This window comes from Clytia hemisphaerica, unplaced genomic scaffold (genome assembly GCF_902728285.1).
Source record: "Clytia hemisphaerica strain Z4C2 unplaced genomic scaffold, Clytia hemisphaerica genome assembly, whole genome shotgun sequence".
In the NCBI taxonomy this organism is placed as follows: Eukaryota; Metazoa; Cnidaria; class Hydrozoa; order Leptothecata; family Clytiidae; genus Clytia; species Clytia hemisphaerica.
Window position 1 is genome coordinate 273,818 of NW_027103528.1, and position 72,089 is coordinate 345,906.

General features: G+C 34.7%; 1 protein-coding gene and 2 long non-coding RNA genes across 3 annotated transcripts; 1 reads left to right on the forward strand and 2 right to left on the reverse strand.

The window, feature by feature from the left end:
• The first annotated feature begins 14,404 nt into the window (after positions 1 to 14,404).
• On the forward strand, positions 14,405 to 21,753 carry LOC136799602 (uncharacterized). Its single transcript, XM_067056324.1, has 7 exons — positions 14,405 to 14,474; positions 14,601 to 14,699; positions 15,123 to 15,227; positions 15,334 to 15,572; positions 16,795 to 17,124; positions 19,073 to 19,159; positions 20,875 to 21,753. The coding sequence occupies exons 1-7, from the start codon at positions 14,405 to 14,407 to the stop codon at positions 21,751 to 21,753; spliced, it is 1,809 nt and encodes a 602-aa protein (XP_066912425.1).
• A 4,466-nt stretch (positions 21,754 to 26,219) lies between these two features.
• LOC136799409 (uncharacterized) lies at positions 26,220 to 27,989 on the reverse strand. The gene is made up of 4 exons (XR_010845515.1): positions 27,928 to 27,989; positions 27,695 to 27,754; positions 27,263 to 27,337; positions 26,220 to 26,239 (listed from the first exon to the last, which is right to left on the reverse strand). It is a non-coding gene; the product is annotated as an uncharacterized lncRNA (long non-coding RNA).
• A 703-nt stretch (positions 27,990 to 28,692) lies between these two features.
• LOC136799410 (uncharacterized) lies at positions 28,693 to 30,371 on the reverse strand. Its single transcript, XR_010845516.1, has 3 exons — positions 30,305 to 30,371; positions 29,565 to 29,644; positions 28,693 to 28,815 (listed from the first exon to the last, which is right to left on the reverse strand). It is a non-coding gene; the product is annotated as an uncharacterized lncRNA (long non-coding RNA).
• Between the last annotated feature and the right edge of the window lie 41,718 nt (positions 30,372 to 72,089).

The following is a 72,089-nucleotide window of genomic DNA, read 5'->3' on the forward strand; positions in this document are numbered from 1 at the left end:
ATTTGCCAGATTTTTTGCATGAATGCGTTAAATTGGTCTCATTCCCCGATTTGAGATATTTTCCCGATTTTTCCCGAAGTTTTGCCCGATTTCCAGAAAAATCAAAATTGTGTGAATTTCGGAAAACAATTGCGTGAATGCGTGAATTTCGGAAAAAAGTTCCGTGAATGCGTGAATGTGTGAAATACGGGTCAGTTAATTCCTTATCAGTGTGACTGTTGATTGAGTGAAGAGTAGCATAAACCTAGCCTAGTGAGGAATCCAAAAAATGTCGACATGTACGAAATTTTAAATTTGTATCTTTTTAATCTCATTGAATCTATCACTCAAATCGTTACAAATAAAATGTCTTCAACTGATGAAATTGCACAAAGAACAGAGGAAGAGACACCTGAGGAAGGAGTTCCTGCCAAGAAGCAATTCGTACTTCCTGAAATTGCAACAAAGTCCAAGTCTTGGGAACTGCCTGAAGATCTGGCCACTTTTCTTCAGGACAGATGTCAGACTTACATGACAGAGAAGGAGCTGGAGGACTTTACAGCAATAACAACCCCATCGAACGTTAAAGTACCAACAAAACTGGATCCCTTTATTAAAGCTCTAGTTGAGAAGAAGGGCCTCAATAAAGTTTTATCGCAAGATGGAGAACATCAAAAGATTCACGAGAAGTTATATCAGGTCATGGGTCCACTTTCGTCGGCATGGACAAAACTTCAAGATGTTGTGAGTGGGAATGAAAATGCTGAAAATGAGCCTGAGATTGTCCTCCAGAACATTAATGAGGCAATTGTCCTCTTGGGACAGGTCATCAATAAAGTAACCTACGAGATTGCAACTTAACCAGACAGAGGGAAAAGATGAAGGTATCGATTTTTTTCTTTTTTTCAATATAGGATTGGTATATTCTACATTATCAGAAAATAAATTTTGGTAAAAATTGACCAAATTTGCCAAAATCTTTAGGTTATTTTGGTAAAATGAGTTCTTGCCAAAATTAATTTTCATCACCAACCTTACCTAAAAATACCACTCATATGCTTTCGAAGGAATAAGTAAACACAATTTTTGAATAAAAAAAACAACCCTATACGATCAGGTATTTGTTGGAAATGACAATAGGTTTCTGACAAAAAGTAAACGTTCCAGTGAAAAACTAGGAAAATTGACCAAAATTCTTTGCATGCTTTTATCATTTATTCGAATGTAAATACTTTAAAGGAAGAAACAAAAATTTCGCGAGAATTAACTTTCGCGAATCGTTGACTTTTACTTCTTTCTATAATAGATTGTCATTGATTTTTTAGAAGCAAAAGGCGAAAACCTGACTTTCTTCATGTTTGTGAACCACAAATGCGCCCTAAAATTGTTCTTTAGACGATTTAAAGAAAATTTCATGACCAAAAGTAGAATTTGTGATAAAATATTTTTTTCGCGAGAATAAACTTTCGCGAATAAGCTTTCAAAATTTTTTTCGCGGAAATAAATTTCGCGAATTTGCCAAAAATTCGCGAAAATCGCGAAAGTTTCTTTCCGCGAGAGTTTCTTCCTTTAAAGTAAGTATAATGACTCACAGTTGAAGCATTTCTAAAGCAGATACATAAATATCTATTCCAAATGAGGATGATTCTGCTAATGGCTGGATTGAATGAAGCACCAATAACTCGTTCATTGTGAAAGGGCAGTCAAACTGAGGCACTTCGATAGCAATGTTAGAATCATCAAAATCAATATCTCTATGAATAAAATGGTCTATTCCAAAATTGACAAAATTAAACACTTGATCCGGTTGATTAGGGCAGTAGTTAACGATTCCAGTTAGCCAAAGCTGCATCGGGGTCTTGTTTCGAGCTGTTGAAATCGGATGGTGGTTCCATGCATCCCAAAAAGACCCTAAACTTTTATTCAATCTTGGTAAGAATATGTAATGCAGCAGTTATAAATGTTTCCATGAAGAAATGTCTAAAAGATCATTCTGCTCCAGGTATTGGAATGCACAATAATAATAACTCAAGCAACCACATAATACGTCACGCCAGAGTCTCTCTATTCTCTGGTTGTGACAGCTTTTACCTGATATAAAGCTTCCTCTTCCAGGGCCACGTAAAGGATGATTAAACATGTAACGAGCCACATCTACATTCTCTACACCGTGGTCACCTCTTACACGAGATGGTAGCCCGTAATAGATAACAGCATCTTCAAACAATCGCAGCACCGTGCGAGCCAAATTATTTGTCGAACAATGCAAAAACATGATTCGTCTCGAGTATCCATCAATCCCTCCATGAACAACGAAACAGTATCGAATAAGTTTATGGTTTCCGTCTATATGCCAGAGCGCAAGGGGCCCTGGCACACAATATTTTCTTCTAGTGATGATGGTAGAGAATATCGATCTATTGATTATACCCTCTGGGTCGACGTTCCATAACGCTTGGCGAACCCTATCCATTGAATTTTTAAGCCTTTTGAGAGTAAAAACCCTTTCATTCTGCGAATACCAATGTTGGGAAAATCGGTTAGAATATCTTTCACAACGGAATACAATCATCGGATATATCAGAATAAGGAGTGGGTGAGAGCCCATACTCGATAACGCGGCGCTGAGTGGTTGACTTAGAAGTTCCAGTTTTCCAATAGTATCATATGTCAAGTTATACTCCAAAAATAATTCAAGTGCATCAGACTTTATGTCGACTTTCGGTCGACCTGCTGCTCCTGTCTTGATGAGAGTGACGGAAGAAGAGGTCTCATCTGTTAACATCAACATCCTGTAAGCACGATGAAGATTCTGAGTCACACTTTCAATGGAATAAATTGAAGACACGGTGTTCGAAATTTTTATCAACTTTTCCAGCTCATATTTACAATAATCAAGCGTATTATCTTCTCCTCCCCCATCTTTACAGAGTTGATACTTGACCTGAGATTTTCTTTGAACAATTCATGAGTTGGGAGCTGAACGGGATTCATTTATTTTTTTATGAGTTCTGATCCTAAAATGATAAAAAATAAGACAAAAGTTTAAAAGATTACAAGTTATCAAAGTGCAATTTCCAGCATCTATTCTCATTTCCTCTTGCTGGGCTTTGATGATATTTTTTACAAGCATTTATTTCATTCCACAAGAAATCAAGATTTTGAATTTTCATGGCATTGTGACTATTGGAAAGGCGAGGGTAAATGCTATTATTAGTTGAAACGAATCGATTTTAGAGGTTTTTAATGGTGGTGTCTTGATATTTCACCCTTATTTCAGTTAGTAAATGTATTGTTATAACCTTTTGTACAATTGAAGAATCATAATTTCTAAATTTTCTAAGTTTCAATGGGTAATTAAACTTTTTGTTTTGAATTTTCTTTACATTGTCCGCAAAGAGTTAAAGTACGGGAATTTTTTCTAAAAAATCACAAGCTACGAATGTTTTTCTATAAAAAACTCGGATGAAAATTTGGCCAAAAAACACTATTTTCAAGATTTTGAAACGAAGAAGCCTTTTAAAGATACACCAACAAAACAAACGAAAAATTTTCAAAGTTATTTTTCTTCGCCGAAAATAAGGTCCTCAAAGTTAAAATACTCTTTTTCGCAAAAATCTTCATTTTCCTTTTCATTAAATTCTTTTATTGCGATTTTCAAGTTTTCAGATTAGTTTAGTTTAGTTTTTCGATTAGGAATAGTTAACAGAAAGTGTATAACATGTATGTAGGTTTGTTGACTACATCAGACAAAAATTTACATTTTGTAAATAGAAAATATGAAAAATTCACAATGGTCAGAGCCCTTAATCAAGAAATATCCACATATCGAGTGCCTTAAATTTTGCTCAAGAAACGAAAGACAATATGTATACGTTAAAAATTAAGTTTGCTCAGAAAACAAAATAAAAAATATGTTTCGTTCTAAAGTGAACAATGACAGCCAGTGCCTAAAACTTTGCTCAAGAAACGTAAGGCAATATGTACACGCTAAAAATTAAGTTTGCTCAGAAAACAAAATAAAAGATATGTTTCGTCCTAAAGTGAACAACGACAGCCAGTGCCTAAAACTTTGCTCAAGAAACGTAAAATAATATAAACATGTTAAAGATCAAGTCTGCTCCAATAATAAACATTCTAACAACAACTACAACCAAATAACAACACTTTGCCCAGAAGCGCGAACAAATGCAGTTCAACTAGCTGTAAACTATAGTAGTACCAAGATATCTTAATAACATAGAAATTCAAATAGCATTGAAAGGATTTTGGCCATTTCCTATTGCTCCTTTAACATGAATTTCAAACTGTTCATAATTTGGAAAAACATTTGGTAAATTTAATTCTTCCTCACAAGTTGATGAATGAATAACGTCTCCAACTTCAGCGTCGAATTTCACTTGGATTGGAGTTCTAGGGAGGGACTTTTTTCCCGTTACGTTTAGAAGCATTTGTCTCAATGTTTCCTGATCGTTTGTTGAAACAAATATTTGAAAATACCCTTTGTGAGCTTCGTCACCATTTTCCAATTTGAAATGGTTCATCGAAACCGTTTCACTGAAGTTAGGTATAAAATATTGATTCAAATGACCTTGATTATGCAAAACAATATCAGCAAAGTTGTTTATTTTGAGTCCCGTTCTTATTTGGTCATACAATAACTTTCGTTGACCATATGTCTCATCCATAATAATTTCTTGTACAATCCTACATTTGTTATCCATCTAAAAAAATCAAACTACTTTAATCGGAGAAATTTTAGCGATTGAAACTTTAGCGCTAATTAGCGAATCACAAAAATCCTGATTATTTTTGGATTTATTTTAGCGAATCGTTCTTCTTGCAATGAAGCAACAACTCTGTTGAGCCTTGTTTGTTTGAAACAATAAAAATTCCATCTTCTTTCTTCTCATTCCACAAGTTCAGCTGCTTTTTTTTTTTTTTCAAGCACTGCCTCTTTTTCTGTTTTTTTTTTCAATAAAACAACAACATTTCTTTTCAAAACAACAATGTTTTTGTAACATTCGAATTTGGAAAAGTTTGAAAATCTTTGCTCGGGTCAATGCAATGACTTCTTGAAAAGGGAGCGCCATTTGAAGATTTTGAAGATTTTGAACGCTTCTTGAACGCTTCCAGCCCGCGCTGATTTTTCGATCTCTTCTTTACATTTCCTAATTTAAACCTTAGGGAGATAAAAACAAGGCTTATCTAGTACCGGCGACCGCGGGTATTATCTCCGTAGCTTTTTAGAATTGGTATATCTAAACGCACGAGGCGACACTTTTTGAAAAAAAACGAATTTAACCATCCGTAATTCCAGGTCTCTCCGCCGTGATTCTAGGTTTGATCTAAGGAAGGGTGGACGGCTTTCTCAATTATTTCTGCGTTTGAAAGATTGGATATATTTAGTAATTTTTCATTTGCGCTCCCCAGCGTAGGTGAGATTTAAAGGTACATATACACGATAGCAAAACTGCTTCGCTCATGTATATTCGCTTCGCAATTATATACGAATAGTATTATCATCATATCGTGAAAATCTTTAAATAATATGTCAGCCACAAATTTTGACAAAATGATATTGAATGACAAAATCAATATAAAAGGGGTTGCACGCGTTTCAGAACTCTTCCGTCCCTCCACTCTGTTTGCATAGCAAAGACATGCGAGAGGCGAGAGTGACAAAAACAAGCCGTAAATGTCATGTTTATAAGTTGCAAAGCGATCCAGAGTCTCCTCGATTATTGCAAGTTGCAAACAAAAAATTTAATGACAAACGCCGTATATTAAAGTAAGATGAAAACACTAAAGACTCTCAGGGGATCTTGAATTTAAAAAGAGTTGTCGCAATCGCAATAGACAGACTGTACCCTTATAATCATAAAGGTTGGTGAGTCCAGTCAAAACACAGATTTGATCTGTAGCGTTGTGCTTCACCTTACACCTTTACTTTACAAAATGGAGAAAATTTTACAATAAACCAAGGAAAATGTCAAAATTTCTGAGAGATGGATTTTTTTTGGCATATTTACTATCATGTGTAGCTAAAAATACTGAAAAAAAGGAAGAAAAGTATAGTACAGACCTTTTCCTATTCGCAATGTCATGTTGAATGAAAAAAAAACTCAAGCATACTTCAGTATCAAACAATGAGATGACAATATTTAGAATCCACTTTAACTAATTATACATTATTGAGTTATTGTTTTAATGTTTAGAGTTTTTAATTGTTCAAAATGAAATCGTAAATAGCAAAAGGTCTATTTCCAAAATTTATTTATTGTTCTACAGGAAGGCCTTCCAAAGAATATGGGTCAGTCCTGGTCAGCAAGTCAGTATATAATAAAATCAAATCTCAGAAGGTCAAGATTTTAAAAATTTGTGACATTTTGAAGCACCAGACCTTTTCCTCTTTATTGACAATGATTTGTGTCATTTCCATTGTGATATTTTGAATTCATCAAGTTTTGGGATGAATTTACAAATACATTAATTTTTAACTTGTTCAGTTGCAAATTCAATATCATTATTTTTTCTATTTTGAAAAATAGGGTCGGTTCATTTTTCCAAAAGAATGCAAAAGTTTACCAAGTTTTAAAAGCACGTTGAAAGAAATCTCCATATTCATGACAAAAGTGTTCCATATTTTAAAGCGCACGTTGAAGAAAATCTCCAAATTCATAACAAAAATATTAAAATGTATAGCAATGTGCCCTCCCGGTTATTACCGGCTTTATGGCAACTCCTGAACTTGGGCACAGGATGTACGGTTAACAAAAAATATAACAAAAATATTAAACAATGTATAGCAATGTGCCCTCCCGGTTATTACCATAATGGCTTTATGGCAACTCCTGAACTTGGGCACAGGATGTACGGTATTTTAACAAAAATATTACAAATCTTAAACACAGGCGAAGAAAAAGTTTATAATTCACGACAAAAGTTTTCCACATTTCAAATGTATGTGAAGGAAAAGTTAATAGTTCACGACAAAAGTTTTCCCCATTTTAATCGCATGCGAAGGAAAGCTTAATAGCTCATGACAAAAGTTTTCCCCATTTTAAACGCATGCGAAGGAAAAGTTAATAGTTCACGCCAAAGTTTTCCACGTTGAAGAAACACTCCAAATTCATAGCAAAAGTATTCCACATTTTGAACGCATGCATAGGAAAGTCCATAATTCGCACAAATTATTCCACATTTAAAACGCATGCGAAGGAAAAGTTAATAGTTCACAACAAAAGTTTTCCCCACTTTAATCGCATACGAAGGAAAAGTTAATACTGTAGTTCACGACAAAAGTTTTCCCCATTTTAATCGCATGCAAAGGAAAAGTTAATAGTTCACGACACAAAAGTTTTCCCCATTTTAAATGCATGCAAAGGAATTTATAATGGTAGGTGGAAAATATTGACTCATTTATAAATTACCATCATTTTTACGTTATTATCCATTAAAATTATATTCATACTCAAGGTGATGGAGGGGATATAATGAGATATGATTTAACAATAGCCGTACTATCATTTTCTTGAGAAAGCTCGGTTTTCAGGTGATGGGAATTGTAATATGTATATTACTTACGTATAACATATAACATGCATATAGCACTAAAAGTGTATTATTGATAATATAAGCGTGTTATAATGTATGTAATATGTTGCCGTGTTTTCTGGTCTGCGTTGTACACGACGCAAAGTTCGAAAGCACGTGGAGAGCACGTGGTTAGATTTTGACGTTTTAAACAGTCATACGTGGATAAAACACCTTCAAATTGTTTTTTTTGATAATTTTTAGCGTTTTTAAAACAATTTCTGTTTGAGTTACTTTAATCAGAGCTGCCCCGTGACCCTGTGACCCGTGACCCGTAACCCGTGCCCCGTGACCCGTGTTTCGAACTAGCCGCGGAAACACTTTGCGCACGACTTGATCACGCGCGGATTGTGAATCGGCATGAAAAAGTTGAATACACACCAACGTGCTGCCATCATCCTGGTCTCCACTTCATTGATGACGCTGCCCGCTCATACCTTTTAATTGCTGCATTTACTGTGCTGAAGATTGGGGTTTTGCTGTCCCACACAATATCTTGGACATGTAGACATCTTGGTGTAGATTGCGATTTCTTTCTCGCAACAACTTAGGCGAATCGTGTAAGCGCTACGTTGATTTTAAAATTTCCAGACAAGATTTCACGGTTTTACTCAACACCAGCCTGGCGAGATCATCTTTGCCATCGTCCAGTTCAAATTTTGCCTGAGCGCACAAGTCTAGATTGCTTTTAATGTTTTTCTTAACAAGTAGTCCATAGATATCTACAACATCTACATCTATACTAATAATGGACTTTATAAACTGTGTGATGGCTCCATATGCCCTAAAGGTTTACCTTATGGATGCCCCGAAAATAACTCCAGACCAGATTCAATATTTCATGGAATTTTGGGATGAAAAAAAGCTAAGTAAGTGTAGAATACTATCATTAACTTTGAAATCATGGTCAAGTCCATTGTTTACAAATTCTTTCGAATTAAATATTTTAAAATTGTATTGATGCAGACAAAATATCAATCAGGGTTTGCATTTGATTTTTACAGAACGTATAGAAGAAGAAGTGGTTTTAGAAAAGCTACACACAACAGGTAAAGACAGTGATATAAATAACCTAAGTATTAAGATCTAAAACTCAATCTGTTCCCTGAATGTATCTTTAGAAAATCAGTAGCTTATCTTTAAAGTATTCGACGTGTAAATATTTGTGTTTATTACTTCATCAAAAGCCATTTAGAATGACATATTTTTTGGATATGTTCATATGACAAAATAAGAGCTGAAAGAAAATCATATAAATGCAAAATATGGCGAGTTGTGATTCAAACTTAACGTTTTTGTTTTCAGGTATATGCTTAGTATATGGTAAATTAAGGTTTGTTTCAGCCCTTAAGACCTAGGAGGTTCTGTTTGTGTTTCTTTACACTTTTTTCTGTTTTGACTGCTACATGATAGACAGAAATTGAAAGCAATTGAAAATCACCTGATGCTAAAATAAAGTGTATAGAATGACAGAATGACGATCTTGATCAAACGGAATCAGTGGTTGGTGGTGTGCTATTCTATTCTATTCTATTATGGTTGAGTTACAGGGGGCTCTGGGAGCCCATTCTCGCAACTATAGATGCTTTGAGTAAGCATCCCGTCAGCACCTTGAACTGACTACCCAATTCCCCTCACATGGCATGGGTTGACCCGCTCGGGTAACTTAATGCATGTCCCAGAATTGCATTAATTTTTCCGCCCCAGTTCCAGTCCCTAAACCATAACAAACTATACATTTTTGGAAGCGTATTTGGATGTAGAATACCGTATTTGGTGTAACTTAAATTCTTTCTCAGCAGAATTTGAGTTTTTTTAAGAAAACATGATTATGACGTCATTATTTATGACGTCATAATTTTTAAAAATTGAATACCTCAAGAACTAATACTCAAAACTTTATGAAATTTGGACCAATGATAGAACTCATCAAGAAGAGGAGAATCTTTTTTAAAAAATTTGAAAATTTGCTGATCTCAGCATTTTATCGCAAAAACTCGAATTCTTGAAATTTTTGCTGACGTCATTAATTTTGGGAAATACTTTTAAAAGTTTTTGAAACATCTCAATGTACTTTATCACTGGTCCAAATTTCATAAAGTTTTGATTTATATTTCTCGAGATATTCAACTTTTTGTATTTATGACGTCATCAATCATGACGTCATAATCATTTTTTTTAACATATCTCTAATTGTACTGAGAAGGAATTTAAGTTACACCGAATACGGTATTCTACATCCAAATACGCTTCCGAAAATGTATAGTTTGTTATGGTTTAGGGACTGGAACTGGGGCGGAAAAATTAATGCAATTCTGGGACATGCATTAAGTTACCCGAGCGGGCGAAGGTTTGTTCACTTGCCAAGTGAACCGTTGTGAGTGGGAATCGAATCTTGGTCGCCTGTACAGGAATCAAGGTTGATGTCCACTATACCACAACGCCACTGGTGGTAGGTAGAACCAATTCTGGTACCGGGGTCAGTTGGCCTTACTTTTACAAGCAAGGGGTAACTTTAATCAACTCCAAACAGATTTCTCTGCTCTGTAATTTTTGATTGAATCCAGACGATCTCAATCGAACGCAATAATCGACGATCGAACCAGTCGAACCAAATCGAACTCAATCGACCAATTGAAATTCGATTGTCGAACGCAATCGATTCTCAATCGAATATTACCGCAATTTTCAGATTCGATTGATATTCGATTGTGCGTTCGATTGATGTTCGTGTGCGTTCGATTGCCGTTCGATCGTCGATTCATTGTACATTGACCCCCGGATTGTTCATTGCATAATTTCTACGGGAAATCGAAAGTAATTTCATTCGGCTTGTGATGTTTGAGAGCTTGGATGTTGGGAAGCTGCAAGAATAAAGCCAGACGATCTCAATCGAACGGAATCGACGATCGAACCAGTCGAACAACAATCGAACCAATCGAATATTACCCAGAATTTTGACGTTCGATTGATATTCAATCGAATTTCAATCGGTCGATTGCGTTCGATTTGGTTCGACTGGTTCGATCGTCGATTCCGTTCGATTGAGATCGTCTGGTTGAATGTTTGTTGATCATACATAAGAATGTAGTAAACAAGTTATATATACAGTATAAAATAAATTTCTGTGTTCTGTTTTTCTTCTTTACTTTTGTAAATGACAGACCAGAAAAGATCTCCTATGCTGTTTAGAGTTGATGAAAGTTACCCCTTCTTTTATGAAATTAGGCGGCTGTCGAAAAATTGTTCTGTTCGCAGGTGTTAAAAATGCATGGAACGGACGGAAAAATTCCCAGGCTTTTAAAAATCTTCTGTAAGTTGGGGCAGGTGGCCAGACGGTGTCAATCGAACAACTTCGAACAAAAATTGCAATCGAACCAATCGAAACGTAATCGAACGCGATCGAATAATTGCGATTCCTGGGTAATATTCGATTGTGTTCGATTGCGTTCAAGTAAGCTAAGTAAGGTTAGATTGGTTCAATTAATAGCTGGTTGACTTTGTTCTATTTGTTCGATTGATTGTCAATTATATACAATCAATTAATATTCGATTTCGTTCGATTACAATAACGTTCGATGAGTTTGATTGTGATTAAATTAAATTGGATCACGCCATTAGAGCTTTTTAGCGTGGGTGGCCGAGTGCTAAAGTATCTTACAAAAGCGCATAAAATCTAAATCAATCAAATGTAATCGAACATAATCGAATACAATCGAACGTAATCGAAGCGATCGAACGGCAAATCCTAGGTAATATTCGATTGCGGTTCGATTGTGTTCAATTGCATTCAATTGATTCGGCTTTCAATTCGTTGGATTGACACCGTCTGGAGGTGGTGACACAAACAGAAGAATTTTTTAATGGCCGCCAGAGCGAGCGAGAAAAAAGCTATGTATACATCAAAAGAACAATTTTCTTTTTCCGCATTTTTTCCTGCATCTTCGCACCAGAAAATCAGCGGAAAATATGATGCAGGCCGGTGACACAAATATAACAATTTTTCGATGGCCGCCTTAACCCTGATTGACGGTAATTGTAAATTGAGCGAAAAGGAATGGAATCAACCAAAAAGTATGTACGCTCTGAGGGGGAGGGGGGGTCATTTCAAAAGCGTACGTACGCGAAAGGGGGATAATGCCAAAGCTTACGAGAGCGTACAAGGGGGAGGGGGTGGTCAATTTTCACCGATTTTGAGCGTACATACTTTTGGAATGCTCCCTTACTTAAAATTCCCTTGATAATTCTTTGTGGTTCTAGTGTGAGGTAGCAATCCTCCATTTTCAACGGCAGAAAACCAATCAAACATATTGACTAAATTGAACCAATCAAATGTAATTGAAAACAATCAAATACAATTGAATATTATCCAGGAACCGGCCATTATTTGATTGCATTCTATTACGTTTGATTGGTTTGATAGCAATTTTTGTTTAAAGTTGTTCGATTGACACCGTCTGGTTATTGTAATTTGTTGTAATTCTTAAAGAAGAGCTGGACATCGCCAACGCACTTAGTCAAATGACAACCAAGCCAATGAAATATCCAGGCAGTGTCAATCAAGAATCAAATACCGAATAAACTGAATTTTGTATCAAATAAATGTGATTCGATTGTGTTCGGCAATCAATTATTAAAGAAGAGTTTGTTGTCTGATTGTATTTGATTTGTATTCAATTACATAGATCATTTGTCAAAGAGGCCACCCTGTTGAATAATTAAGTAGTCCAGTAGAAAAACAATGATATAGCCATGCATAATTATTGTATCATGCATATTGTTGATTGATTACTGCTCTTATTTAAAATACGCTTTTTCAACCCTTGAGAATCCTTTGTAGTTCTGTGTAAAATAACGATCCTGCGTTTTCAACACCAAATCAAACAGAACAGACCATCAATCTGTCAATTGAACGCATTGAACACAATCGAATATTGCCCAGGAATAGACCATTTGATTGCGATTCAGTTACAATGCGATTCAAAATGGTTTGGTTTGTTTGATCATTGATTCTGTTCGATTGTCTGGCAGTAGTTTTTATGGTGAAATTTCAATTGGGTAACATCACAAATATCTCCATTTCCCATCACCTGGCCGGCTCAAAATGTTTCTCAAGAAGTGCTTCTAGATCTCTACTTGATGGTATAATTATATCCCGTCATAAAAAGCAAGAGAGCGTGACTTAACTTCTTACTCTGGAATGGCTGTATTTTTTAGTTTTCTCAACCTCGGTTGAGCTAGCTAGAATATGAAAATGTCTGTAGCTGTTTCTGCAGCCTGGTCAGATTGTCAGATCAGGTTTAAATTTTGCATTTTTGCTTCTTTGGTAATAATCTGGGGGTGTTTTTTATTTATTTTTCGAAAATTTTGAATTTATGGGCGGCCTGTTCACCTGTGGTGACTTCAAATATTAGTATGATTAGGTTGAAGTTTTGAACATTGTTCTCTGGGTGTATACTTGGGAACAGCTTTTCCATTTTCAAAGATGTACAGACTCAAAGATTTTTTCTGTTTCTTCATTGTTCTTCAATTTTTTACTTTACACAATTGCATTGAGTGATTTTTTGGGGCCTTGGCTTGGGCTAATAAGGTTTGTGCTAAAATGAGCAGCCTGTATTTAAGTGGTCTAATTAGGCTGAAATTGCATGAAATTATCTGATTCCTTGAGGAACTTGAGCGAATAACTGGTTATTTTATTCACTTTTCAAAATTTTGGTTTTTTGCCTCCTGTGGATGAGTTTCTCAATATTGCTACAATCAGCTACAATTGGTTTTCACCATTCGGTGCGCATGTGAATAGAGGCAGAACTATTTAGGTGTCCTTTTATTTTAAGAGATTATATTAAATTGAAATTCCAGAGAGTAAGAAACATTTTAAGGACTTTATACCTATATGTTAAATAATGAATAATATGTAATTTTATCAGTATATTTTTACTTTCCCAAAGCTTCTTCAATAAGATAAAGGATCAAAGTCATGGTTTGAGAAAAAGTTTTGAATAAAATCAACAAAAAACAACAAAACTAGATTGACTTCAAAATGTGTGATTCAAATTCAGGTAAAATACTTTTCAAGTAGCTTGGCCAGCACCTTACACTTTTTAATAGAATATCAATTATTTTTTACTTATAAGAGTATCATTACTGATTATTATTCTAGGGAAAACCTCTACCAAATTAAATTTATTTTCCTCATCAATCGACTTTAGAGTCTACTATGATTCCAACTTAGGCTTAAATGTTGAAAATAAATGGTTGCAGTAATGAAATACAAATACAATTTTTTGAAAAGAACGAAATGAGCTAATTGTCTCTTTTTTGGATCCTTATCTTTATGATGCTCAAAGATTTCTAGCTTCACCTCATAAAAAGAAGGGAAAGAAGATTAAAATCATAAATTTTAAATACGATCACAATGGAAAACGCCTGTTTCCAAATGCAGGAAAAAGAAAGACTTTACCGAAGACTCGTAAGAGAAAACCAGGTTAGATTTGTGGAAATCTTTTAAATCTCAAATTTCAGGGATGTAATGTTAATTAAGATATGAACAATATAGAACCATCTCAAACATTAAAGCTGTTTATTAAGTAAGCCACATCTTGTTTCATAAATCTTTTTGGGATGTGCATTAATGCATTTTTATTTGACTGTTTCCAACAGTTTACCAGAAGAGATCACCATTTCCCAACACCTATCACAGCAAGGAAGTCTTTCAAAATAAAAGGCTGGAGTTGTGTAAAATGGGGTTCCAATTTAAAATAATTTTATCTATATTCTTTTTAACTCAGTCCGAACCCAGCCACCCAGTAACGAACGAACTGAGTCGGAAATGGTTAATAATGAGGACATCGAAATCGACAAGGAAAATGCACATGTAGAATTAAATGACATCATCATAGGTAAAGTTTTTAATCGTTTTTTGAATTTTCACAATGACCTTTTTCATATCCAGCAAAAGCAAAATGTGAATATCCCAAGAAAGTGTTCTATCTCTGATAATCTTGTTGTCCATCTACATTATATAGATATGGAAGAAAATCAAACTAAAAAGAAGTCATGGTCCGATCGCATGAAAAAGATAGAGCAAGTCTGGTCCAGTGGTTTTGATGATGTTCTCTTAGCACGTAAAATGTCATATCATATCAGTGAAAAATGTGGATTTTGTCAAGATAAGACGGCAGTAATAAAATGCAGGAGCTGCTATCATCAAGACCTTTGTGAAACTTGCGACATAAAGATTCATGATGAAAATGTCTTTCATAACAGAATTTCATGTGCTACGGAATCTTTTCAACCTATTGATGCAACTCAAATTTTGAACCAAAACTACCAAATTGAAAACCATAGTATAATTTTTTCCTTTTTTATATTGATAGCTGTACTCTTCTCAAAAACTTCTCTCCTCTTTTACAAAGTCAGATTGGAAAGAAAGCTGAAATTGTTTGTTTTTTGTTTCTGATAAACCTGGACAAACCTTATATTGGTTTAAGTACACTGTTTTGCAGTCTGACTTTTCACTATCTTAAAAGTCCATATTTCCGTTTTAGCTCGTTTTGTTCCCCTGAGGTCTGTGCCTAATTGCTCTACGTGTGGTTCAAAAAACATGGAACGTTACAAAGAAGATTCTAAAAGTATTGTGATCACTTTAGAAGGTACCTTTTGTACTTTGATGTTTTATGACTTTAGAATTAATTTTGTGTTCTAATTTTCTGCTTCCTGAATATAATACGATGTGAAATATCCCTTATCTCATCTCAGGTCGCTATATGCTGTCCCATTATTTGCTGGTCTGCAATTCTTGTAAACAATGTGAAAATCCCTTTGTATTGAAGAACATCATCGCGTCAGGCTTTTGGCCAACAACACCTACTAATTTCAATTACCTAATTAAGACTGACGTCTTCCTACTATGGGATCAATTTCGGAAAAGCATGCCAGGATCCTCAGTGTCATCTTTTCTTCAATCATTGAATGCCTTGACAGTTTTTCATGGAAGGGTAAAACTTTAATTGTTTTCATTTTCCAGATTTTCTAATGAAAGGGCCTTTTCTCAGTCAATAGATTAAAATAAACCAAATAATTAGTTCTGAAATGTTTTTTTTCTTTATGTGCTTACTCTTGCTTACTTGTTATTTTTTTGCATTTTTCTTGGAGTTTTCATTCGAAAGCTCCAAGAAAACATTTAGATAGCAATCCTTTGTTATTTAAAGCTGTTACACTTGAAATGTGCTGACAGTTTCAGCAATCACCGGTTTGGGTTCCCAGGGATTCTGAGTAAAAAAATATTAATGCATGATGTAAAAACTTGATGGTAAAATGGAAGGTTTAAATTTTAGGAGGGAAAGATCGTCCCAGCTTCATTCACGCAAGCGTTTAAAAATTGGAATTTTGTTAACTTCGAGATCGATAAGATTCAGAACAAACGATGGATGAAATGCCCAATATGCTCAGTGAAGCAACATTCCATACATATCGATGGGAATTGTAAATTGTACAGATATAAGTCTTCTGGCAGGTAATACATGTTTAAATGATTATAATATTACCTAACGAAAGGCATTGTCAACTGTTAGACACAAAATGTTTACCTACTAGAACACTTTCATCTACAATTGATACATATTTTTACAGCTCTAATTGGGTGTTCCCAAATTTTCAGTATTATTTCTAGTTAATCTAAGAGGGAGAGATTTCAATTGGGATGAGATTGCTATTATGGTGATGAATTCGTTTATCCGGATAAATGTGTTGAGGAGTTTTTGAATCAAAATAACATGTTTGAAAAGCCCAAAAAAGTAGGTTTTAGTTCATATTACAGCAGTCAAATATTTTGTGTCTCGCTACTGATTAATTTTTGGAAAACTTTCCAATAAGAAAGTATCATTGAAAATGTATAGAGGTTAAATTAAGGAAAACAAAAGTTTCATAACTAAATAAATGAATATAACACCCCTGTGTGACAGACCCGGTGGACCCCCGCTCCGGTGAAAAAATACCCTACATTTTCAACCCCACTGGGAAATTGCTCTATGATTCTATCCAATTGAATGGAAAAAATTGGACTCCAATTCCATCCCCACTGAAATTTTTGAGCTGGAAACAATCGATTTTCTATCCCCATTGGGCTTTCGATAGAAATTTTCATCCCCACTGAGGGAAAAGGTTCCACCGGGGCACTGAGACAGGGGTGTAATATAGTATTAACTTTTCTATTTCCAGAAAGAATCAGATGTATCTTGTGGAGGAGATTGGACTGCAGCAAGAAATCTTCCGCGAAAAAAGTCGACATTGGATGATACTGGTCTTCAAGTTGCCACTTGCAGACATCAGTTTGTACAGAAGAGCTTAAATATGAAAAGAGGCGAAATTTTTGCCTATTCGCACTTCATTGTCCGGAATTTCGTTTTACCAAACAACATCACTTTTATGTTCTCGGATGTGATGTGCAAACTTTATAAATACCTCTGTCGTGCTGAGCCGAAAGTAGTCCAACATCTGAAAGGAGCGTTATCGGTTATGCATGCTAAAGGACATAGTATAAATTGCCAGGTAGGGTTCAACAAACATTTTTATAGTTGAAATTGCTCTTTTTTTAAAGCCGATATTGTAAAATGAAAGTTTTATTTAATGGACCTGTATTTTTATATAGCTTTAAATCATTTTCAGCTCATATGGGACGGTGAATGGGTAGATGGGACAGGGAGATCCACTGGCGAAGAATGCGAACAAGTTTTTAGGTAAACTGAAGTAAATCAATCTAGGAATATAATACCTGTTGAAACAAATAATCCCAAGTACATGCTGGCAAAGTCGGCAGGTTCTTTTTCATGGTTTTCTTTCCCTCTTTGCTTGGATCTTGAGCCTTCTTTATTCGTAGCTTGAAAGAAACCTCTACAAAGACGCTAAAATCGCTTTGAATTTCAAAAACTTAAACATTGCTCTATTCATTTGGACAGCTAGGGTAGCTTGTTACCATAAATGAATTATTGATAACTTATTGATAGATTTTTTTGTTTCCCGTCATACTTGGCTGTTCTGTAAAGTACTACCGGGTGCGCCACAAAAAAGTTTCTCTCTTTAAAACTAATTTTCTCGAAATCTAAAAATGTTTTAAAAACCGTTCCTATTTCATTGGAAAGAAGAAAGATAAACTTAAATTTTGATGGGTCATTTATTAAATTCGATTCATTAGATCAAAAGTTATGCTCAATTAAATAAAAAAGTTACTTTCTGAAAGTGCTCAAAAGCGTTAATAATCGATATATCAAATTATACAGAAGCATAATTACACGATACATCATTATCTTCGTTTCTGTCATTAAAAATGATAATTAGCTGTCTAAATGACCTTTTGTTATATAAAGGAGGGTTGATTTTCAATAAAAGGCAGAAAATTCGTCGAAAAAGGCAAAAATATCTGGTAAAATTCATAGAAATACATCAAATATGGGTTTCGAGATACATCCAGCCTTACATAGACTTTATCCAATCTAAAACCAAAAATCGGAAGAAAATTTTGGTAAAAGTAAATTAAAGTGATTTTGATGAAGATTTTAAACCCTTTCGGCCTTTCAGTTTCGAAATTTATGTGTTTAATTACCGAAAAATGCTTTTAATCATGTAAAGGCTATTGCGATTGACAATTTTAATGTAAAAATTTGATAGGTCGATTTTCAACGTTTTCGAGCACTTTCTGAAAGTAACTTTTTTATTCAATTGAGGATAACTTTTGATCTAATGGACCGAATTTAATAAATGACCCATCCAAATTCAAGTTTATCATTCTTCTTTCCAATGAAATAGGAATGGTTCTTTTAAAATTTTTAGATTTCGAGAAAATTAGTTTTAAAGAGAGAAACTTTTGTGTGGCGCACCCGGTATGATGTATATCACTGCGAAATTTAAATTATTTATCTAGCTATTTATCACGTTGGGCAAATAGTACAAAATATCAAATCCCTGAAAGTAAGAATTTTTTTAAAAGCTGTACTAATTAGAATAATTTTAAACAAGAATACTCGTTTTGTTTTAGAAACAATCTGTTGAGATTATCAAAGCCTTTGATTTTATCAATCTTTTAATGGAATAAACTTTCGCGGGCATTAGGTTTGTTTGTCCTATAATGGGATAGGGTTAAGACGATATGCTAAATGAAAGGGAGGGGAAGATTTTCAAAAAGAATTAGGATTTTAACAATCAAACCGAGTTGCAAGTAAACTTTATATTTATACAATTGTTGACCAGTTAACTTGAAATTCAAAAAGCAGTCACACTATAGGATTAGGGAATGATTTTGCCGAAAGAGCAGGAAAAAGTTAACTTTTCTTGACGATAGTAATATTTTGTGAGGTAAAGGTAGAGGAATTCAACAAGAGGGTTAGAATAGGAGGACTACTGCACAATATGTTTCAAAGTTGTCTTTGGATATATTTCGTTCAAATTGTTCTCAAAAATAGTTAGCAGATAAGATTCTTGGAAACTCTTTTTCTTTTCTTAGATCGTGAAGAAACCTGAAGCAGCAATGTTTTGGAATAAAAGAAAGTCCTTGAACTTAGTTGATGACATTATGAAAAAGTATCGTAGGGTAACAAATCTTGTTTTAAGAATGTACAGCTAATGCAAAATAAAATGAATTTGAATTACCTCTTCTTACCACGATCTATACCAATCAAATAATCGCTTTAATGATGAGAAATGTTTATATATCTTTAGGTCGAGAAAGATGTGCTAAAGTATGAAGAGCTGAAGACAAATCAGCTGAGAGAAATGGATTTAACAGATATTGACGTTGATTACGATTCTATTAACAATTTTTTTGTCATAAATCTTTAGATAAACGAATTCAGCCGAAACCCACCGCACTTCAATCCCTTCTGCTTCTTCGGCATGACCTTAGCATAGCGGAACCGGATTTCCTGAGTGATGATACAAGAAAAATCTTAAAGTCAGTTTCCCTACCAAATCTTGAAAATCTGAAGATCACACTTCTCCAAAAAAAGAGGATCGAAAAAATTAGTCTTTTGAAGAAGTTATACAAAGACGTTTCAATAGATTCAGATGCCGTCAATTATGCTTTATCACAGTTGAGAGAAGAAATCCTCGTACCAGCATTCCAAAATGCGATCGATTCCTGTCAATTTGAACAAATCCATTGGGGTGCCCGGATCAAATTGGTCGCTGGTAAATAAAAAATTCACTCAAAAGTCATTGTAGTGTATGCTCGGGGTGGACGTCGCCTCACCCTTTTTGGCACTTCAACTATGAAAACTGCCAATTTTTCGTGCTTGGAAAATACTGTTTTATCGCCACTTAAATTTCAAATGAATTTCCCTCGCGAAGAGAAAATGCATTGTAACTTGATAAGGTTTTATAAAAATTTCAGAAAAATAATACACCATCAGAAGGCTTTTTGTCGTATCATTTTCAATTTCGAGGAATTCTCTGTGATAAAATTCACATTTTAAGGGGAGGCTTTCATTAATTTACTAATGGTATTTTGTTTACAGATACATCGAAGCAAAGATCGAACTATAGAAAGAAACAATCACAATCAAAATTAAAGCTATTATCATTACTAGAAGAATTTGGAAAAATCAAGTCGGAAAATCACTCAACATCTTACAATATAACAGAAGGTACAAACCTACTTTTCATCATACACCAAATAAAAGCGATCTCTTTTTTGTCTATTACTGTCAATAAAGTCTGTTTGTAAATGTTTATGCTAATACTAATAATTCCAATAGGGTACTATTCGATGCAGTTTTCTCTCTAAATACGTTTTATGAACGTTTTTATTGAACTGATTTTGTTTTCTATGTTTGTTTGTCCTTTTAGATACCAACATCCGTCTCCTGCTCAAATACAAGACTAAGCTTGATCGTTGCAAAGAAGAGCTTGATCTACTGGGGCAAGATATGAAGTCCTTCTTAACCTTCTATTCTTCGTCGATGTGCGATTTGCAAGGAAAGCTTGATAACATTGCTGTATTCTCACTAGACACACCAAATAAGGTGAATAAAGTTTATTTATTTCTATGCAGTCACACAGAAACAGTTATGCGTCTGTGTGTAATCTTGGTTTGAGTGCATTTTACCAAAATTAGCACCTTCAGCAGTGAAGCTGTTACAATTTTACCAAGTTGGAGGTAGTTAAAATGCCACCAACCTATGCAAAACGTTTTAAGTCCTTTATTTTTATTAAATTTCTATGCTGAATCATATTAATTAGAACGATGCTGCTATGACGTCATGGATATGTTTTAAGAAATAACATAAAGTATATAACACTTTATTTTAGAACGTTAATGACGATGATGTCATCCTTCTACGCACTGGTTTACAATTCGCAGAAAACCAATTATGGAAAGGACTGCAGCAATTTACTCCCCTGGAACCTGATGTTTTGGAGTATTACTCGTCCTTTATTGTAAACCGAAATGCAACATCCGATAAAGTCAATGATATTTTACAATCTGAGGATGAGAGTTCCGATGAATGGGACGACGAAATTGAGAAGCGAATCACCGATATAGAGTCTGATACTGATGTAGATCCAGGAGATCTCGATGTTTACTCGATAAGGAATACTGGAATAGTGCTTACCAGATCGTTAAAACTTAAAGAAATTGTCAACCAACAATTACCCAGTCAATCTATTATCCTGCCAAATGGTTTTTCCCAGGGAACAATGAATCATAGAAATGGCAGTAACTCATGCACGCTGATAGCTATTCTTGTCGGCTTGGTCTTTTCTAATTTTTCCGATGATGTGCTACATCCCAATGACATTATTGGTATGGAGCAAACCGTCAAGTTGTTTGTCGGTGCCATGGAAACAGGTAACATGCTGAATGATTACGATGAATTTATGCACGTTGCCGAAGCACTGGAACGCATGCATCAACTCAATATAGAACTCAAACACGAACAAAATTGTTTTGCTAGCGATCTAGCATCTGCCATTAAGAATATAGATTCGTTGTTCTGCCTCGTGCAGTTTTGTGGGAAGTCCTGTTTAGTTGTGAAAAAGGAAGAATTATTTTTCTTATTTGATTCACATTCACACGAAGGAAAAGGGGGACTCATTTTCTGGCACACTGATCCCATTGTATTGGTTGGTAAACTTAACATACTCAGCGAAAAAGCGATGTGTTATTTATGCTCACTGGTTTATTGATTTATTGCAGATTATTTCAGAATATTGAAAACATGGGGAGGGCTATTAATGTTAAAAAAGAATCGTCAAATCAAATTTGATTATGGGGCATCTGAAAGCAAAGTACAATGCATAGTGCACCTTTAATAGAATAATAAACATCTTTATTAAAGGAGAACATGTCCTTTTCGAGTTTGCTTTCATAAACTGGTACAGTTCTAAGTTCGCTTTAACCTTATTATCAGCCGTTTTTTTTTGGGGGGGGGGGGAGTTCCTATTATAAAGAAAAAACACACCCCTGATAAAAATAGAGTTAAAAGGGGTTAAAACCTTTACTATATTTTAAAACAGATCATTTTTTTATTGTTGATTGCCATAAGCTTGAAAATATTTATTTTTTAATTGAAAGAAGTGGAATTCAACTGACAGCTTTTCTTCTCATTTATTGTGTCCCAATTCAGGCTCGTGTCGTGTTAAACAAAATAATTGTTTTCACTAAAATGGTACAGATGTGTTTTTCATCACACGTGCCTAATATGATTACATTCCCGAAAGGGAAGTTTGATGGGACATTTTTGCAGTGCAGAATTCCTTTATTGCTTATTAAATCGCAAAAATATAGCCAATGCCCACATGAATAGACCCGGCGGCTCAGGTCGCAACTTTTTGGTCTCCACTTGTCTTTCAGATAAGAAATTATTCTAAAATGACACTTTGATTACGTGAATCTTATGTGAAAATTACCAATATAATGTTGATAAGACGTCCTGCAGTCTCCTTTTGGTCGAAATTTGTCCCAAGAGAAGAAATTCTTAAATGCGTTTTCATTTACGTGAATCTGATCAAACATCTGTGTGATACTTAGAATAAGGCTCTGTAGTCTCCTTTTGGTCGAAATTTGTCCCCAGAGAAGAAATTCTTGAGAATGCGTTTTCATTTAAATGAATCTGATCAAACATATGTGTGATACTTAAAATAAGGCTCTGTATTCTCCTTTTGGTCGAAATTTGTCCCCAGAGAAGAAATTCTTGAATGCGTCTTCATTTACGTGAATCTGATCAAACATATGTGTGATACTTAGAACACGGCTCTGTAGTCTCCTTTTGGTCGAAATTTGTCCCCAGAGAAGAAATTTGTCCCCAGAGAAGAAATTCTTGAAAATGCGTTTTCATTTACGTGAATCTGATCAAACATCTGTGTGATACTTAAAACACGGCTCTGTAGTCTCCTTTTGGTCGAAATTTGTCCCCAGAGAAGAAATTCTTAAATGCGTTTTCATTTACGTGAATCTGATCAAACATCTGTGTGATACTTAGAACACGGCTCTGTAGTCTCCTTTTGGTCGAAATATGTCCCCAGAGAAGAAATTCTTAAGAATGCGTCTTCATTTACGTGAATCTGATCAAACATCTGTTTGATACTTAGAATAAGGCTCTGTAGTCTCCTTTTGGTCGAAATTTGTCCCCAGAGAAGAAATTCTTAAGAATGCGTCTTCATTTACGTGAATCTGATCAAACATCTGTTTGATACTTAAAACACGGCTCTGTAGTCTCCTTTTGGTCAAAATTTGTCCCCAGAGAAGAAATTCTTAAGAATGCGTCTTCATTTACGTGAATCTGATCAAACATCTGTTTGATACTTAGAATAAGGCTCTGTAGTCTCCTTTTGGTCGAAATTTGTCCCCAGAGAAGAAATTCCTAAATGCGTCTTCATTTACGTGAATCTGATCAAACATCTGTGAGATACTTAAAATAAGGCTCTGTAGTCTCCTTTTGGTCGAAATTTGTCCCCAGAGAAGAAATTCTTAAGAATGCGTCTTCATTTACGTGAATCTGATCAAACATATGTGTGATACTTAGAATTAGGCTCTGTAGTCTCCTTTTGGTCGAAATTTTTTTATCAGAGGAAGTTATCTTAAATTCATTTTCATTTATGTCAATTTCCCCTAGGCTATATGGTCAGCCCCTTCAAGACGCCAGTAACTAAGCTTTGACAATTAAAGTTAGGCGGAATTCAAAGATTCTAAGGCAAAAAAAAATCATGATTTTTGTGGGATCTTCAAAATCAAAAAAGATCTACACCACGTGATAGAGCTTCTCAAACTGGGCAAAAACATATACTACAACAAATTTTCAACTTTCCTAGATCAAAAGTTATAGGGGTTTTTGTTGGAAAGAATGCCTTTAATTTTGCATAAATTATGCGTAATTTGGGGAATTTCCCAATTTCCTTCAATTTTGAGCACAAAAACGCCTAGAATTTCTGATCTACAAGAGTTGGAAAATTGTTGTAGTACAATTTTTTGCTCAGTTTGAGGAGCTCTATCACGTGGTCTAGGTCTTTTTGGATTTTTAAAACCTCTCAAAAATGTTGATTTTTTTGGCTTTAGAATTTTGCCTGGAAACGCCAAAAAACGTAAATTATGTACAACGAAACTGCGGGTTTTCAACATTGGTAACATTTAAATTACGAATCAGTATCCTCAAATTGGTATACGGTTAACATCGTGCCTAATGGAGGAATAATATTCGGTTCGAAACTGCTCTACAGTTAAGAAATAATTTATTAATGCCATTCCGTGATACTTGATGTGATATATCTTCTTATATTATATACATGTAGGCAAAAACGGCCATTGAGTAGTTTTTGAAATATCAAGGCAATCGAAATTTTTTTGGAAATTTTAGATTTTAAAATCTATTTATTTGTTCAATTACTGTATAATGTTCTTATCAAAGAGTCTTTAAAACAGTTTTATATGTAGTTTGAAGCCATTTTTCAAAGTAAGAATTTATGTAAAAACATTTATGCAAATTGTTTTATGTAAATTCTTGCAACATTCTTACATCATATTTCACTATTGGAAAGGGAAGGAGGTGGTGTGGTGGTCACGTATAGGGCAGTTTTAGCTATCAAAAGTTAGTTACACCTGTATTTAACACAACTAATTCAGATCAAGGCCCCACTCAAAATTAGACCGGTAGGCTCATAGCTCTGATCTCTTAGTATTGTTCTAAAGCAAAATTTCATGATGCCTCATCGACAAAAAACACAAGGAATAAAAATTTGCTTCAGTTCTTTTATCGTAAATCTAGAAGTAATATAAGCATGTCAATTTTAACAAGTGACAACTAAAAATACTAAAATAAACATTAATTAAACAAGAATACATACAATGTAAAATATGTACAATGTTAAATACATTTACAAGGTTTTCTTTTGTGTACGTTACCTTCGTTGTGGAACATATTTCACAGGAATTATTTTATGATAAAACAAAAGAATTTAAAATTAGCACAACAAATTTTACATATCAAGTACTCGCGTGTACCTATAATAGATGGGGGGCCTGGAATAAGCGGGGGGGGGGGGGGGGGGGGTGGAAAAATCTCAAAACCTGGAGGGGAGGTGGGAATTAAAATGTCCTGGGTGGAACATTTTCGAAAAATTAATTAGCAGGGGGGTAAGTTTATTAGGTACCCGAGAGTAATTGTACCAAAAATATTGATGCATTCAAGCGCTTCGAATTAAGAACGTGTCATCTTTAATCTTAGTTCTATTTTTGTATGATAGAAACCCAAAATATCTCGCCATGGGTTAGCCTTCACAATTAAAGTGATTGGTTTAAAAAAATGTACCAACTAAAGATGTGACAATCTTAAAAACGAGTTACTAGTAAATAGCAAACAAATAAAAAACTAAAAGAAATTAAAAAAGATACTTATAAAAAAGAAAGCAATAAAAACTAAGTTACAATTTGAATTTTTACAACCAATTTTGTTTTTTCAAGATACTGATAACACAACAGTTTGCAAGAGTTCAGTGGATAGATTCGATCATGTAGAAGTGTTCTAAGCCAACTTAAGTAGACGGAAGACAGAAATTTACAAAAAGAATGAATGAGCCCCTCTTTTTTCAAGAAAAATGCAAGGTATGCAGAATATTGAGGCAGAGAATCCTTTTTTGCACTGAGAAGGGAATCTGTCTGAAGCACTTTGAACACTGTTAAGAAGAGGAGATAATTTCCCTCTCTAACATACCGACAACGGCAGTGCTGGGCTGATATACTTCAGCCAACATATTGTGTTTCGGCAAAGCGATGAGGGCGTCCAAGCCGTTACCCAACCTCATCACGACGTCTACAGAAATTTGGTCTGAAGGAGCATAAACGTATCCCTCATTTGGGGTATCTTTGGCCAACCACCTACCATCCAGGATATTGGCTGACAAATCGATTTGAGTGATCATAAAAAGCCAGAACATATCTTCTCCTGACGCATAACAAGGGACGACCTCTGCTGCTTTCAATTCAGCAATGCCTATAAAAGCAAATAAGCTACTTAAATAACTGAACACAAAAGGTAAGCCTAATCAAGAACAATAATCTGAAAAGTTATCCACTTCTATTACCAAACTAATAAAGCATGCAAAATCATTGCAAATATCATTGCAAGATGGTTAATAATGATATGAAACAAACTCTCACGTTTCATTTCAAATGAGTTCACTAAAAAGGATAAGAGAAGGTAACAATATAGAAATATATTTAAATAAAATCACTGTCCTTGCAATAGTCCTTGCAATAGAGAACTCGATCACAAGAAAATGAAATAATAAACTTCAATTGCTATATTTCAAGCAACGGTAAGACTTTTTCAAGAAAAGTCCCAGTATCGCCACTCGAAACAACAAGTTACTTCGGGGCAACAATTTCAAAAGCATAAACAGACAAAACCCTTAAATTTCCATCATGAATTAAGAACGAAATGAAACCCATACAGGGGGAGTCAAGCAGTTACTTCACAACACTGATTTTTTATAATTACTTAGTACACAGTACAAAGTCTAACTGATTTTTTGAGGTCAAATTTCAATACACCACTCCCAAAATAACCCAAAATGGCATTACTGACCAACCAATTTTTTTTGCAAAAGATGTTTGACTTTTGCCAGTTAGTACACAACATTTGTTGTTAATCGCCAAGCGTACCACCTGTTTTTGCACTTAGTACACTGGGTGTACTAACTAATACTAGTACTACCTGCACTTTTTCAATTTTGAAAATGGACCACTACCGTACTAAGTGTCATGGGTGTCATGTACTAACTGTTTGACCCCCTGACCCATAAAGAGTTCGTGAAACAAAAGCAGAAAAATTATTATCAAACCATAGTATTTTCCTTGTACCTAAAGCCACATTAAACATTGCCAATTAAAGAACGTAAAATGGGCTTTTCCAGAAAAGAATCGTGCACCCCCTGTTGAGGAGGTCCATTTCCGTTCCAAGGGGGTAAGGTTTGAAATGCAGTGGAATTCCATAAGGGTAGACGAAAATCCGTCAAAAATAAGCGGAATTCCAAGGGGGTAATGATTGAAAATTTGTAAAAATTCCAGAGGGGTATGGTCCTAAAATTGCCTGGAATTCCAAGGGGGTAGGTCACAAAAGGTTGGACCTCCTCAACAGGGGGTGCACGGTTTTTTTCTGGAAAAGCCCAATCTGACACAAAAATAAAGTTATTATATTTATACCTTTTTGAACTCGAACATTGACATTTGTATTTTGAGGTTCTTCCAGGACGTTTTTTTGACGTAGGACATTTCTTTCTAAAAAAGAGACAGGAGGTTCAACCTAATAATTGATATACAGTGGGTGTGTCGAGGTGATCGAGTATCAAATAGTATTATAAAGCTTTTTAGTAACATCCTGTCTCAAACTTTAAATTTGATCAGTTAGTACACTCATAGCCGATATCATCTGCTTGACTCCTCCCCAAACTCCCCAGCTCAGTCTCATCTACTCCTGCTATTTCGGTATTACTTCATATAGGCTCTAAAACACCGTGTAGGCCAGCTTTAGCAATTGCTTACGAAATTGTTCTGAACTGTTTTTATAACGTGTCAATATCAATGTGCTTGCATGACAAAAGTTTTTCTTTAGCACTCTAGGTGTTTTAAACGTACGGGTGAACTCTTGGTCATTAAGCTTGGATGTGCCATCATTCGTTTCATTTTGGTCCAAAACTGGAATAAAACAAAGAACATTCCAAAACAATAATTCCTAGAGATTCTATGAAAAATATAAAAATATTTTTCAAGTCCGAAGTGTTTGAGAAAAATATTATTATCTCGTAATAGTAAATCTTGATATTATTTACCCTGAACGTATTAAAATAAAAGAAAGAGTTTGTACTCACCTTTTTGAGTCGGTTCAACTTTGTCATTGGATGAACAAGCTGCATTGTCTGCCACTTGAGGAGGCTTTGTGCCTTAAATAAAAACGTAAGATAAAAAATATAGACGTCCTAAAGAAAGTAAAATCTTAAAATTCTGACCCTAAAATAAAAACCCAGGATTTTAACCTTTTTAACCCAAAATCTTAAAATTCTAATTTTTCTTCCTTCAGCTTGGGCGTTTCTTCATTTGTGATAGTTTAAAAAATATATTTATTGGTAAATCAACCAAACTATCTGCTTTTCAATTACTTACAACGTCTGAAGTGTTGTTCAAATATATTGGTAAGCAAATGCCCTGCAGACTTTTCTTTCCTTCGCTCCGTCAGAAGATTTTCTGCCAAACCAGGCGTGCCAAAATGCGCAAAACGGATGGAATTATCTACGTTGCGCTTCCCTGCTAAAATGAGGATGTCTAGCTTATGGTCACGCTTTAAGGTTTTGGCCTAAAGAAGAAATAAAAGACATAAAAAAATAAAGTCAATCAATCTTAAATACGGGCTAAACTTTAATGTTTTGACCGATTGATACTAGTGAAGAAAATACCTCCAATACGTTGAAAACAACTAGAGATTGGCATAAGAACCTCTGCCGAATCCATTTTGGCTGAGCAACAATTTTTACAGATAGAGGGAGAGGGAGATAGATAGAAAAATTGATTTCATTAAAATCAAACCTATGAATATCACAACAAAGTTCTTACTGCTGTTTCCAAGTTCAAATCTCAGTTATAACTGTATTGTAGCTTGGCATCTTCTCATCTGATGTCTTTCTTTTCTTTGGAAAAGGATGTCCACAACCATCACATTTCGATTTGGCGTTTGCTGACTTGGCACCACATTCTTTGCATAACTAAAAAATCAAATTGTTATTGCCATTTTCGCTTCTGGTGCCTAGAATTTGGGCTCAAGTCGCACAAATAAAGTCAACCCCTAACATTTTGAATTATCTCCCTTTAATCGTCTCAAATTTCAAGGGATTTTCTAACAGGGTACAATTTTCAGCCAATATTTCCAGTGGGAAGGGAGCTTCACTGGGTCTGTGATACGGGATGTATCTTAGTTTTGCTATATTTTTCATGGTCAAGCCTTATTCTGATTTGTCTTTTGTGTTTTTCAAAAGTCGAACAATGATACTTTACCCTGGAGATAACTTAGACGTAAACAATTTGGGATTGAAGTCCCAATTTTTCCACCGAGGAAGTACCCATTAAAACTCCGGGACCGTAAGGGTTTTCAAAAACAAACTACTATTCAGTGAAATATGTTGAGACAAGAAACATGATTAATTAATACTTTGTTTAGATGTATAGAAAAGCAGCCCTGATTCTGTCGAAAATATTTTTTAATGGAAACCTTGTTCTCTTTGGGACTTTTTGGGATGTAGCCTCTCCCTCTTCCTAAAATTATTAAGCTGCTGCTCTGGAAATTCAGTCAGTATGGGTGTGTTTCGACTGAGACTGAACGTCATTGGCAGATCCTGTCTCTTGAATCTCTCTCTTGAGAACTTGTTTGTGTGTATAAGTCAATAAGAATACAAAAATCACTTTTTAGAATTAGTGGGGACTTATGCAGTAGTTACATCGATGAAAAAAAAGTTACCTTTTTTGGTCCATTTCCTTTACCAGTTTTGTAGACGAAATGGTCGGTTCTCCTAGTCTTTTTTGTTGACACTTGAGAATCTATGGAACAAATTGATACTTGAATAGAAACAGAAAGACTGATTAGTATTTTTCACACACACACGCAAAGTGTTATAGAAAAACCACCCACTTTGGTTTCCACATCATTTATTTCAAACATTCTATTCAAATGTCTTCAAATTCTATTCAAATGATTCAAATGTCTTTACAACTATGGCAAAGACAAAAGAGATACTGATTTCTAATTTCTAGAGTGTTGAAAATAAGAAAAATAACATTACCAGTTCTTTTCTAATTGTATATAAGTTTGAAGGAATACAATATAAAAATCATTGTCGAATGTGCAGTCAGTCAAGTCATGTCCCAGTTATGTCAGTTCAAGGTCAATTGTCAATGTCAGTCATCATCTAAGATACAGTCATCATCTAAGATACTTTTGCAAACATAATTATGCTTTTAAGTTGGAATTATCTGTCGCAGAAACCAGTCTATAAAATTTGAAAATTAAAGAAAATGCACATGTTAAAAACTTTACAACAGAAAAAATGAGAAAACAATGAGAAAAAATTAGTATAAAATATGAAAGGAAAAATTTTAAATATTTTAAATCCAGATAATGAACAAATAACAGTAGCATAACTAAGTTAAAAAAATATAGTACATACTGTGTTGTACAGCATTTGGAAATAAAAAATTTACCATTTTCTTTTGTCCCTTCAGCAGTGTCATTTTGTGCATGATGTTCTTCTTCGTTTTGATGCATCTTACACTTAAAATATCTTTCTCTTTGAAATTTGCTGAAACACAAACAAATGTATAATATAGATACATAAAAAGTTTTCAAGCACCGATTATATTAGCCAATTTTCAAAAATTTATTACTAATAATAATAATATTCCTCCCAAAAGGATTTAAAGGTCTTTAATTATCAAAGGGCAGAGAAATAGTTTCACCATTCCCAATGCAAGTGTATCGAAATATGCCATTTTTTTTAAGAATGTGAAAGGTAAAATTATTATTTAAAATTATGAATAATAATAAAGAAAATCAAGTCATAAATACCATAGGAAACAATAGAAAATGATTTGCTTATTTACATTGAATGCTTAAAGAGCAGACAAATATCTATCATCCCATCAACCGGGCGATATCAATTGAACTGTTAGATTACCGAACCAAATCGAACAGTCATCGAACCAAGAAATTCCGGCAAGGTTCGATTAGTTCGATTGATGTTTGATTTACGTTTTTCGTTTACAAATCATTCTCGGAGCACATGAACAACTCTTTTCTGCTAATCCAATGATTATAAGGGAACCATTTGAGCTACAAAAACATTGATTGAACTTGATCGGACTGCGATAAAAGATATACTTCAAATAAAATACTCTTTTCGCTGGAGGATGAGCAGAAGCCTATTAATTCACTTTTTTAAAATTCTGATAGTGCTTAAGGAAGAAAATTGTTTCTATGTCTATCAGTAAAGTCAAAAAGTTGTGCAAGTAGCTCTGGGTACGAGATTGTATAGGACGAAGATCCCACCGGGACAATAAATGTAACATATTAGGTTACTTACCAATAAACGTATAAGAAAAGCGATAAAGCTCCAAAGAGGACTGCGTTCTGTATCCTCTTCATTATTTCTGTATTTATTATAGGAGTGCAACTTTTCAAATTGTTTTATAAAGCGGTTTAAACGAAACATGCTTCGACATATACCATATGGTTGTACAAAGCAATTTTAATCAATTTCTTGGCTCTGATTTTTTTGAAATTTTGAAGACCAACCACTACTGCTACTACTGTTTTTAAATTCATAATTTACAAGTTTTTTTTCACTATAAATTTGAATTGAAGATTTAGTCTCTTCATTTTTCCATCATAATTTCCACTGTATCAAAACTTTAGATTCGAAAATCTCAAAATTTACAAAAATCTTAATAACTTTTGAGGGAATAAAGACCTAATTGTGAGCTTTTGCAGGATTGGAGTTCATTTATTTCCACTTCAAAAAGTTTGCGCGAAAACGAGGCTGTATTTATCAAGGGTGTAACAAATGATGGAAATACCATCGAAATTGACCGTCCGTTAGCTTTCAAACATATCGCTTTGACACAGACAATTTCCGGACGGACTATTGAAACTGCTGCTGAGGTTTGGTTCTTTTCCTTCTTTTTTTACGGTGGAGTAGATCTGGAATGGACGACGTGTTGAATTTTTTTAGAATTAAGTGTGAGGTTCAATTGGTGCTTTAAAAAACGAACAAATGAACTTAATGAACGAAAATCTTTATACCTCCAATATTTAAAACATCTGAGGAATGAATTATCAAACATTCAACCTTCAACCTCTTTATAAAAACCTAGTTGCTAGCAACCCCCTAGCAACATGCATGAAAGACCAAGACAGCACTGCAAATCAATTTGGAAGAATATACTGGCACATATGGTAAATTTCCAAAGCGAAAAAAGGACTTGCAAACATAGTTATGATGGCTAACAATTATACCAACATCACTCCTCTTCACAAGCACTGTTTTCTAATACAAACGGAAAAATTACGCGGAAGAAGCGCTAACCAGATACAGAGACATCAGCGCTGCTGGTTTTAACGGTAGTTCATTTATGGCTTTCGTATGTCGTAAGTTGCAATGTCTCTTTAGATAGATTGTTGTGATATTTCTGATCAGAGGTAGACGATGGTCAGGGGTAGCAAGTCATTTAGTCGACGCAAAACACTTTAATCTTTGGATAATTTTTTAGCGCTCATTTACGATAATATGTGTCTGATATGAAACGGGAACACTTATGTAAAAATAAAACCTTTAAAGGAGAAGACTCTGGTTAAATGTGAGACTCATGAAATTAAAACACCGGTTTTTGCGTCTAAAAGAGTATGTGTTTATGAAAGATGTTTAGACATTGAAGTTGAGATTTTCGTGAATTCTATGATGTTAGGATTGGTCACTTGCCAATTGTAATGTAGCAATTGTAATTGTAAATTGAGTTATGCAACTTTTCGAATTTTTCCACGTGACTTTCATCCAAGATTTCGTCCAACAAAGAATTTGAAATGTTGGATCAAATGTTGGATGTATTTGCGCATGTCTTTAAACATAGGCTGAGGACCTAATGCAATCTGGAGTATTAGACATTCAGGTAGAGGGTTATGATCTCATCATAGTATAGATTTAGATTTTATAAATATTTATCTCTTCAGAAGGATGATTATGTATATATCTAGAAGATAAGCTGATTCTGTATGATGTCACTTTTGTCTCCCACCTTGAAGTAACCAGTATGGCAACCGACAGTAACAGAAATTATCCATAAAAAAGAATGAGTCTAATGCCTAGTAACCAGAAATAAAATCTTACTTTTTCAATTATCTTGGATAGAGTTTGCAGACCAATATTTCTTTGTTGAAGGAAATTGCTTCGAATCATCTGGAAAAGATTTTTTTTAAATGAGGACTGTATTTTGACAATTCATATGTCAGGCATACAAATGCTATTGTATGATTTAGAATTAGAGAATCAAAGTTGAGACAGCTAGGCCTACAAGACCTCTTGACGAAGATAAAGAAACAAGCTGGCTAGAACCTCTCTTTTTTCTCTTTTTTTTGCCATAAGAACATGCTGACATTCAGTCGACAAAACATTGCTAAAAATACAAACAAAAGATGTAAAGTAAAATACTTTGTTATGTGGCCTTTATGAAGTCTAACTAATTAATTTTCTGCATATCGTGAGGGTCCAACAGAGACCCATCCCTCAGACCCCCAAGAACTAAATAATCCTGCCCTTCAGTGGACAAACACAGTTTTGTATGTGAAAAAGAATTATCAGCTTTTCAATTCACAAATATATTTGTATTGAGCAAGGTGAAAGATTTTCCACTTTAGAACCACTATCATCGGTTATATACCATACATATTGAAAAGTAATTCCATTGTGCAAGAGTTTCATAAATTATTTTCCATTGAAGTCCCTGGTTTTAAAGGCATCAAAGACAGTAGGTTTTGTGTTCAGTTTAAAAGCCTTAACTTCACCACATTGGCAGGCTTACCAGCATACACCTAAATGCTGAATGTGTATTATGGAAAAATGATTGAATGTTAAAAACAACATTTGTTCAGATAGTTTGAGGCACAGGGGAAAGACATTAGCCATGGTTCATATAAATTACAGACCAGTCAGAAAAAATAGCTCAAAAAGATATTATGTAAATATGGATTTCATAACAAAATACAAGGAATGTACCTTGAATGTACACCAATTTAAAGCAATATATATTTTTTATGCTCGATAGGATGCTGACGACGCGCAAATGATACAGATGGACACGTTTTGGAAACTTTGAATGCCCCAAGAGAGCTGTTTTAGAGATTTGAAGAAATTATGTAATTATATATAATGTGTAATTTAAAAAAAGAGAGCTATAGGTCTATAGTAGACATGGTGCAGAAAGTAAACCTACATGGTAAGCATATGGTCAGATTCTAACCTTTAAAATAGTTGTATGTGGATGAAAGACCCTTAGAGTGATGTTTTTTACAAAATCCTGGTTAAAGGAGTTTGTTTAAATTCATTCAATTTTACATGTATCGTTCAATTTTTATATGTGCTTTGCCATGCAGTGATGTGGAGTGGTAACATAATGTTTTTGTGAGTGATTGAATTTATAAATGGTATCTTTTTTAAGAAAGGGTCTTCTATTTCTTCCATGATTCTGAGTGAAAGTATAAAATTAAAACAAATGTTTAGAAATTTGAACTCTCAGATGTTTGTATTCAAGATCATGTATACCAGTAATGCACAAAATAATTGAAAATGCATGCAAAGTTGGATGAATGTAAATAAACATTTTGCAGGTCTCTAAAATATACATAATTTATTTTATTGACAATAAGTGAAAAACACTCTAATGTTGGGTAAATCGTTGAAAGAACTGGAAAGAAATATTTTTTATATCGTTTTACATGCACCTTTAACTTTAAACCGTGAAAGATTAAAACTTCTCAATTCTGAGACCACGCAATCTGGAAAATGTAAAAGCTCAGAAACTAACCAATTAGCGTTCAATTTGAAGCACCTAATTTTGTGTTATTGTATGCTGTTCAAAACATTCAAAATGGTATACAAGAGCTGTGTAAGAAAAACAGCTGCCAGCTTTATGTTAGGTATACTAAATGCCATAACGTCAAACATGAACAACCAATGGGGAGAGAATTTAAGTCGCCACACTCCACTCCAGAATATAAGACATACCCACTGGTCAAAAAATTTTTTTGATTTTTGTATTTAAGAATTGTTGGAACTTATATACTTGGTTTAAGTCACTATCAAAGCATTCCACGATTTCTATTTTCATAAATATGACAAAAAATTTATTTTTATGGAAAAATTTCAGATATTTTTCCAAACACAATTCAATTTTTCTTTGAATAATTTCAAATTTTTGACAAAAATTTAAGGAAATTTTTCAAAAAAGTGAAAAAATGTGCACTTACTCCACTTTGGAGTAACTGTTTTAAAATTTTTCAATTGTTACACCACCACATACTAAGTGTCATAGTGTTCACATAGTATAACTGTATGACCCCCCTGGTTCCAAAGTGAATTTAAATAAACTCAAAATCAAAAACAATTAAAGCTACAGTTCACCTAATATTTCAATTTTTACTATCGCCAACCTGAATGAAAGTAAACTTGAGGTTTCAAATCTTTGGGTTTAAATTAATATGTTTCTGGCTGCCCCTTGAAATAATACAGTCATATTGAATAATACAGAAAGTAAAAAATTGTTTAAAGTTTCCTGTATGAACCTCTGGACCAGACTCAAAATTTTAGAAAAAATTTCTTACCTCCAGATATTATACAAAATTTCTAAAATTTCTGAGTCTAGTACTATTTGAATGACAGTCTATGAGTGAACCCTTATTAACAGACTCAAAAAACTCTGGAAACCCGGATAGACACATATATACACTTAAAACCTCTTAACAAACTCTAAAAACTATATACTAAAAACTATACATCAAAACATCAGCCACAGTTCAGTGAAGTCAAGTTTGAAGATATTCTTTATTAGAAAAACAGTTAAAAGCAGTCAAAACGCAATTTACCTTACCTCCTGAGTTTGTCTTTGTTATGCTAAAATATAACAAACCTTTGTCATGCTGTCTAATTACAAAAACCTCCAATCACTACTTCTCCGCCATCTTGTTTCACTTTGAATGCCGTGTTTTAAAATTCCTTAGCTACATTATATGTAGGGAAAAGGTTTTCTCCAGGTTTTTTCAATCCCGGGATTAAACTATGAGGGCGGTTCCACCCGCTTATTTTTCTTTCGGCATTGAGCGCCCCGGGGATACTTAACAATAAAAGAGATTTTAAGATTAATGTTGAAAAGCATATTTTTTCGATAAATTTAGGCGATACTCAACAAAAAATATGGTGGTTTTAAACAAATCTTTGACAAATTGGCGTTTCTTTCTGTTCTAATATATGCAAATCACGTCGAAAAAAGAATATATTTCCGCCTTTACTTTCACTTTCGCTTTTGTGTAACGCGATTCCAATTGGATGAATACCACTCGCTAACAAATTCTGATTGACTGTAAGTCTTTAGCTTCGGGATTCTGGTTGGATCATTTCCCGCATCACGGTTGAATTTTGATTGGTTGAAAGTTTCTGAGTGTGAATTCTGATTGGATGAATACCTGAAAAGTAAACAATAGTATAGCATGTTTAAGTATTTTGCTTATCAAAACCTAAAGATTTTCAGGGGGTTTTATTTACTTTGCATGACGATAATTAAGCCTACAAAACACCGAGAAAAAAACCCAACATAGAACAGGTGTATTTTGTAATGTAGCTAGAATATGATAGCTTGAATCTTTTTGAAATTCTATGTCAGGATTTTTTCTCAATATCCGGTAACTATGCCCGGGGTACCCGTTGCTAAGACCTTATGTTAAAAACGAAAGCGATTAAGGCAAAAAGTAGCGATTTTCGTATACCTCAAATATTCATACTTGATTGTACTGCAGTTGCAAAAGCTCTAAGCCATCAGTCATTTTGTTTACAAATGGGCCTGTGTTTTGCTTCAATGCAATGTCAGCTTTTTTCATACACCCAGATACGTACCATAAAATATGCGCGCATAAGAAAAATATCTAAATACGAAAAGCACTCGAAAATTCTGATAAATGACTGGGCGCGAATCTACCAAATAGATGCGTTAACATATGCAGGAAGAAATTTTCCCTGCAGACGAGTTAGTTGGACCAGAGACATGATTATAAAAATTTATAGCTATATATACTGTGAAATAGTTTACAGTCGGTCTAGCAGTCTGGGAAGTCCTTCTAATCTGTCTAATTGCACGCTTAAATTCCAAGATTTAAACACGTAATTGTATGGCTATCATCAAATTATAAGATTTTTAAGAGTGCTTTTACCTATCAACCACAACCTTCACCTTCAAATCAAAATCATCAAAACAAATATTTTAATCATTGCTTTGATTGAGGTATATACACCATTTCACAAGATATTAGAAAAGAAATTAAAGCACTACTGTAGCACTTTTCGTTCACGTGAATTCAAAACGGACGATTTTCTACGAGTTTTCCAGGAAGAAAATCTGGGATGCTTGGTCAATTTTACGCAAAATTTTACGTAAATTTTGATTCAAAAATCAGTTTTTGTCCGTTTGACAACAGTTCCATCCGTTTTCAGAAAAAATTAACCCCACTATTTTACTCAAGTTTCTTCAAGCAGGGCTGGAAATAAAGCGTGCAATTGCACCTGGGCGTTCTCGGGCAAACTATGATAAGCGCGCATTTACAAGTTTATGCCTGTAGGGTGCCCGTTTCGTTATTATTAAGCGTCCAATTAGAAGGGTTTCCCAGACTGTCTGGATATCCAGGCAGGCTAGGAATGAAAAGGGTTCAAATTAAATATCATAGTGAAGAGCTTAAGAGCCCTTAGATAGAAATGATTGAAAAATAGCAGCGGACATTTGTCTGACCCAACTTTTGCAAGTTGCTCACTTTGTCTTCGTCTTCCTTGACTGACTGACTTTGATCGATTTGAATTGACTTGATGTCTCATTGTTATTTAAAAATCATACTTATAGTTTTCAAGGTAAAGCAATAACAACTGGGCTGATTTCATTGTTGCCCAGCCCAATTAAAATTGTTATTTCAAGTTTTTAAATCAAATCCCTGGGGCCCCTGAAACAAAACTATCACCCTTCTGCTTTGTTTTCATATTCAATATAATTGATACATGATAAATAAAAAAAACTGAGATAGGTAGACCAAAGATAACATATTTTTAAATGCATTGCTTAGTAAACTCACATGATCCAAAAATTATCTGGCTGAATTATAATCATCATGACGTAAACAGTAAAACGTTCTATCTCTGTCAGTCTGTCTGTCTGGTTGCCATTTTGAGTTTTCCGTTTTGAGATGAAAGTGTGGGCTGCGTGCGGGATCATCGGCTAATTTGTTTTGAATCACAGGCTAGATTCAAAATAACCTTGGCCGAAATAGTTTTAACCATTAAGATTAATTTTGCGTGTAATGAAAATATTGATGTACATTAATATCGTACCATAAGAACAATTAAGGATCTACTTTAATATTACCCTTGCGTATATGTTGCAATTTTTAGTTCTTGAACACATCGCCTGGAATTCGGATTTTCTAAATAGTTCTTTAGAAAATCAGTAACGAATTCATTCAGTATCTAACGTATAAATATCTGTGTTTCATACTTTATTTAGTAACACGAAAATCAACGTCAAAAGAGAAAAGACAATCCAAGAAGAAGAAGAATGATATTTCCGTAACTGGTAACTCATATTTTCTATAAAATGTTAAACTTGACAAGAATCTCTGGATTCTTACTATTCTAAAGGGTGAATCATAAATAATTATTTTCATTGCTGGGGTATTTTTACGTAATAGGCAAACGATTACTCATTTTTAGCAGAAGCACAAGGGATTGTACATTCCCTTTATGGTTATTTTATGGTTAAACTGAAAATTTTGTCTTACAGTACTTAACTCTTTGTGTGTGCTGTCTTTTTGGATGTTCATCAGACAAAATCAGGGTCGAGAGAAAATTATCTGGATACATATTATGCAAAATCACCACTTAAGTGAAGACAATAAGGGACTTCTATCATTTAAAAGTCATTAAAATGTCTTTATTCCAGCTTTGTATTTGTCTTTTTCAGAAAACTAGATTTTAAAAAGTCAACCCTATTATTGTTAGTTGAACACATTTTATAAAATTCTTTCGAAAATCAGTAGCTTATCCTTGGAGTAATCAACGTATAAGTATAATTGTGTTTATTACTTCATTTAGGAAAACGCAAATTCACGTCCAAATATGATAGACTGCCCAAATATAAGAACGTTGTTACTTCCCTAACTGGTAAGCCATTGTCTTTAAAAAGAAAGAACCAAAAAGGAATTTGAGTATAGTAATTTTTATAATTCTTTTGAAGGGTAATTTTCATTACTTGATGGTGTTTACGTAATAGGTAAACGACTAGGTTTTAACGTTTGAGTAACGTTTGATTGTCTTTTTAGGTAAACGAATTTTCATTTTTACGAAAGGCGCATGAAATTTTAGATTCTCTAAATGCTTTTTTCATGGTCAATCTTAAGAATTTTTCTATTACAGTCCTTGAAGTTTAAATGAAGTTATTAGTGTTGTGTATATTACTTAGGTTTTTTAACTTTCATTTGTAGATGTACAGAAACCGATATTCTTAGAATGGAACCAAAAGATTGACAAACTGCTGGCACTTTGTGAAGATGAAGATGAAAATGAAAATCGAATAAGGTTTCAAATTGTTATTTTATAAAAATATTATCTAAAAGCTGGATTAGGGTTGTAATTTATAATTTAGTCCGTGAAGTTTCATTTGGATAATGAACTTTTATGAAAACAATTGAACGATTATCCAAATGAAAATGGACAGACTATACATAATCACCTTGTCATGTTTGAACAACGACCTATACAGTTTATTTTTTTGAATTTTGCAAAAACAAGGTCGGTCAGGCCCGTAGATCAATAAATTAAATTGGTATCGCCTAAAAAATAAACTGTATATATTACACCCGTGTCTCAGTGACCCAGTGAGAATATTTTAGCCAGTAGGGATAAAATGAAGGAGATAATAGCCGATGGGGATGAATATTTTTTAACAGGTTCGGGTTTCAAATTCTATTATTTCCAGCTAAAAATTCTGGTTGGGATTCCCAAAATTTTAATGTTCTTCCCATTGGGAAGGGAAGTTCAATGTAATTTTCCTATTGTGATGAAATTTCAGGGTATTTTATTTAGCTTGGGCGTTTTTTTCACCCGATTTATCCAGTGGGGAGGGTGTCCTACTGGGTCTGTCACATAAGGGTGTTCTATTTTAAAACTTTTTCGTGCATGAATAGTCTTTATATTCTAATAGATGATTTGGAAAATACCAAGCTCGAATATCATTTATACTATGAATTTACCTTTTAGGACCACATCCCAGTCTTTTGCGTGATTATGGAGCTATCAGTATTAAAATTTGACGAAGGTATCCTCTTGAAGCAGGGCCGGCGAAACGGGGGGGGGGGGGCAGGGGGCCATGGCCTCCCCACTTTTTTGCTAAGAAAAAAAAAACAACCAACCATGGTGGCGCCTCCTTAGACACTTACTATTTGGCCCCTCCACTTCTAAAATTGACTCGCCGGCCCTGTGAAGTCGTCTACCAAAACGAACGCTTTATTCGATGTGCTCATCAGATTACAAGTCATTAAAACTGATTTTGCTGGGTTCCAGACCCAAACTGGTCACCTGTTAAAACTGATTTCAAAGCATTCAGATTATAACAGAGGTAATTTTGAAATTTTACAATGAAATCAATAGCGATCACCAACTCGAATGTTTTATCAGGTTTTTCTTTTATTTTTAAAGTGAACAAGGAGTGACCCCTGCCTCTACCCCTCCTTTCTTGCCTATCCCCTCTTTTCAAAAAATGTTTCACTATGTCTTGCCATCTGACTTGGCAAATGAAACTTTATCCTTGTATATGTTTTTGATGAAGGAGGGGAAGACGAAGACAAAGGAGACGACAATGAAGACGACGAAGAAGAAGGAGAAGAGGGCGAAGAAGAAGGAGACAAATATGAAGAAGACGACGAAGACTACGAAGATGACACAAATGAAGAAGAAGAAAGATTTAAACTCAAGAAAAAAAAGCAAGATAAAAAAACCAAAGAAAAAAATGGGAAGCAAGAAAGCAAAGAAACAAGACCTAACTTTCATACATTATTACCCAGTACAAGATAGGTATGTTAGAATTTACCTACTGACCTCCGAAAATTAAATTAAATTAAATCCAAAGAAAAATTTCAAACTTAAAACCAATAACTTATTATTCTTCCTTCGTTTTGCATACTGCAGCGGCGGATCTGAGGGGGTTCAAATGGTTCAGCTGAACCACCCCCACCCTTTTAGTACATAAAAAAAACAAAGACCCTTTCTTCAAGTGAAATCTAGTTTTTCTTTTTGGTCATATCTCGATATTATTTTACCAGGGGTTGTATGCATATGGCGTGCGTTTCCGTGGTGTGCGCGACAAACTTAGCTTTTACCGCGCTAAAAAATCTTTAGGTTATGTGTGTACGGCGTAGCTAGCTTTCCCGCGCTGTAAAAAATCTTTGTTATGACTTTATTTTGCGGGATTAATATCTAGCTGTGTTCTGTGCTAGGAAAATCTTTGATTTTGAACCTGGTTTAGAAAATGCATCCAGTGAAATGGCAAATTTGAGGTGGTTCAAGGAAATTTCTCGAAAATACGGGACCGACCGTTTTGAGCGTAAAAGATTATCCTACAAAAATAACTTTCAGTCGCATGTCGTCGCCGGCAAAATATTGAAATGATTTGAAGGGTAGCCATTCGTTCGGCAAACGACCTCACTTCTTTGCAAGCGTTCAATGCAGTGTTTTAAAGAAAGGAATTGAAGTCCTGAAAAGTGTTAAAATAATAAGGCAAATACTTATCTTTTTGAGGACATTTTTGGTTCAATTTAATCAGTAAATTTGAGAATCACACAACAATATTAATCAATGTATGATGATTTTGACAAAGACTCTGTGTGATGGAATTTTTATCTGCTTTTGTTTGATGTGGTGAAGAGTGACAAAAGAAAAAGACTTTCATTCTGAGGAAACATTTTTGTTTTGGTTTATCTTTAGAAGAAAAGCATTCATACCAACAAAAACAAAACTTAAATCAATTTTGCTTGATAAATGAAGTTTGGAATTTATTTATAGGAAAGGACTTATTTGTGAATATTTGGTGGAAGTTTATCGTGTCTTGATATCGTGTGTTAATCACGAATTTACGTTTGGCTCTTCTCCCTTCATTGGGCATCGGGAATATCACGGGGAAAAATCTACCTAGCTACATATGGATCATGAGATTTGCGATTGGCTACGTTTCGAGAGATTCTTCTCCCATCATTGGATATTGATGAGTTTCACATTGCTACGTTTCGAGAGATTTTTCTCCCATCATTGGACATTGATGAATTTCACATGGAAAAAAAGCTAGCTAGCTTTATTTTTGAAAACTGTTATAGAAAAACAAAACAAAATTTGTTTTATAACAGAGACTGGAAGAAAGGTTAGGGAACAACATTTTAGCAATTTGATTGAATTTGGTTGAAGAATGAAATTTCTGGAAAGGTGAACCTTCGTGCATGCTTCAAGATAATGTGATGCGAGGAAATATTTTTGGTTTCGTCATGTCATAAGAAGAGAGAATTCATACCACTTTATACTTGCAAAACAAAACTAAGATTACTTTTACGTGATCATATGAAAATATGGTGTACTTTTATACAAAAAGAGACATTGGTGACCTCTGAAAAAATTACCCCTTTGTGCTTAATTGTAGGTGGACATAACTTTAATTTTCCTTGAGTTTTTTGGGAAAATCACCCCAAAATCAGTTAATAATGACCCCCTATTTTATGAATTTTCTCTGAGAGTACTGCCCCTGCATCTTCCACCCCCTACAAGTAAGCATAAACGAGTACGATTGAATGCAGAATTTATGAAATGATATATAACAACAATCTCTACCAAAACAATTACTATAAACAACACTCCATACAATTGTGAAAGTTGAAAAAGTGCTTTCCGACAGATTGTTGATGATTACTGTTAGTACCTTTAATAATGCTTAAAAACATCAAAGTTTTTACTTTGAATGTAAAAAGTACTTTTTTCTGAGATTATTCATCTAATTTGAGAGCTAGAATTTCTTGAGTCTATTTGCACATAAAACAATTTATATCAGTACTCATGGTGTACTCCACTTTTTGACAATCTTTTATTTTTCCATCTTAGGAATATTGTATTCCCTTGTATGTATTATATACCGGGTGACCCACGAAAAAGTTCAGACGTTTCCCGACGTCTTGAGGCTGAACAAATGTCCCAAAGTGCTTGGAGTTTTGATATTTAGAAATTAGATATCCTAACTTAAAATTTGAGCTATCACTTTTTAAATTTGACCAACTTTTTCTCTGCTTATGAGCTTTTAAAGTCAAAATTCACTTTACGAAAAGTGTAAAAAACACGTAAAAAAGGGGTATCAAATTTGGTATTTTTAGACGTTTTTTATGTACAGTTTTTGAAAGAAATCTATGAAAGTGTCAATTTTTATAAAAACTAGTCTTGTTTTAAACAAAAACTACTTTCAAAGGTGTTTTTATTAATTATTAATGCCATAAAACTCGTTAAATAAGTCAATTTGTAAGTGATTTTCTAATTGATTGCATGAATTTAATACCTCTTTTTTTACGTGTTTTTTACACTTTTCGAAAAGTGAATTTTGACTTTAAAAGCTCATAAGTAGAGAACAAGTTGGCCAAATTTAAAAAGTGATGGCTCAAATTTTAAGTTAGGATATCTAATTTCTAAATATCAAAACTCCAAGCACTTTGGGACATTTGTTCGGCCTCAAGACGTCGGGAAACGTCTGAACTTTTTCGTGGGTCACCCGGTAAATAACCTCCTTTATTTTTTAACTTGATCACTGTTTTCCAAATATTATCCATTTCTGGTTTTATAATGTAAACATACTCAACATGAAAAGTTTTTGCTTGATTGTCAGCCAAATAATTGGCTACAAAGAAATTCCATAAAAAATGGTTATAAGAATAAATTATCGAACTTTTTTACTATGTTTTAAATATTCACGAATTGAAACTGAAGTGTGTAAAGTATTTAATATTATAAATTGTCTTATTTTTTCTTCAAACTTTTCTTCAAAACCATTTATTTGCTCTTTTATCTATGGCTCTCTCAAAAACATTTTCTGCAAGAACCATGAGTATATAAAAGAATATACACCAAACAAGCAGTTCTGAGCATGCTCTGGGTGTCTGTTTTATCAAAATAAAAGGTTAAACCAAAGAAATATAAGAAATATAATACGAACTATATTTGCGTTTTATGAACGTTTTGTGTGATAAGATTGAAAAGAAAAAACTAGATGTGCGCAATTGCAGATAGGAAATTTCCAATGTATATGTGAATATCACCACAAACGATTATTACACGTTCAGCATCTGGCTGTTCAAGCCGGGTCAAAAAAAAATTGGCCTACCGCCCTCCTTTTAACGCATGGGACCATTCAAAAAGTACGTACGCTCGAGAGGGGGGGTACTCCCAAAAACGTACGAGGGGGAGGGGGATCCTTGAGGAGAAGTACGTACAGGGGGTACACATAAAGCGTACAAAAGCGTACAAGAGTCAAAAATTTGCCATTTTCGAGCGTACTTTACGAATGTACTTTTTGAATGGTCCCCCGCTGAGGCCTATGTTTGGAGTTCATAGGTAATGGGAACTGCAGACGTGCAGGCGCTCATTAACGTCCCCCATGTTGAATGGAAAAAAGGTGACACCGCCCAAACAGGGCGGGTGCAAAATTTACGCCCAAAACGTTTGTTCCGAAATTTTTTTTTTGAAGAGAGATTTTTGAACCCCCTCAGAAAAATCCCAGATCCGCCTCTGTACTGTTCTAGCTCTGTTGATAATGGGTCTTTGTGGAAACAATTTTTCAGGTGTCTAAAGGAGAACTTTTTCGAGCATGCCACCAAAAATTCGTATTATTAATTTTACATATATAGGTTCTCAAAGGAAGTTGACTTGCCGAAATCCACAAAGTTGTGGCTGAAAGAAAAAGTGAAAGAAAGACTTATGAAGGAGTTTGGTGAATATGATCCCGTGAACGTAAGGGATACGGTCTTGCTTTCATCCCTTCCGTCTCACTTTCATGTCATTCTTGCATAATCAAATTTCTAATTCTATCTTGTAACTTCTGTTCTAATTTAAAGTTGTTTATTCATTTATTTTCATTTATTTATTTATTTGTCATTTTTGAGTTGCTCAAAAATAATAATCCTTATTCCATGGCCAGTCACTTTACATTTAAAATCTTGTTATTATTGTTATTACAGCGTTACACTGACCATAAAAGACACAAGAAGCTGAACACTACTTGTCCTTATCGAAATTGCCCAACGACGTTCGTTGGAGTAAATCTATATACCCACCTCATGAGTAAGCACCACCTGTGGGATAAGGAAAAAGCTAAGATGGAGCAAAACTATCGCCACAGGTACTTATTTCTAATGTACTAATGACATTGTAACCTCAGAAGTGAGCTCATCCCTAATACTTTTATTCATACAAAGAAAGAATGGAATCTCGATCTCCTTTGTAGGATAAATATATTACTGTATATAATCTTTTATTTCAAAATATATTTCATTCTTTACACAGGATGTACACTTGGTGCACCCGATTGAAGGCCGTTGATTGCTCAAAACCGAAGTTGTGCCGGGAATGCAACGCGTTTTACGACCGTCTGGATACCCATTTACAGAGCAAAGCACACAATTTCAAGGACGAAGTCCAGATCAAGATTGAAACCAGAGCTTGCGAACGCAAGTTGAAGGACCTCCTAAACTTCAGAGATTCGTTTCCAAGTATGAAACACAACACGTAAGTATATGAATTTTCTTCATTTTCTGCTTCGCAGAACTTGTAAATAAAATTTTGAGAAGGCAGATTTACTTGGTTTAGCTTTTATTACTTTTTTTCTTTCTCCAATGGAAAGTGTTGAGTTAGTAACTGACCTAATATGTGACCCCCCAAGCGATTTGGAGTACATTAAAAATGAGACCGGTCTTGGTGCGGACAGATCGGTAATATGTGCGGCAAAAAAGCGGCGAAAGGATTTACTGTGCAGCCAGAAATCATCCAAAAATCTTTCCTAAAATCCATTCAAACGCACTCGATCGGTCACTAAAGAGCACCGTTTGAATAATTGCGGTATTCAGTGCGGTCATGGTGCGGACATTTTGCCGTTCCAAACGTTTGCCGGTAAATGAGAAGTCATAACAAACAGCATACAGCATACATACAAACGGCGGGGACCACACCATCGTCCGCTTTAGTCGACGGGACCGCACCATCGTCCGCTTTAGTCGGTGTTTTGAACGCACGGACCATACGGTACTGTGCGGTCTTCTGTCCGCTTTTTCAACTTTTACTCGCACAATTAACCAGTCGGAAAGCGGCACGAGCACGACTGCACCAAGACCGGTCTCGTTTTTAATGTACTCCAAATCGTTTGGAGGGTCACATATATTCATAGATCTTATTTGAAAGAAAAACATTTTATCTTTTTAATCTTTATATAGATTACCACCAACTTCAATCAAAACAAGTACGGCTGAACGTAGATCAATTCCAACGAGTACGATTGAAAGAAAGACTAGGTATGTCATAATATTTTGCACATTAAAATATCAAGTCTTATTTAAAACCCTTACTAAGATTTAACTCTTTTCAAGTCATTTATTATTAAGGCCCATCCAATTTTTAAAACTTGAATGAAATTATACTTGACCGTGAAAGATTTTTGCAAACCATTAAGAATAGGATAGCATAAAGGGCGTAACTTAAAGTTTAAGGGTCACTGTTTTTTTCTTGCACAGTTCTTTGAAAACTTCATCAACGATAACATCAAGTTCACAGTCACATCATCAACAGCAAAGCAAAAGCACGTCTCCATCTCCAAGCTCACCGGAGTCGCCTCATTCCTGATCTAGTTTAGTATCAACAGAAATCAAATGTTATACATGGATGGTACAGGGTTTGTATTCAAAGAAAACGCATTCGACCAAGCCAAATCAGTCAAATCAAAAGTTTGGAGCAGACCAGAGGAAGGATTGGAAAGAGGATGCACAGCAAAATTGAACAAAGCTGTACAGTGCAGGCAAAATTCATTGTTGCGATATCGTACGAGAGAGGAGTAGTGCTGTGTGAACATTACAACGGCTTGACAGGTAAGAAGTTTTCCAAAATGATGGACCAGTGCATTCCAAGTGACTTTGACTGGAGCATTAACCCGGCAGACAGACGCTACTTTCAGGATGGATGCCCCGTTCATAACTCAAGGATTGCGCAGGAGATTTTGGAAGACTTGGGAGCAGAACTGGTATCGATCCCGGCAAGGTCCCCAGACTTGAACCCCATTGAGAATTTGTTTCACTTGGTTGGTCAGAAGCTGGAGAAAGGTGCAATCACAAACAACGTCACCCATCAAACCTTTGAAGAATTTGTGGCTAGAGTAACTGACATCATTTTAAATTTTGACCGAAACATCATTAATAAAATCATTGGGAACATGGACACTCGGATACAAAAAGTTATCAAGAAGAAAGGAGCATGAACCAAATATTGAGGTATCTTTTAGCTTTTTATTTTCAGCTTTTTTACAGCGAGCACAAAAAACTATTTAACAATAATATATATGGTGAAAATCAGAGATCTGACCTCAAGGAGAGAAAGTGGTGAAAATACTAAATAAAATAAAGATGAAACATAAAAAGGGTCTAATATTTTTATAATTGTACGTTTTTTTACATTTTTTTGAATTTTTCTAAATATATAAATCAAACCAATCAAACATTCTGTCAAGAAATGAGAATTTTATGCAAAAAAGAACCAACAAACCGATAGACATAAAGTTTAAGAAGCCAAGCAGAAAAACAAAACAGCAATCACATAAACACAAACACCAAAAACCACTCAAAAACCCAACCAATGCAACCTGGGGTCCACGACTTGCGACAGGTGCAGCGACTTTAAACATATTTTGTTTTAAGGACGTCCAACACTCAGCCTCCCCAGATTCCATAACCCTGAACCGACCGGCAGTCCAAACAAACTAACAAACATAGAAAAATAAACAAAAACTCGCACACAAATACAAAGAAACAAAAAAGGGGTTAAACAACAGACAAAACAAACAAGTTCAAAGAGACAAGACAAACGACAAAATACAAGTATAAAAAAAAACACAAATTTTCAAAAAGTAGGCCCAGAACCCGGTTCGACACCTAAAGTCCGTGCAGCCGTCTGCACGGGAAAGAACGAAAAAGAAAATGACTGGGAAAACTAACATACCATACATCAATTGTAAAAGGGGTTACGCACGATACGAAAGTCTCGTGTTCGCAAGCGAAAAGTTTTTTACCACTACGTACCGTAGGATTGCTAAACTTCCTCCATTCCCAGCGAAACTTTCCGATTACTAGCAATACAACGGAAAATAACCAAAACGCTACAAAAGTAGATTTAACACCGATTTTTGCCGGAGACGCCTAGATAAAACAGCGAAAGATCCCGGAAGTGGGGCAGGTATGTTTTCCCGGGAATGAGAAAGCTAGCCATTCTACGATACAATTTTAAAAAGTAGTACCCAGCCGTTTGCATGATGCATGATCGGGAAAAAATTCGATATTCTATTTTCAAAACAAACTGCTTTTTTGAAGTTTTTTTAACTTAAATATCTTTTATAAAATTTCGACCTAAAATAAGACCATCATAAGGATTTTTTGGTATAAAAAATAAGACTGCGAGGCGCAACATAAATTTTTGGAACACAATAAGAGTAACTCAAGCATGTGGTAAACAATAAAATTATAATCAAATAAAGGATATTATTTTTCGTGAAACTCATAGGTAGGCCTAGGATTGAGATATTAAGCAATTAAAGAATCGAACAGTTAAAATCGGGTATTGAAATACGGCTTTAAACACAAGCAGTCCTCCCTAGGGGAACCAAAGAGAGTTGAGCAGAGACATGGCAAATCAGTGATCATATCAGTTTTTCGAATAGGAATAGACTACAAAAATAAAAGGTAAACACTGTGAAAAGACTAACATAAATGACAATTAAAACACAAACCTATAAAATGAATATACCTAATCAAATTTAATTAATTTCCTGACAATGAACGTCTAAAAGCAATACATATGTAATAAACCAAAATATAGGAACTAGCATAAAGGCATACTAGAATATAATGTGAATAAGGGACATGTGTGATAAATAAAAAGCTTTCCCCATGTTGATGAAGAGGGCTGACAGAGCAAATCATAAAAGCAGCAGTACAGCTAAATGAAGAACTGAAAAGAAGGCTTTAAATGGGAAATCTGAGCCCAACAGGGCAGACACAAATCAAAACAAACTGAAATATCTAAACTCTGATATATATATGATTTATACATAATATCAGACACTAAATTAATTAATTGAATTTGCACCGTCAAAACAAGAGCAGGACAAGAATAATTTGTGGTTAAAAGAGATCAAAAATAAGAACAGCCAGGTAACAACAAAAAAATTACTGTTTCAAATAAAAGAGACTGTAAGAATCTTAGAAAAATCTCTAAGAATCCTAGAAATTCAATCTCTCGCAGGATCAATTTTCAAACTTTGGCTCGGACATACCCATCATTTAGTACCCCTGGTCCTTGGAAAAATCTCCCAAGCCTGATATATTGTGTTTTTTTTTCTGGCAGAGCCCAATCATTTATAATATACAGCTTTTAGAGAAGAAAAAATTATTATTTAAAAAGCTCAACCATACAAATTTAGTTATCATCATATAAATATATGGTATTTTAATTCACATGAGCTAAGAAAACTGCATCTGCATAGTTAAACGGCATTGAAATATTCTGCAACGTTGTATTTTTTCACAATACTTTAAAAAGGTGTGTTGCTACATGTTTTTTTATAAGCATTGCACTTGTAAGCATATCTAGGCTCAGATATGGGGAAAAATTAAGCATATGCTAAAGCATTACCTTGAGCTTATGAAAAAAGTATAAGCTACTTTGTAGTAAAGCTACTTTTTTTTTTGTGAAGCCATTGCAAAGGTAATCGAATGTTTAAAGTAAAAAATTCGAATGTTTCATAAGAATTCGAATGTTTATAAAAACTTCGAATGTTTACTGTATGTAATTTATGTTAGGATTAAGCAACCTTCAAGCATTCTCTGAGCCTGTTTTTGGATTTTTATATGCCTATAAAAAGACAAATTTATTCTATGCAACATTTCAAGTTAAAGCTTTTGATTTAAAATTGCGATTCAAAATAGTGATTTAGGTGTACTTTTTTACTTGACGTGTTGATGTATATGTTTAGTTGAAGAAACACAGTATGCAGTAAGATAAAAATTAAACGCTAAAAAGTTGCCACTATCAAGCTATTGTGCTGCTATTTTTTGGAGTCATTGCGTGAAGTTTCTCCGCTGCCAATAGATCCAGTGTGGGGCCTCATAAACCAAACAACAAAACATTGAATAAGGTTTACTTGAAGTAAACAAATCATTTAATTCACATTTATTGATTGTCCGTCCAGCTGTCAGTTATTGTCCCTCAAACATCAATAATAATCATATCCAGATATCATAACATACTTTTTTATCATGAAGCATCATATGAATGTACGTGTACGGTAATCAATATATTGTACTTGAACAAGTGACAAGTTGTTTTTCCATACACTTGATTAAGCTGGGTATGGCTGTTCGAGCTGATCCATTCCAGAATAATCTTGAATTTAGGAAAATCAGTTCTCAAAGTTCAAAACAGCGAATCTAGTAGCTACTAGCCATCTTCAAAATTTGAAGAATCACAGTTCCTGCATACATCTATTCTGTTTTACTCTGTTTTAAACACCAGGATGAAAAACAGCAGTACTTTTTATGTTGTTGATAATTTCAAAGCAAATTGAATCAATTCAATTTAGTCCAGCAAGAAAAACCCAGCAAATCAGTGACACCACAAAGACAAATGTTTCCAGATTTTTGGTTTTGTTGACAAAAATGTTTTGTTTACTTTCTTGTTGTCGGGGGGAATCCCGATTTTGCCGATAACTGACTTTCCCGCCTATTTCCCGATTTGCTATGGTTGGTTGCACTTACCATATTAAAATGCTAATTCGTGAGTCTAAACTTGATTTAGTGAGTTTGTCCGTAGAACGTTCGAATCGTTCGAAAAGTTGCAAAAAAGTTGAAGATTTGAAAAATGCAACACGCATAGTATTGATTTTCGGGTTAATTTCGGTTTCTTTTCGCACGCCCGCCCGCCGTTGGAAAAAGGGGCGCACTCGCTCGCTACGCTCGCTCGTGCGTAATAATATAAAAAAATGTTTCAATTTTTTAAAAATGCAGTTGCGCTAAAAAATCAATTAAAGATTCTCCAAATTTCATAAAAGTCTCTGGAAATCTATCAAAACACTTTACAATTTGTTTTCACAAGAAAGATCTTTCAGCTCCCTGATTGAGCATGCGCTTGAAAAGTTCTGAAATTCTGGGCAGAACATCTTCAAAAACAAGAGTGCATCTAGCAATGCGTAGGACCTCAGAACATATAGACTGTAAAAGATGATTGATGGTAAATTACTATCTTTATGTGGTATTCTCACACTGAAAAAGGGAAAGGCGTCTCTCTTGTCAAACAATTAGTAGCGAAAGATGTTATTTTCAATATCTAGATCCAAAAACGTTGCACGTGTTACATGATGTTCAACAATTATATTTTATATAATTTTTTTACAGATTGTTCTACTTTACACTTTACGCTTTGCGCTTTAAGTCAACTTGAGCAAGGCAGCTGTAAAGTTAACTGAAAAAATGCAAAAACCAACCAAATACCTGCTCAAAAAGTAAGTCAGTAAAATGTCAGCAAAATATGGTAAAGAGTATATTCTTTACCTAGAAAAAACACAACTTTCAAAAAGATAACGGGTTAATGTTAATGTTAATGTAATGTAATGTTAATGTATATATTCTTTAAAGTCGAAAAATGTGTACAAATCTGTACTAGCTTTAAAGCTAATAGAGTTCGACTGCCTATTTTACAAAATGAATCATTCATCATCATCTGTTAATGCCCAATCGCTGACGATTTCTTCTGTAGAGCATTTTGGTTTATAATTTGAAGATATTTTTGTTCGGTTTTGTAATTTTTTAACGAAGCGTAGTTTTGTTCTTGGGCTTCCTCTTACGCACCAGTTGAATCCTTTATTGTTATTGTCTTTGTTAAGTTTCTTAGCTTGTTCGTGTGCATCTCCTTGATCTTTTTTTCCGTTCGTTGATTGTGAAATCTTCTGTTATACTTACCTGAAAGAAACAAGTTTCTTTTAGCATGTGTAAATTCTTCATGATAAGATCTTTGTCATGTTGACTTTGCAGGGTGACTTTCAGAGGACGGCCATTCTTTGTTTTTCTGTCTCCTAATCTGTGGTGAGTAACATCGATTTTTGGAACATTGATGTCATCTAGGAGTTCTCGGAACCGAAATATGTCATATTTTTTCCCATTTTCTTCTTCTTCCTTATCTGGGCCTGAATATTCGAGAAACCCGTGAACGATCATATTCAGTTTTCTAGATTCTATGTCTCTCTTTTCACTTTCTTCCTTCCGTTTTTGTTCTTCGGCAGATTTTTAAGTCTTCTTTGTGCTTCTTGGTAATCTCAGCGTATGTTTTCTTTGATGTTTTCCGTTATTATTTCTGATGTGTGCTTTATTTCCTCTTTAATCATGCTTCTTGTCTTCTCCTCCATCTCTTGCAGTTTTCCTGCCAGAAAGGTTTTGAGGTCATTCTTAATGGAATCACGGGTTTTGGTGTTGGTGTTGACCTCGTTGTTCAGTTTTTGTATGACGTCGTCTTTCTTTTTAAGTTCATTTTGCATCATATGTTGAGTGTTTTTTCCCACTTTATTTCTTAGGTTTTTCGTTATTCGTACGCAGTTTGAACATAAGTAATGGTCGTTGTAGGATGTCACAAATATTTGTAGTTGATACAGGGGTAACTGTGTGCACTCATAATGAACTGATCTTTTACATTTTTTGCATGTTAAGCGATCCAGGTCTTCGTCTTCAGTACATCTTGACGGCGTGCAAGCTTGAGGTGGTGAGGCTGCTTCGAAAGGCTGATCTTTATCCATTTTGATGTTATTTTCATGAATTTTGATGTTTTTGATGTTTTTATTGGTTTTCAGCCATTTTTTCGAAGAGCGTTGCACAAGCGTCTGATCTAGTTGACGTCAAATAAAAACTTAGTTCTAGATATCTTTGTTTGCAAACATGTCTATGAAATCATGGAAACACTTTTTAAAATCATACTTCAAAATTTCTTTCATGGCGCATCGGTTGATGATCAGAAGTTCTGGCCAAATCAAATCAAATCAATTCAAGATGGCGGACGGAGCTGCAGAAATAGTTAATGTTAACAACAAGAATGACATCAACAACAACAACTTCACAGATGTAACAGATCTAGTGATAGAAATTTCAATCAACAAAAATGAACCATCCGTCCCTTTCAAAGCAAACATAAACAACCTCTATCGAGCATCAAGAAGTGATGTGATCAAACTCCTTGAATCACCGACCAAGTCAAGCTACTCCGAGACCAGCTCTTCCAAATGCTCTTGGGCGATTTCGACAACCATACCCTCTCCATCCATGGCTTTGACAAAGTTCTCAAAACAACGAAAAACCCCACTCAACTACTAAACAAAGGCAAAATACTGATGCAACTGTCAACGATATCTACGTCATTGGGTTAAGCCTAGCAGAAATGATTATTGTAGAAAAACTGGCATACATGATCCTGAGACCATCCAGTATCACCACCCCACAATCACCACCTGAAATTCCGTTCCAAAACGTAATCGAAACAAATAGCAAGGAACTTCTTGGTCAAATAGATAAACTGACTAAAACAGTTAATGATGTCAAAAATGAAAACCAGGAACTTAAAAACTATGTCAAAGAACAAATACAAAAAATGCACCAACATTTCCAAAAAGAGCACGCGAACCCTGGAAACCAACCAATCCAACTGACTAACACAGCAGCTTCTGAAAACACCCGTAATCCTCCAAAAAAATCAAGCCCCATCATCTTTGGAGACTGCCTGGAGGAAACCATGTTGCCGGTAAACCGAAACCATACTCTCTGTTTGTTGGAGGCTTTAAACCGACTCTAACCGAAGACAATGTTTGGGATATAGTAGCTAATGAAAATAGACTGACAGTAGTCAAAGTGACATTAATTCACCAGAACCATACAAACCAGGCTTTCAAAATTGACATTGATCCGTTTGAAAGAGAGAAAGCCTTCAACCCAGACATTTGGTTTCATGGTCTGGTTGTCAAACCTTTTAAGGAAAATATTAGAAAAAGGTCAACTACAGAAACCAACAGCCGCACATAAGACAAGACAACACTGAACAAGACCAATATCATTTCGCCAGCCCCCCACAATTCAACAGGAAGCAACAGAGGACGTACCACAAATCGAACAACCAACAACCTCAAAGGGACATCACCCACCAGCATCAACACCAAACTAGAAACCAGAAACGTCAACAACATCCCGAAATTCACCCTCTTACCCAAGCCTACAACGGACAACGCCATACTGATACTAACCGACAAACACAGCGACAACAACTCAACAATCAATCCAACTGTTCACACAGAGAACCGACAAATCCGATACCCCAACAACACAGATCAAGACAACCAGTTTTTCATCCCATACCCTACCGACTTCCAGTTCGCCAACCAACAACCTAACTTCACACATCCCAATAGATTTGCATGCCTAGATCCAACAGACTCTTTCAACACTCAAAATGGAGAATACTAATTTCATATCCCTGAACTGCCATGGCATCAAGGCAAATTTCAAATACATCGACTTCCTATCTTCGACATACGACATTATTTTTCTATCTGAAACATGGATAACGGAAACTGAAAAAATATTACTACACAACTTCCAAAAAGACTTTTATATTTTCTTCGAACCAGCCAAACAAGGCTTGACAGGTCGCCCTTATGGTGGAACAGCTATGATGATAAAACGTACATTACCCTCTCCAGAACTCTTATCGAAAACAGACTTCAACACAACAGTTAAAATACCTTTGAAAAATTAGTATATCTACAATCTGTCAATAACAACCCAAACGTTAGAGATATATATTCATCACAACTATCAAATATAGGTGGAATTATCAAACAATTTGAAAACAGCTCAGAATGCATCATACTAGGCGATTTCCAGTCATGCCCAACAACCCACCCATCAGGAAGAATCGGAAAACCAAATTCACTAACCGATCACCTAAACGAATTCATCAGAACATTTAACTTAACACCTATAGATATTACAAATGGTACCGGCCCATCATACACTTATCACCATGCTACGCTACCAAACCAGTCTTATATCGATCATATACTGGTATCGAATAACATCCTAGATAAAATAACAAACATCAACATACTACAACAACACTACCTCAATACTAGCGACCACCTACCCATAGCTTGTAACATGAAAACTGACTTCTCACCAAGCTTCAATCACGAAATAAACGACCCAAACGCCATTCCAAACTACCTATGGAAAAATGACATTTTTGTAAATAATTTCAAAGAAACTGTATCAAAGCACCTATACCGCTCCAAAAACTCAAACATCACCGAAGAGATAACACATCTACATAACACATTAAACAACTGTGCTATTGAAACTTACAATAACCTTAAGCTCTCTGACTTCCATTTCATTAAGACAAAACCATGGTGGAACACAGAACTTATAAAGAAAAGGAAAATTTTACAAAAGTGCTTTAATGATTGGAGAGACCGTAACTTTACCAGAGAACCATCAGACATCTCATATAATCGATATCTTCTTGCAAGGAAGGACTTTCGCTCATCATCAAAAAGGTGCAAAAACCAAGCAACTACGGATCACTTCATCAATGTAGAGAAAATTAAAACTTTCAAACCACGTTCATATTGGAAACAAATCCGACTCCAAAATTCAAAGGATGACAAATTATACACCATCAACAACAAATCAGACGTAAACGATATCAACCAAGAGTTTAGTTCCCACTTTGATAACCTTCTGAACACTGAGAACTGAAAACATCAATAACACTATTTTCAACAAAAAACTTCATGAGCTGCTAGCAGACCTTGAAAAGAACAAAACCTCCGACTTCTACGTATCAGCTACTGATGTTGAAGAAGCAATCATGAGTTTGAATAAAAACAAAACCTCCGATCCTTTCAATATCAAAGCAGAACACTTCATTCACAGCATTTGTCCCAACATGCTATCCTACATTACACCCCTCATCAACGACATTCTCAATACAACCGATCTACCACCAGCATTATCAACATCGATCATCGTCCCAATTATGAAATCAAGCAAAAAACCAATTCAAGATCCAAACAACTACCGTGGAATCAGCCTGATCCCAATACTCACTAAAATCATGGAGAAACTAATCATAAACAAATGTCCCTCGCTGAAAAACCATAAAAATTCTCAATTTGGATTTACATCTGACGCGCCTACCGTCCATGCAGAGCTTCTCATCAGAGACACTATCTCGTATTACAATGCCAAAAACACACCAGTATATATATGCAGTCTTGATGCTGAAAAAGCCTTCGATTGCTGCAACTGGCTACTCCTATTTGAAAAACTGAAAAGCAAAAACCTTTTGCCTGAAACTGTTTTGAAATTTCTAATCAAACTTTACGTCAACAGTGAAGCAGCCACAAGATATAGGAGTAACACCTCTCATACCTTCCATCTATCACAAGGAGTTCGACAGGGATAGCTCCTCTCACCATATCTCTACAACATTTATAATGAGGATTTAATTGATATTGTACAGGATCTAAACCTTGGAACCTACCTACCTGGAAATATAAACACCTCTATTATTGTATTCGCGGATGATATAATCCTACTCAGCCCAACCCTAAGCCAACTTCAAAAGATGGTCGACACATGTACAGATTTTGGATTTCAGAACGGACTCAAATTCAACATATCAAAAACCCAATTTCTCATTTCAGGGAAATCACCGATCGAACACCCCAAACTGTCCCTCAATCACAAAGAAATCCATACCAAGTCACACAACTGAAACACTTAGGCTTCAACTGGCAGATGTTCAAAGACAAACTATCGCTAAGATACCACCAAAACTCACGCATTTCTGAACTCTGGGCAACTACAGCATCTCTCACCTCTTCTGGTATCAGGAAAATGCACCCAGCAACAATTGCAACAATCTTTCGATCAATTGTCGTTCCCAAAGTTCTCTACGGCATAGAGATTACAGACTGTACAAATAGCTTCATTGAAAACATAAGCAGACAGTGTCGATCAGCACTAAAGCATCTCCTCAACCTATCGAAACATAGTAGCAATGATCTAATCAAATACTTCAACCTAGACTCGATCTCAAATGAAATTACCAACCGCCAAATCAACTTGGTACAGCAACTTATGAGAAACCCTTCAACGTCAAAATACCTTCTGACTCTACTAAATACACACACACTACGACCTGCGCTCAGTATCAATTTTACAGAATATCTTTGATACATGTACACAGAATAACGTTGACATCATGGATATCCTAATCACCAAAAACAAACATAACAAACTAAAAACATCCTCTACACTAACAACTGACAAACAAAATGAACTTCATCACTTACTTTCGAACTGGGATATATATGAAAACCGACTTCTACTAAAACAAATCTTAGAATCAAATATTCCTAGGACTTAGTGTTTAGTACTTTTAAATTAAAAACAAATCCCTTTCCTTGTGAGTTTCTAACCCCTTTTTCTAATCAACACAATTACATCTCGTTATCTAAATTCTCTAGCCAAGCGTTTGTTTACATTTTTGGTGATTCCTCAAGATGGTCTCTAGCTTATGTTCCATTGTAGCCTCAACTCCTATTTCCGGGAGATTCCCTCTCGGGGAACTCCCAATACGATCCTTTTTTACAGCGGACGTCTTTTTAGGTAGTCTAACTAGGGCCTTCTCATTCTGTGCGCACGGAACGAACTTACTTATATCATATTCTTATGTTTAAAAACGAAAGAGAAATATTTTACTTTTTAACTGTACATACAAAAAACACTACTTTATTATACATAGCATAGATATTTATATACCATTTCTATTGGTGCTAAAAGAGATATCAAAAAAAAAAAAAAAAAAAAAACTTTGCCAACGACTTGATCACGCGCGGATTGTGAATCGGCATGAAAAAGTTCAATACACACCAACGTGCTGCCATCATCCTGGTCTCCACTTCATTGATGACGCTGCCCGTTCATACCTTTTAAATGCTGCATTTGCTGTGCTGAAGATTGGGGTTTTCCTGTCCCACACAATATCTTGAACGAAGTGTTTTTTGGGAGCAGCAATATGAATTGGCTCCCCCTCCAAGAGGTTCAACAAATCACTCCATGGGATGACCTTCTCGGACCATCGGAAATCGTTAAGGAATATTATTTCGGCTTCCTCTGCACTGACCCATGCGAACGTGGTGGAAGTTGGATTAAAAAACATTTGTAAACCAAGGTTATGTTTTATCCATATTGCAGTTGCCAATGAGGATAACATTGTTGTCTTTTCTACGACCATACTTCAAAGCTGAGTACATGGCAGTGGTGAATGCTTTCAGTGAAATTTCGTTTCTTTCCAAAATCTGGCATGCACTCATGTACCACAAGCAGTCGTCATCACAGTGACACTTTCAGGGCAGTAAAAACATCAATGAGATTGCAATTTCTTTCTCGCAACAACTTAGCCGAATCGTGTAAGCGCCACGCTGTTTTTAAAATTTCCAGACGAGATTTCTTGGTTTTACTCAACACCAGCCTGGCGAGATCATCTTTGCCGTCGTCCAGTTCAAAATTTTGCCTGAGCGCACAAGTCTAGATTGCTTTTAATTTTTTTCTATCTTTTTCTTCTATTTTTTCCATAGATATCTACAACATCTGACCTACGTGCCTTGTTTTTAGACTTGGTACTCCTTCATCACTGCTGGCTGGCCTGCTTTCACTTGACTTTCTTTTTTTTGTATAGACAGCGTGATTAGAACTCTTTCCATAGTTTCCTCCCTGATGATGAACCAGACGCCATGATAATAGTTTTAAAATTTCGTTGATTAGTTAGACTGAAAAATAGAAAAAAGTAACAAATTATAAACAGTTTTATACTTTGTTTATCACACAAAATAGGTCAGAATAGCAATTATTTTCTAATTCGTAACTCAATCGAAAATAACTTTATTTATTATTTTACTTCTTTTTCTTATCCACTTATACGTTAGTAGAAGTCGTCTAGAAAAGCCTCCATCTGATAGGCGACCCAGACTTCAAAAGATCGCCCACACTTGCTGTTACAAAAGGCTCATTAGTTATGCTGACTAATTATTTTTCATGTTTTTACGAGTCGGTTGTGAAATAAATGACATAATATACCCATCTTTTATTGTTTTTAAAACAAACTTATTTGCTCCAAGAGCTTCCCATAATACCAGCCGCTTCTTAAGCCTAGCCTTTACACAGTCTGAATCTGATTCAGAGTTGAAATAGGAAAGTTCCTTTTGTTTGAAAAACTCAAGTTTCGAATCAAATGAAAAGTACTTCGCTGCCCCTCATTCGGCATTCGGCATTCGCTGAGGTCAGACGTGTCTTCAAGATTTTTGGCTCGTAAAAAGTAGGCGTTGTTTCTCGAGCCAAAATGCCTTTAACAACACGACGAAAACAGAATCAACAAGCTGATATGGAGGAAATACTTGCTGATATTCCTGAATATACTACTCAATCAACACAAGAAAAAACACATTAAGATGCTCGTGATAGGGATATATTCCATGACTCGATTTCTCAACATCCTGCTTCTACAATGATACGTTTTGATGGAGAACCTAAGAAAGAAATCACACTTGAAATGATTTTTTACGAGATGAAAGTTATAAGGTATGACATTAATAAGAAAATGCAAGAAATGAAAGATGATATTTTGATTCAACTGCAAAAAGAAAACCTGCCACTCAAAACAGAAGTAGACAATCTCAAACAAGAACTTTCAACAAAATCTGAAGTCATCGAGTGTTTGTTTGCAGACTAAATTAGATCGAGTTGCGAATTCCAAGGGTGATTTAAACGACATTATGAAGCTAGAAAGAGAAAAAAAATGAAATGCAGCAGTATATACGAAGGAATAATGTTGAAATTGTTGGTATACCAGATTCAGTAAAAAAATGTGATCTAGAATCAAAAGTTATCGAAACTAGGAAAGCTGTAAACATTGAAATCTGTCCGAACGAAATCGAGGCTTGTCGTTTATATCAAAGTCGAAATCAGCATGGTCCAAAACGTACTATAGTTAGATTTGTAAACAGAAAAGTTGCTGAAAATCTTATCAAAAAAGGGAAAGAATTTAAGAGAAATCTCTGCAGCTATTACAGATTTCTCTGGGGAAAAGTTAAATGTCTTTATAATGAATAAGCGATTGATTCATTTTGGGTATTTAATGGTATAATTAACGGGAGACTTAATGGTGATATTGGTGAAGTGTTTAAAGTGACACATCTTGATTATTTAATTGAGTCTTTTCCTGACTACAGTGATCTCTTTGAATACAATTACAATTGATTTTTCTTTTTAGAGTCTGTTAAATTGCGCGCCCTGCGTGCCTGCGCGTCGTCTAAAAAGTGGCGTTCCTTGTGCGCCCGCGCTCCCTGCACGTCTGCTAATTTTTGGCGCGCCTTATAATTTTTTACGCATTTCTGATATAACAAGTGTCTTGAAAAGTTTCTAAATGCCTGTATAATTTGTTGCAAACCCGTTGCAAATGCAAAGAACCAGTCACAATGCTTTTTATTGGTTATTTGAATGAAAAAAACTGGACACACTTTTGTGGATAAATTGTAGACTTTTCTCCAAGTTATTGGAAATAATGTGCCAAATTTTCATTTTAAAATCTAAACGAAATTACAATAATGGTTAGGTATGCAGGGAGCAGGAGGGCGAAGCCTTTCTGCCAGCCCAATTTTCGATTTGAAATCTTCATTTTTAGCCTAAGTTGATAGAAATGAATTATGCACTCAAAATCAACACAAAATAGTTGCAAAATTGGTCTTTTTGGAGAGATTTTGGCCATAAAGTAAAGAAATGCAAAAGTTTTCCAGAAACTCACTTTTTTGAGACTTTTTTTAGCCATATTTGGTCAACAAGTGAACGAAAATCCAAAGAATTTGCCTCAGGTATACTAGATTCTGCCCTCTAACAAATAGAATTGAAACAGGAGTGATTTAAAACCGCACCACTGGGCAATATGCCGTCCGGTCCCAAAAGAAAAAGAAGACTTTCAGCTATCCAACGATATAAACCAACCTCTAATTCCTTCTGGTTCAGGAAATAATGACGTTTAAAGTTTTACCTATCTCATTTTACCAAAAAAAGGCCCTGGCGCACAAAGGGTTACACTGTTTTCAATTATTTAAATTCTGGTGCGCTTATAGATGTGGTCCATGCAGTTTTGCATATCAAAATTGTAAATCAAAGAATAGAATCGAATTTGAACAAATAATAAAATGCCAACTCGTTAAGTCTGAATCGAAGGATTTCTTCTTGTGACATTTTACAAAATCAATAACAAGATCAAAATACAAAAGAAATGAAAGCACCGAGGAGTGCTCTAAAAATCAAAAATCAAAATGGCTAGTCGAAAAAATAACATAAATTACTCGGAACCATTTAGTTCCTTTTATCAAATACTCTGAATGGTCAAAATAATCTCGGGTGTATCACAAAAGATTTTCAGGTTTGGCGGCCTCTTGGAGCCAAACAGTTGATGTTCTAAGAATTGTTTTCATTTCATTAGAAAGAGGAAAGTCTAACTTAAATTTTGAGGTATAACTTTTAAAACTTGGTTCAGTATTTCCAAGTTATCCAAGTTAAAAGCTTTTGAAGCACGGCAAAGCGAAAATTCGTGAAAATAAATCCACGCTAAATGTTTTAAAAACGCAAACCAAAAAATATTGCATGATTCAGTTTAAAACTACTATATATATTTTCCTTTTTCCTTTTTTTCGCTAAAACTAATCCACTCTCCAAAAAGACTAAATTTGAAACTTTTTTGTTTTGATTTTGAAAGTACATTTCATATCCATCAACCTAGGCTAAAAATTAAGATTTCAAATCGAAAATTGGGCTGGCAGGAAGGCTTTGCCCTCCTGCTCTTGCATACCCAACCATTATTGCAATTTCGTTTAAATTTTAAAATGAAAATTTAGCACATTATTTCCAAAAACTTGGAGAAAAGTCTACAATTTATCCACAAAAGTGTGTCCAGTTTTTTTCATTCAAATAACCAATAAAAAGCATTGTGACTGGTTCTTTGCATTTGCAACGGGTTTGCAACAAATTATACAGGCATTTAGAAACTTTTCAAGACACTTGTTAAATCAGAAATGCGTAAAAAATTATGAGGCGCGCAAAGGCGCGCAAAAAAGATTAAGACACGCAAGGAGCGCAGGCGCACAAGGAGCGACGGCGCGCAGGGAACGCCACTTTTTAAAAGGCACGCAATTTAACAGACTCTTCTTTTTATATGCAGATCTTATAACCGATTATTACTTTTTATTCTATTTTGTGTTTGGCTCGAGAAACACTTTTGTTACATTCAGTGACAAAAATTCTTACAATGGCAAACGATGAATGCTCTGTTTGCTCGAAAAAAATAACAGCTAAAACTTTTCATTTTTGTCCTAACTGAGAAAGCGATCTCATGCTAAGTGTTTTGGTGTCGAATCAAAACTTTTAAGGAACATCTGGCTTTGTAAACTTTGCAGGGATGACGCTTTACCTAACCTTGATTTTGATGGAAATTTACCCATTGGTAAAGACATAAGTCACTTGAAAACCTATTTTAATCACTTAAATTCTATTTCCGATACTTTTTCCAATTTTGATTCTCAAATAGATGAACAACGAGATGAATTTACATATCATGACCATGTTAATCATTTTGATTGCAAATATTTTAGTACTCAAGAATTTTCTTCTCTTTCTCTCAAAAAACAAAATTTTTCTTGCTTCCAATCTGAACATTTGCTCTTTAGAAAAACACCACGATAATCTTACTACGTTACTTTCTCGTCTCAACCATCATTTTAGTATTCTTGGTATCACTGAGACAAGGCTTCATTCTACGATCGAAAATACTGAGCTCTCCATCCCTGGTTTTAAGTCATTCGATACCCCGACAGTCACAACAGTTGGGGGAACTGCCCTTTTTATTTCTAAATCTTTCAATAGCAAGCCTCGAGAAGATCTTTCAAAGCTTGTATATTCTAATTCTGGCAACCTTGGATCCTCCTTTGCTGAAATTGTCCTGAAAAACCGTAAAAATTTCATTGTTTGATGTATTTATAAACACCCTCTTTTCGACATTGATCTTTTCAACGAAAAAATCTTAACTCATTTGTTGCGAAAGTCTTGTCAAGAAAACAAAAATCTCGTCCTGTTGGGTGACTTCAACATTGATCTTTTGACTTGTGACTCTGAAATCTCTCACTCCAAATTTCTTCAAGTCCTTGGTGCCTATCAAATTCTTCCATCTATTACTCTTCCAACGCGGATTACTGATACTTCAAGTACTCTCATTGATAATATTTTTTATCTCTCCTCTAAACTGCTCTACAATTTCTGGAAACCTCACTGTCTCGATATCCGATCATTTGGACATGGACACATCGAAGAGACAGGACGCGCCTCTTTTCAATATGGCTGACAATATTGGTGACACTGAAAATTTTATTGACAACCACTTCAAAGAAATACCTTATAAAAACTTATTTGAAAGATTATACAATGACATTTTTGAGAAGATGATGAAGCATGTTCATGAAACCAGCAACAACATCACAGAGAGGAAGAAAAGGAAAGAAGTCAGTCCAGAAACAGAGGAGTTGATTTCTGGATTACAAAGTGAGATTCATTTTTTAAGGGAAGAGATTCGTGAAAAGAATGATTTGATTCGAAATCTAACTGAAAACATTAAGGAACTCTCCTTGTTTGACATTGCTTGTGAGTCAAACTTAACACACAATTAAGATATTTCTCGTGAGGAAATACAATCTGTTGAAAATAACTCTCCTTTTGAAGCTATTATCATTCATAGTGCTAAGTAAAGAGAAAAAAATTATATTTTATTCAATGAACAAAATCAAAAGAAAGCCATTAATTCTGATGTGAAAGAAAGTTTTGACAAAAAATCTGTCTTGATAGTTTTAGACTCAATGTTGAATGGTATAGACGAAAATCAAATTTGTGGCAAAAATTTCGATGTAAAAATCAATTTTTCTGGGGAAAATATCTGTGATATAGCTAAAAAGACTGATGAAATAGTTAAAAAGAAACCAGATTGTGTGATCTTACACGTTGGAACAAATAATGCTCCTGATATGGTATCAAATGAAATACTGGATGAACTCCTCTCACTAAAACATCGCCAGAAAAGGAGTCCTCGTCAACAAAAGTTATACTTTCATCACTAACAACTCGGACCGATAATGGTAAAGCAAATCTAACAATTCGAAATTTTAACACCCATCTACGTTAATTGGACATCGATATCGCTGACAACAAAAATATCACATCCAAAGATCTTGGAAAGAAAGGGCTACATTTTTCCAAAGATGGTAAGAAAAAATTTGCCAAAAATCTCAAGTCAAAATTGGTTGATCTCTACTGATGTGCTGAAGGTACTCTTGAACTGCCCTTTGGAGTTGAAAGAATTAGAAAATCAAAGAAAAGTATCCAAATAATGTCCTGCTAGGATATCTGAATATCAATTCTGTGAGAAATAAGTTAGATGATCTGCTTGGTTTTACTGAAAATAAATTTGACATCCTGTGTATCGCTGAAACAAAACTAGACTATTTTCCGAAAAACCAATTTAAAGTTGAGGGTTATAATCCGCCTTTTAGACTTGATATTTCTGATACAAGTGGTGGTCTTATGGTTTTTACAAAGCCCTCTTTGTCAGCGAGGAGACTAAAAAATTTCAGCTTACCAGAGGATATCGAAATTATTCCTTTAGAAATCTCACTGAAATCTTGTAAATGGGTAGTAATCTCTATTTACCGCAATCCTAAGCAAAGTCTTGGTTATTTTTTGACGTGGATCTCTAAAACTCTAGATTTTTACAGTGCAGAAAGATGCATTGTCCTTGGTGATTTTAACTCTGAACCTCATGGAATCTCAAACTTTATTGATTCCCATGAGTTATATAACCATATCAAATTTAAGACTTGCTTTAAAGCGGAAGATGGAACTACTATTGATTTAATTCTGTCAAATCAAAAACATAGCCTACGGATAACAGGATATTTGGATACTGGTATTAGTGATTACCACAGACTGATATATACCGTTTTAAAATCAAAGTTCTTGAAACTTCCCCCTAAAGAAGTTCATTATAGATCTTACAAAAAATTTTGTGAGAGGGATTTTTTGCTAGAATTATCCGACAAATTGAACTCTTTTCATAGTGAAATGATGGATTATGATATGTTTGAGTCTATTTCACGACGATCTTTGATCGGATTAATCGGATTCAATTTTCCTTGTTTCAGCCAACTTTAAGGAAATTAACTGAGAAGAAATGCTTTCTTTTTCTTTTATCCTTTAGAGGACATATATAAGTACATTCTGTGAAAATTTCAAGTCTCTAGCACTTTCCTATCCGGAATTATCTTGATTCCGATTTAGAGGGATCTCAAGCGGGATGAGGACGGGATAGAGGGATCTCTCGAAAACGAAAGAGCCCAATAACTGGTGAACAATTTTATGTATCAAAAAACATTTTTTTCCTACTTTTACATTGCTATAAGGATACTTTATAATACCAAATTTCATCTCTTTATGAGCACTACTTAAGGAGATACAAGTGATATTAGCCAAAATAATCCCGATTTTGCAAAAGTTCCAATGGAAGATCACTGTGTTTTTACCACCGTTTTAGATAAACATGCGCCACTGAGAATGAAAACCATTCGGGGAAATGAAAAGCCCCACATGAATAAAATCATTAAAAAAGCAGTCATGGAACAATCCTATCTATCTATCTATATATTTCATACTAAGAGGTCCTAGGACCCATTATCCGTACATTTGTTTGTTTAAAAAATGAAAAACGAATAAATAAATAAATGAAATGTTTAGAGCAATAAAATATTTTAAATTTTTAATTAATGCTATCCAGGCTTTGGAATATTTATTATAAAAATGGTAAAAATCCTCAGGATTACGATGTTTATAGAAAACAAAGAAATTTTGTTGTCACATTGAATAAGAGAGTCAAAAAGCAGCATTTTCGACAAGCAATACAAAACGCCAAAGGTCGTCCTAAAAACTTTTGGAATTTCTGTAAACATTTCTTTTCAAATAAAGATGTTTCTGACACCACCATGTCAGTTGTTAAGTCTATTTTGAAACATTCTGAACACCCAAGTATCCTAAAAATCTCATCAAAAAATACCCATGGTCCGTTCGAATTCAAAAAGGTTACTTCAAGTGGGGTCTATGAGAAGATATTGAAGTTGAATTCTTCAAAAAAGACTAGTGGTAGTATATCTAACAAAATTTTAAAATCTTCCGTTAGTGTTATATGCCCATTTGTAACTAATCTTATAAATCTTTCCGTTGAAAATAGCTTCTTTCCTGACAAGTTAAAACTTGCTGAGATAAATCCTGTTCCGAAAACTGAAGATAGCCAGAACGTTGGGGATTTAGACCCATTAGTAATTTACCAGCTATTTCCAAACTCTTTGAAAACATACTTTCGAATCAACTTACTTCATATTTCGATAACATCTTTTGTAATTTACTTTGGGGATTTCGGAAAAAACATACAACACAACATGTTCTCATGCAGCTTCTGAGATCTTGGCAAACAAATTTAGACGGTGGAAATGTAGTTGGTACAATCCTAATGGATTTATCTAAAGCTTTTGACTGTCTACCACATGATCTAATAATAGCCAAATGTGCGGCATACGGAGTTAGTCTTGAAAGTCTTTGCTTGTTGAAAGACTATTTATCCAATAGATATCATAGAGTAAAAGTTGGAAATAAATTTAGCAATTTCCTTTTACTAAAAACTGGTGTTCCACAGGGCACCTTTACTTTTTAATATATTTATTAGTGATTCATTTGAATTTGTAGAAGAAGCATCACTCTGTAATTTTGCTGACCATAATACCATATCCACTTTTGCAAAAAAACTTTCTTCAAGTTTTACAATCTTTAAAACAAGAAACAGTGAATTTACTCGATTTTTCAGATTAAATTCCATTGCCGCCAACCCAGGAAAATTCCAATTGATGCTTCTTGGAAAGGTAGGAAATATTGATCATATTAAACTCAAAATTGGGAATATCAATTTAGAACCTAAAAATTGTGTTAAACCTCTAGGTATTAAAATTGATTGTAAATCTGCATCCAATAAAGTCAAGGCCTTATTTCGTATGAGACCTTTTTTGAATATTAGCAGCGCCAAAACACTTTCTGAAGCATATATCTTATCAACTTTTATCGTCCTTTGATCTGGATGTATGGCTGTAAGGGGAATAACACCTTTATCAATAAAGTCCATACAAGGGCATTGCGTGCAATCTACCTCGACTTCAACTCAAATTTTAAAGCTTTATTTGAAAAGGATACAAGTGTTTCTATACATGTTAAGAATTTAAGATTTATATTACGAGCAGTTTATAGTATTATTTGGAAAGATTGCCCAAGTTTTCTCTGGGATATGTATAATATAACGAAGTCACCTTATGTGCTTCGATCTGGAGATCTGAGAAAATCATCTTACCAATGTAGGCAGAACCCAAACATATGGGATTAACTCTTTATTCTTTCGGGGTAATCTTCTTTGGAATTGCCTACCTACTGATATAAAGTCTGCCGATTCTCCAAAGCTTTTCAAAATTAAACTCCAAAGCTGGTCTGGTAAAAATTGTACCTGCAAAATCTGTTATTAAAAATAACCCCTCCGCTCCTCTTATTTCCACGTTTATAATTTTTCATTTTAATATATATATTTTTTTATGATTTTAAAATTAACGTAGTTGGTATTTATAAGTTTTGTATTTATATGAAGCTATCTTGTTACCAACAGAAAATAAAAAGTTAATAATAAGCTTCCACAATTTTTGATTCTAAACACCGATTGTAGCTCTCACTATAAACCTGGACTTCCTTTTCGTCGAGATTGGTCAAAATTTGATGAAGTAGGTTTCAAAGAAGAATTCGAGAAAGTTTTTGTCTCAAGTTAGGTACTGATATCACTAATCTTAATTTTTTTAGAGCTTTCCAAAAATATACAACAGGTCTCCGTTTTCTCAAGCAAAAATTTTCATTAATTTTTCACCCTATGATTTTTGCCTGAGACCGTCGTATTTGTCCGAAAATCACAATAAAGTGTCCGAAAAAAAATTGACACCCAAGTTATTTTGATTCCCCTGCCCCTTACCTTTCCAAAAAATGTATAACAAGTGCTTTGACTAAGAAAATCGAGCGACCTCAAAAAAACGAACAAATTTCCCTCTACTATCAGGTCCGAACAGCATTCCTTTTCGAATTATCTCCTCAAAGCTGAAAAGTCTTTCTTCAATCTTTGCAAATATGATAAATCTTTCTTTCTTTACTTGTATCTTTCCTAGTAAACTCAAAGAAACGAAAGTCATCCCTATCTTAAAAAATAAAGGCTCTCCATTTGATGCTGAAAACTACAGGCCCATCTCTCATCTTTCAAACATCGACAAAGTTTTCCAAAAACTTATGCACAAGCGGCTAATAAACTTTCTTGATCATTCTAGCTCTATATATCCTTTACAATTTGGTTTTCGTTCCAATCATTCAACTGAGACAGCTCTTCTTTACTGCATAAACAAAATTTCTAAAGCTCTTGATGATGGTGGGTATAGATGTTCTATCTTTATCGATTTGCAAAAAGCCTTTGATATCGTCAATCACTCAATTCTACTGTCAAAACTCGATTTTTATGGCATTCGTGGCAAAGCTCTTGATTGGTTTCGTTCTTTTCTTTCTGGTAGATCACTATTCGTGTCAGTATCTGGTAAAAACTCAAGATCAAAACCCATGGAACATGGTGTCCCACAAGGCTCTGTCCTTAGCCCTTTACTTTTTCTTCTTTATGTGAATGATCTCCACATTGCACTTCGATATGCATTGGTTAATCTTTTTGCTGATGACACTATGTTATTTTTCTCAAACAAATCTCTAAAACCAATTTCAAAGCAAGCCAATATTGATCTAAAACTCTTGATGAATTGGCTGAAGGCAAACAAAATATCTCTGAACACCAGCAAGACTGAGCTTATGATCTTCCGTCCAGTCACAGAGGCGGATCTGGGATTTTTGTGAGGGGGTTCAAAAATCTCTTTTCAAAAAATATTTTTCGGAACAAACGTTTTTGGCGTAAATTTTGCACCCGCCCTGTTTGGGCGGTGTCACCTATTTTCCATTCAACATGGGGGACGTTAATGAGCGCCTGCACGTCTGCAGTTCCCATTACCTATGAACTCCAAACATAGGCCTCAGCGGGTTAACATGCGCTGAAAGGAGGGCGGCAGGCCAATTTTTTTTTTGGCTGAACGTGTAATAATCGTTTGTGGTGATATTCATATATACATTAGGAAATTCCCTAACTGCAATTGCGCACATAAAACGTACATAAAACGCACATAAAACGTTCATACAACGGAAATATAGTTTGAGCAAAGAAAATATAAGAGTATTATATTTCTTATATTTCTTTGGTTTGACCTTTTATTTTGATAAAACAGACACCCAGATCATGCTGAAAACTGCTTGTTTGGTGTATATTCTTTTATATATTCATGGTTCTTGCAGAAAATGTTTTTGAGAAAGCCATGGATAAAAGAGCAAATAAATGGTTTATGGAATTTCTTTGTAGCGAATTAATTGGCTGACAATCAAGCAAAAACTTTTCATGTTGAGTATGTTTACATTATAAAACCAGAGATGGATAATATTTTGAAAACAGTGATCAAGTTAAACAAGAAGCCCGTTGGGCGTGAAGGCCCAGCGAAAAGTAACGTGTTGAAAACGAGACGCTTGGAATTTTATTGAATGGTCTCCTACCAATCGGGTCTACAGGCGCAGGTTCACCCACTTTAATACTCTCGGGTACCTAATAGCTGGGGGTTTGGAATAAGCGGGGGGGGGGGAGGTTGGAAAAAATCTCAAAACTTAATTGGGGGGAGGGGGTTGGAATAAAAATGTCTTATGTGGAAAATTTCCATAAACTATGCGCGCCCAAAGAAAAATATGAAAAAACCCGCAAATATATAGTGAGTGGGCGCTTTTTAACCAATTAGGTGCACTCAAATATGCAGGGAGAAACATCCCTGCAGGCATGTTAGTTGGACTAGACCGTAAACCAGAAAAATAATCTTTAAAAAACTAGACGGTGAAATAGTTTACGGTCTGCATATCCAGGCGAACAAAATTCGTGTGGTTAATGTGAGTTAACTAATGTGACAGATCCGGAAATGACCATTTTCATTGTTCATGCGTTGCAACATCCATGAAAAATGTTTCAATCTAGTTCAAATTTACCCATGAGCTACATTTTAGTGTCCATTAACAGATACCAGAATCAGTTTATACTCTAAATAATTATGTGAGTCGAGTTTGAAACATCAAGCCATCGACCGTTTAATGCGATAGATCCAGAAATGACCATTGTATTTAATATGTGTAGAATCATGAAAAAAAATCCCGATCTTGTTCAAATTTAAACCTGAGCTGCATTTTAGTCTCCATTAACATAATTCCATAATCAGCTTATTTGAAATAATTCTGTGTCGAGTTTGAAAAATCAAGCCACCAATCGTCAAACGAGAGACAGATTCGGAAATAACCATTTTCACGCGTAGAAAAAGTTCCAATCTTGTTCCAATTTACACATGACCTCCATTTTAGTGTCCATTACCAAATTCCAGAATCAGTTTATAATTGAAATAATTATGTGCTGAGTTTGAAAATCAAACCACGTCCCGCCCACACCACTGACTGTTGTTTTGTTAACAGCGAAAGATCCAGAAGTGACTGTTTTCTTGTGCAGCATCAAGAAAAAAGTTCCAACCTTATTCAATGTTACACATGAGCTGCATTTCAGTTTATTTATTTCTATAAAAGAAGCCATTATTTCCTAAAAATAAAGTCTTTTTGAAAACAATAAACTAAAAATTAAAGTGATTTAAGGGTAGAATTTTCACTCATAAAACTTTATGAAAACTTGAGCAAAGACTATAAGATATGGCAGAATGTTGAAGAAGGTTTATAAAGAAAAATCATCACAGAATTTCTTTGGTTTGAAAGTCTCTTGCCCACTATAAAAGCAAAGAAAATGTTCAAGAAAGTATGAATCAACCTCCTCGCTTCGACCGCCATCTTGTTTTGTTTTGAAAATTGTTTTGAAGGAGCGCGGAATCAGAAAATATATCTTTTATAGCCAGTATCCGACTAAGCAAGCTTTTCCCTCTCCAGACGGCAAAATTAAAAAGTGTGGTACTGGTTTTAAGCGCCGTTTCTACCAAAACGGACGGAAAGTTGCAAATGAAAGGCCCTATCGCTAGCGCTGGGCCAAAAATAAAGGAGATTATTTATATAATACATATAAAACAAGGGAATACAATAAGATGGAAAAATAAAAGATTGCCAAAAAGTGGAGTACACCATGAGTACTGACATAATGTATTTTATGTGCAAATAGACTCAAGAAATTCTAGCTCTCATTCAGAAATTAGATGAATAATCTCATAAAAAAGTACTTTTTACATTCAAAGTAAAAAGTTTGATGTTTTTAAGAATTATTAAAGGTACTAACAGTAATCATCAACAATCTGTAGGCAAGCACTTTTTCAACTTTTTCAATTGTATGGAGTGTTGTTTATAATTCTATTGTAGAGATTGTTGTTATATATCATTTCATAAATTTTGCATTCAATCGTACTCTTTTATGCTTACTTGTAGGGGGTGGAAGATGCAGGGGCAGTACTCTCAGAGAAAATTCATAAAATGGGGGGTCATTATTAACTGATT

What these genes read in the sequence shown, in the direction of transcription:
- LOC136799602 (XM_067056324.1), top strand. Translation starts at nt 14,405, where the DNA reads ATGGTTAATAATGAGGACATCGAAATCGACAAGGAAAATGCACATGTA. An exon ending in GACATAGTATAAATTGCCAG is followed by an intron (nt 17,125 to 19,072) that starts GTAGGGTTCAAC and finishes TTCTTTTCTTAG; the next exon opens with ATCGTGAAGAAACCTGAAGC. An exon ending in TTATGAAAAAGTATCGTAGG is followed by an intron (nt 19,160 to 20,874) that starts GTAACAAATCTT and finishes ACTTTATTTTAG; the next exon opens with AACGTTAATGACGATGATGT.